The 72,089-nt window shown below is 31.8% G+C and overlaps 7 protein-coding genes and 1 non-coding gene across 12 annotated transcripts in view; 3 read left to right on the top strand and 5 right to left on the bottom strand.

The window, feature by feature from the left end:
• Window positions 1-3,423: 3,423 nt before the first annotated feature.
• Window positions 3,424-6,850, bottom strand: LOC107913915 (uncharacterized). The gene is made up of 3 exons (XM_016842582.2): window positions 6,509-6,850; window positions 4,212-4,724; window positions 3,424-4,124 (listed from the first exon to the last, which is right to left on the bottom strand). Exons 1-3 carry the CDS (start codon window positions 6,579-6,581, stop codon window positions 3,586-3,588), a joined length of 1,125 nt encoding a protein of 374 aa, XP_016698071.2. The 5' UTR covers window positions 6,582-6,850; the 3' UTR covers window positions 3,424-3,585.
• Window positions 6,851-13,736: 6,886 nt separating this feature from the next.
• LOC107914473 (uncharacterized) lies at window positions 13,737-14,778 on the bottom strand. Its single transcript, XM_016843396.2, has one exon. The coding sequence runs from the start codon at window positions 14,341-14,343 to the stop codon at window positions 13,891-13,893; it is 453 nt and encodes a 150-aa protein (XP_016698885.1). The 5' UTR covers window positions 14,344-14,778; the 3' UTR covers window positions 13,737-13,890.
• A 1,515-nt stretch (window positions 14,779-16,293) lies between these two features.
• On the bottom strand, window positions 16,294-17,427 carry LOC107915249 (F-box protein CPR1). Its single transcript, XM_016844410.1, has one exon. It carries the CDS (start codon window positions 17,425-17,427, stop codon window positions 16,294-16,296), a length of 1,134 nt encoding a protein of 377 aa, XP_016699899.1.
• A 118-nt stretch (window positions 17,428-17,545) lies between these two features.
• On the bottom strand, window positions 17,546-22,351 carry LOC107913916 (serine-threonine kinase receptor-associated protein). 3 transcript variants are annotated; one of them, XR_001688660.2, is made up of 8 exons: window positions 21,861-22,351; window positions 21,096-21,231; window positions 20,450-20,531; window positions 19,577-19,752; window positions 18,800-18,937; window positions 18,582-18,721; window positions 17,947-18,257; window positions 17,546-17,768 (listed from the first exon to the last, which is right to left on the bottom strand). XR_001688660.2 is itself a non-coding variant. In XM_016842583.2 (7 exons), exons 1-7 carry the CDS (start codon window positions 21,976-21,978, stop codon window positions 18,028-18,030), a joined length of 1,020 nt encoding a protein of 339 aa, XP_016698072.1. In that variant the 5' UTR covers window positions 21,979-22,351; the 3' UTR covers window positions 17,841-18,027. The 3 variants fall into 3 exon arrangements, 1 of the variants encoding a protein (XP_016698072.1); XR_001688663.2 differs by having other exon boundaries at window positions 17,546-17,761; XM_016842583.2 differs by lacking the exon at window positions 17,546-17,768 and having other exon boundaries at window positions 17,841-18,257.
• A 4,485-nt stretch (window positions 22,352-26,836) lies between these two features.
• On the bottom strand, window positions 26,837-33,045 carry LOC107913917 (uncharacterized). 3 transcript variants are annotated; one of them, XM_041103038.1, is made up of 8 exons: window positions 32,394-33,045; window positions 31,979-32,295; window positions 30,748-31,482; window positions 30,346-30,474; window positions 29,715-29,918; window positions 29,429-29,629; window positions 29,093-29,207; window positions 26,837-27,365 (listed from the first exon to the last, which is right to left on the bottom strand). In XM_041103038.1, the coding sequence occupies exons 1-7, from the start codon at window positions 32,659-32,661 to the stop codon at window positions 29,097-29,099; spliced, it is 1,965 nt and encodes a 654-aa protein (XP_040958972.1). In that variant the 5' UTR covers window positions 32,662-33,045; the 3' UTR covers window positions 26,837-27,365; window positions 29,093-29,096. The 3 variants fall into 3 exon arrangements, with proteins under 3 accessions (XP_040958972.1, XP_016698076.2, XP_040958971.1); XM_016842587.2 differs by lacking the exon at window positions 26,837-27,365 and adding an exon at window positions 27,768-28,223; XM_041103037.1 differs by lacking the exon at window positions 26,837-27,365 and having other exon boundaries at window positions 27,768-29,207.
• A 4,471-nt stretch (window positions 33,046-37,516) lies between these two features.
• Window positions 37,517-37,588, top strand: TRNAC-GCA (transfer RNA cysteine (anticodon GCA)). The gene has a single exon. It is a non-coding gene; the product is annotated as a tRNA-Cys (tRNA).
• Window positions 37,589-66,678: 29,090 nt separating this feature from the next.
• On the top strand, window positions 66,679-71,391 carry LOC107913919 (ADP,ATP carrier protein 1, chloroplastic). Its single transcript, XM_016842588.2, has 5 exons — window positions 66,679-67,948; window positions 69,264-69,518; window positions 70,085-70,228; window positions 70,330-70,677; window positions 70,766-71,391. Exons 1-5 carry the CDS (start codon window positions 67,196-67,198, stop codon window positions 71,093-71,095), a joined length of 1,830 nt encoding a protein of 609 aa, XP_016698077.2. The 5' UTR covers window positions 66,679-67,195; the 3' UTR covers window positions 71,096-71,391.
• Window positions 71,392-71,948: 557 nt separating this feature from the next.
• LOC107913920 (root phototropism protein 3) overlaps window positions 71,949-72,089 on the top strand; it is a 2,255-nt gene continuing 2,114 nt past the window's right edge. The window contains exon 1 of the mRNA XM_041103036.1: window positions 71,949-72,089. This exon is cut by the window's right edge and continues 1,003 nt beyond it. The gene's annotated coding sequence lies outside the window, so the exon portion shown is untranslated.

The raw sequence follows: 72,089 nt of genomic DNA, 5'->3' as shown, positions 1-72,089 counted from the left end.
ACCTTCTTCATTTTGTATTATATTATTTCTCAAGTAAAACACCTTACAGACACACACATAGAGAAAGGAAAATCAGAGGGAGGGAATTTGGATGGAAAATGACGACTGCCAGTGTCGCCTGGTTTGCTGTAGACAAAAGTCAATTTTACTTAGTTAAACTAGATGGCTGCCACTACAAGACCCATCAAATAGTACTCTTTCGGGATTATCATTATCCTCTTTACTTCACTACCGGGGAAGGCTTTTCTCTTATAGAGTTGTAAATTCCATTCTATAGGGTTCTATTGTGAAATTAAAAACTCTATTCACAGATATAAAATCTAAATTAAGCATTGTATTCAATTTGGAATAAATATATTTGAATTTAAAAGTTTTTTAATAAAATTTTAAAATCATTTTAATTTGAGTACATTTTAGATTGTATTTTGAATTTTTTTTTTTAATAAAAAATTTCCATGTAATGGTTTTATATGATTTATTGTGATTGATGATATATAATATATATTTGGTTTTCTATTTGAGAAATATTATTTTTAATTAATAATAATTAATTTCATAATGAATTTGGAAGATGATTAATCATCTTGAATTGACAAAGGCAGCAATATGAAAGCTAAATTAATTAGTTCTTCTCACAGAATCACCGATAAGCCATAAAAGTAACATGTTTTTAATCTCATTCTTGATGCATTTTTGGATGATTTATTATATAAATTAGTGAATTTGATGCTCCTAATCCTTTAAATTTATGTTTCTATACTTAGGTGAGCATAAGGGAGTGAAAGGAGCGAAAAGACAAGCCAAAATCGAGCAAAAAGAGCTATTTTCAGCATCCACACGGCCTGAGCATTTCCATAGCGTGTGGCCAGCCCGTGTCGATTTCGCAACCTGCTTTCCTAACACGCGGAAAAACTCAATTTTTCCTTACATGAAGAGGAAGATGTCTATGTTCATTTCCACCGCAGTATATTATGAGACTACTAGAGGAAGATGTTCATATTTCCTTACATGAAGAGGTCTATGTTCTTGTACACTCCCGGCATGTTTTTTTATTTTCTACCAAAAAAAAAAAGGTTACATTTCTCTTATCCTATAACATCTGGGGGAGCTAAATTCTTGGTTGACTAGAAATTTAATTAATTAATGGAATGATATAGGGTTTAAGGTTTTTATAATGATTAAACGCCATTTAGATGCATGACTCCAGATTTGGTGTTCTTTTGGTGGAGGTTGATTCAAAGCCACATGGATATATTTATCCACAGGCTGTTGCATTGTCGACTAAGGGCTACTTAATTTTATTACTTTCTAATCATTTTTAATATACTTGCTTAATTAAACTTCAACACTAATTATTCTTTCCATATAATAAATTTAAAACAAATAAAAACTAAACAATATAAAAAATTAAATTTTCTTTCACCATTCATTTATTAATTTAAATATCAATATTTAAAGGAAATGTTATTCATAGTAAAAATATATTTACGGGCCTAAAATCGAACCTATGGGGTTCTAAAAATAATTTGTAAACAATGAGGAACTAATTTGAAACAAAACTGAAAGTTCTAGAAAAATTAGAAAATTTTTGAAAACAGGATCACACGGCCGTGTGGTCGGGCAATGTGACAAAGCCCAGATTGTGTGGCACAGGGACATGGCGGTGTGACCAACCGTGTGATAGACCGTATAACTTTTGAAGTAAGTGCTAGATCGTGTTCAATTCGAAGTTGAGTCACATGACCATGTCGCAAGTCGTGTAACTCACTGACTTGAAACACACGGTCGCGCAAAGAGACTGTCTGTAGCACACAGCCATGTGACAGCCCGTGTGCCTCTAATTTTTCCTTCAAATGCAAGCTTACCAAAATGTACTTACTTGAACATCAAGTAACTCATTTACCAACAATTAAACCTATTTAAAACACACTTAAACAAGCCCGAAACATGCCAAAATCATCCAACCTAAGTGTCTAACAAACGTGTCTTCATTGACACCACAATTCAATTAACAAGCTTATCCACAAATCATATCAAATAAGTTACATTTAACTTATGAGTTCATACATAAAAAAAAAACACATTCCAACTTATCATCTTATTCTATCTATTCATATTCAATACTACCACAATTCAAACATTTCCAAATGATTTATATCAACTAACCAAGGTTATAGGCACACTTCATTCCAAACACCAAAAGACACATACATTAATCAAATATGTAACACATCAAAATATGTATTTGACATAAATACAAAACACACCTATTACATGTCATATAACCCAAAGATAAACATATCAAAAACTACCAAAAAGATATTCGGATAGTGTGATTCTTTGAGTTGATCTGATCGCCCAATTCCATGACAAACGTATCTACAAGTAAACAAGAAAATGACACGAACAAGCCTCTATAGAGTTTAGTAAGTTTAACGGTTAAAATGATAAAACTTACCGAATTAAACATAACATTTATAATAACAAGAGTTATAGACAGTGTTTCCTGTCAACCACAACCATTAACAGGTGAGAATATACATACAATCATGTACAAGTTACATTTTAATATAACTATACGAGATCATTCAATATTAAGCCACAATGTTATCAGGAAATTCATGAACAACTTTAAAACAGTTCAATAACAAGTAATTTAACATTAGAGATATTACCCGATGAACAATATACGAATATGAGTACACAGTTATCCATCTAAAACACACCAAAAGCTCAAATAACTCAATCTAACCGAAAACACACATTGGCACCAAGTGCCTAGCTCATATGCTAACATCCCTCTGAAAACACGCCTGGGTACTAAGTGCCAAGTCCGAAGGCTTTACATCGCAATAAATGTTGAACTTCGATATACTCATTGTTTAAACACAAATTAGGAATCACTGCCTCGTCACAAGTCAATCTCGTACAGCGCACACTATAACTTATTTTCAAGAAATTAATTTCTAAAAATTGTTTTCAATGAAAACAAACATATTCACCAGGATTACATTCTAACTAAAACTTTACATATATTTATATGTCTAAACCTTATACCAACTACATCCTAAGCATAATTCTTAACCGATTGTTTTTATCCACATCATCATCATTATCCAAAAATATAATCTTTATTTAAATCTTTATCTAAAAGTTTACCCAAAATCTACTAAATTTTTTTGTTTCCCAAAGCTAACATCACGTATGATTGTCTGAATTGCTAGAGAGGGTACTTCTTGGGGACTAATATGAAAATCATCACCTGTCGGTGAAAGGGATGTTTTGTAAGAATTATTATATATGCTTCCTTACAAATGGTAGCATTTGTCATTGGTACAACAATAAGATTTCAGTTCATTTCATTTATATGGTATTACAGTCGATTCACATGAGGGCAAAACTTCAAGATATTTGATTGGCGAATTAAAGAAAGCAGCAGCCTAACATACCATTTAATTTAAATTAATGAAGTAAGCTATATAAACATAACATCGGCGGAATGAATTAAACCCTCACTGTTTTTGTTACCCCTAATGGGATGAGTTGCATAAGCAATGCAACTAACATTTTCCAGACAGTTTTAATTTACAGGTGATGCAATTTTCGGACACTAAGCAGCTTCACATCATCCAACAATGGTCCACAAAGAGAACCCGAGTTATCACTTTTCATGGCGTAAAATGTGCTATAGAACATGATCCGAGTTCGTGTCGACTCTGCCCTGAATGCAAGTCTAGCTGCTTTGAATCCACCTTTGCCCTTGGAGTTATACGACACCTTCACAGTGTTTTTGCCTGCAAATGCTTCCACCACCATGGGACCTTCGCATCCATTGTTAGCATCACCAACAAGGAATGAAAGCACATAGTTTCTTCCGATTGCTGTCTTAACGATTTGTGCAACCGCGCTTTCTTTTCCGGCTATGAGTTCGATGGCCCGTTTGCCTTTTGGTACTGAGAAATGTTCACTGTCGATGTACTTAATGGCTTTCAGGGATTCAATTATCCAGCCTGGTAAAGGACTGTGATCATCCTCAATGTGGGGTGGAATTATAACTCCTTCGGAAGTCGGCCTTGGGAAGATATAAGGACCTTCTTCGAAGTTTCCATTCTTTAGTAGATTGGCTGCAAATTGTTAAATCAAACAATCAATTAGTGAATCATGAACTTCAGTTTCAAACATCAAACCTCAATGTGATCGGTTTTATGTACCTCGGGTACGTTTCGGATTGTACAAGGTCTTCAATGCGACTGAATCAATAAGGGGGCCGCAAGCTGCGTCTTCCTCCACGCCTGGATTATGTATTGAGATCTCAATTACGTGCGCATCAGCTTGGAATGCCCATGCATATGAATCCCATCCATTGCTGCTATACATTGTTTGAATCGGAAACAATCCGAAGTCGTTTTTCTCGTTGTTTGGCGAGACCGAAACATTCAATCTTTCCTCTTGTGCACATGTGCGAGCTGTGCTGAAGGTTAGAGAGTAAAAGTCGCCCTTAACTACCTCAATTTTCTGCTTAATAAGGGCTTCATTCCCCAACCTAACTGCAAAGGCTCCCTCGGGTACTATTAGCAACATGTCACCTTGCTTGTGACCTGATTTTATGTACTCAACATAGCCTGAAATCTCCCAGTTGGGAATGGCCTTGGCGCTCATCACTTTTGTTCCTTCCAGTTCTGATGCCTTTGGCCCATACTCGAAGTTCCCATTTGGCAATAAACCTGAAAATTGTTTTCAATCACCATATTTAGATCCATCAGCCATTTCATATGGTGCATCTGATTAATATTCAATAATCGATTGTCATCCCCTGTTCTATATAATTAGACTAATAAAATTTTGTTGGACAAGTATGGCTTAAACTACTTAGAGGACATTAACTTTGAACTTATCAATATATGACAAATCTGACATGTCGGATTTGATGGATCCTTTGCTTCAAGGACATGCTGTCTCAAGCTTCATTATGCCCAAAGTGGTCCAGATGATCAGCATTGATGAATCTAATAAAAAAATCTATACATGTGGGACCCTAAACCTTATCTAGGAAACCCTTTTTCCTTATGAAAAACAAATCCCGATTATTTGATTTAATGCATGTGGGATGAGTAAGGTTGAGATTGGATCTCCTTCAGAAGGATGGAACAGAATTTGGCGTATTATATTCATGAATTTCAACAACCATGCACATGCACATCAATTTTCAATGCAGTTTTGAGGTTTCACGGGATAATTAGTGGTATAAAATGACCAAGGATAATAATAAGATATTATAGGAATTGGATTGAAACGGCGTTGTGGTGATTTGCAAGGATGGATTGATTGATGTGTGGTATGGGAAAATGTGCAAACCCGTCTGCCTGGGTTTTCACGTGGCTCAAGGCTGCATATACAGCACATGCATGCTGATTTATTAACTTATTTCTTTCTTCTTCTTTCATTCATTCGCATTTATGTGTCAGCAATTTATTACTCACCAGCAAACTTGGATTATTAAAGCAGCCTCCTATTAATAACTCATGCAGGCAGACGTACAAGTTAGAGTTCTATCAAGGCTGGTACAGCCAACGAGCTTCTAGCTCAACCTAAAGATTAGCTTTATAGCTGCCCTAAGTTTCCAAATCAAATTAAGAGTAAATTGTTTAATATAGTATTATTATGTAGTTAAATATAAACTCTTAATGACAATTTGATATTCATTCTTGGGAGATCGGAAGCTACTTTACCCATTTAACTCAAATACCTAAGGGTTTTTTTCTATCCACTACTCACATACCTATGCAATAGGGATGTACATTAGCTAGCTCTTAGCTAGCAAGTTTCCAGAGAAATCTAAAGTTTTAATTTTTAAATTTGTGATAATCAGATTAAATTTAAAATCAAACCAACCCTTTATCCCCAAAATTTAATTTCAAAAGTAGAAAATATATATATTAAATTTCTTAGCACTCTAACAAATACTATACTAAAACATTGGAACGATAATATCCATGTGGGCTCAGTATTGTATGTCTCCCCAACTTTGATGAGGGTTAGTGAATTCATAGACGGGTGATTCTGAAATTGGGATGTTTTAGAACAGGAGAAACATGATGGAATATTGTGTAGATCTTGACTCATTAAGAAGCTGGCTCCTTCATAACACACCAAACAACCCAACTTTACACCAAATCGTTCAAAAAGTAAGCCTCAAGTTCATTAAAAGCTTCTTCTTTAACCACTCCTATACAATAAGTATAACATCATGCTCCAGTTATGAATCATATAAAGAGGGATACCAAACTTAGTCTAGTTCTTTGCTGTCATGTACCATACGCATGCTTTTAGGCTACAAACCTTCATTCACTACATTATGTAGTAAAAGGAATAAAGCGGACCCAAAGCAGAAAATGACATATAGTCTTACATGGTGACTACAGAAAAGAAATAATAAGAATTGCAGATGGCATGCATGAAGTAAGGCTTTGAAAAGGGAAACAAACTAGAAATCGAGAGACTTCATTACCGTCTTTGACAGATGAAGCTATTTGAGAAGTAGCGCAAAGCAGCAGCAATAAGAACATCGCCACCTTCTTCATTTTGTATTATATGTGTTCTTTCTCACGCACACACTGAGGGAGGGAATTTGGATGCAAAATCGAGACGGCCAGTGTGGCCTTTTTATGTGTTTTGCTATAAACAAAAGCCATTACTATTTAGTCTAAACTACATAACTGCCACTACAACACCGATCAATTATCAATTGCTCCTTCCCCATTATTTACTCAAATACAACTGTTTATACTTCTTTCTCTTTCTTCTTACATTCAATTCTCTTTTCCTTAGAAAGTTTTAAAAGAAAATTCATGAAATTATTTTTCCAATTTAATCAGTATATATAAATTCTCAAATTCGATTATGTTTAATATAATTAATATTTTATAAATGTATTGTACAATAGATTAAAGTTAAAATATTCTTTGCATTTTCCCTTTTTATCTTGAGATGCGATTTACTTTGTACATATAATTCCATGATATCTGGGGAGTTAATTTCTTGGTTGAATAGAAATTTAAAAATAGAAACGGAGATTAGTTTGAAAAATGATTTCAGATTTGATGCTCTTTTGGTGGAGGTTGATTAGGACAATTATTCAAAACCACATGGGTATATTTATCGACAAACTGTTGCATTGTTGATCAAGGCTTAATTAATTTTGTTTAATTATTCTGATTCTCAAATCAATTAATATTGATAAATAAGATCAATTTATTGCTATGAACATAATCATTTTAAACCAAAAATTCAGAACATAAATTTGGTTATTACGACACATATCGAATTATTAAATATGTATTACATTAATATATTAATGGTTTGAAATTAAAAAGAAAAAAATAAGAAGCACATGGCTAAGGGGAAGATATAGCAGGTTGAGTGATTGGAATTTGGCTGTCAAAACTAAATTTGTAATGCACTTTTTTTAGTTAAGTTGCTCGTGGGAGGATTAACAGCAAAACATGAGATCATAACTAAAAATGCGACATTTGGAAGGGAAAATTAATAATATACCGTGGAAGCAAGGCATGTGCACTTGCAAGTGAGAATTTTGATTTGAGTCAGCCCTCATTTAATTACTTTAGTCATTTTCTCTTGCTTGGTCGGCAATAATTGTGAAGTTGGCATGTGCGGTAATAGGGGAATGCACGAGACTCAGTGTTTGGGATTTGGCACCATTATCTTAACATTTTTACCGGGAAAATCTGGGTTTGGAAAGAAAATTTTATTACATATATGTTCTATTTGGAAATTTCAATCTGGATTTCATTGTTAGCTAACAGTTAAAAGCGCGAATTTATTAATGAAGTCATCGTAATGTTGGTAAAGACTAATATAAATTAAATTTTCTGTTGGTAGACGATTTCTGAATTGTACTAATTAAATTATCTAAATTCAATGATTCAACTTATTATTAGTAATACTTGTATTCAATAATTCAATAATTATCTAAATATTTAACTTTTTTACTAATACTTGTATTTATCAAAATTTCAAAGCTAAAATCATATAAGTTTATGAGTTATCGTTTCAATATTTTATTAGTAAAGAAACATGCAACGGATGAAATTTAACCCCTTAAATATTACTTAGGAAAAAATTCTTGAATATTATATTACAGAAATTATTACACTTTAATATTATAAAAAAACTAATTTTCTTTTATTTTGAAATTTTTAATTTTTCATAAAATGATAATTGGTTTTAGAAAGAATATAATATTATTTAAAATATATTTATTTATTTAGAATCGTAGTTCCATACGTGAGTTGTTATGAATAATAAGATATTATTTCATAAAAAGAAAAGAGATGTGAAAACTGAGAAAGAAATATAAAAAGATATAATTATTTCATTTTATTCAGAAAGAAAGGAAAATACATAAAATAAAAGATTGTATGATGTAAATCATACAAGTTTTTCTTTCTCAACTCATTTGTTTCTGTTATCTGCAATTTCATCAGTAAAGATGTTGAGTATATCTTTCTATCCTTTCCTACTTTTAATAACATAATTCATTAAAATTTTGTTTATACATAAATGTGTATTGATTTAAAGTTTCATTTGATGTCCTCAGCTTGGACCCAGCCTTTCCTCATTTCCAATTTTCTACCTACATCAAGATAAACTAAATCATGCAAGCATTTGAAAGGGTAAAATATAGAAATGGTCATTAAACTATATTTTTTTGTTCACCAATCATTTGAAATTTGACGCAAGTGCTTATGCGGGCCTTTTTATTAGTTTAATAACAAATTTAGTCTTCCACTGTTTACACATTCTATCATTTTGATCTTAAATATAAAAAATTCAACAAATTTAACCCTCAATGTTTACAAAATTTATCATTTTAACCCTCTAAAATATATAACTTTTTTTTCAAAAAATGAATAAACTTATGTCGATCATATACTTGTAACCCTCACCTCAAGTCCAAGTAGCATAAGCTAAACAATGGAAGAAGAAAAATTGTGGTGTGTACAAGGAAACAAACCAATGGAAAATAAGCATAATATCCCTAAACCCCCTAAGTCGTAAATGGTATTATTTCGAGAATATAAGAGTTATTAGTGTTAGTAGAGAAGGTAATTGGATACTTGGAGGGAATTAAAAAGACTGGTGTGTTAAGAGAAATTAATCTGGCATATTAACCAAATTGTAAGATTGTGAAAAGTGTTGGGGTTAAAGTGAGAAAATTAAAAATATAAAAGGATTAAATTGTATTGGAAGAAAAAAGTAGAAAGACTAAAAGTGGAATTTAACAAAAGTATATAATGATTCAAGGACGGAATTGTAGAGAATTTTAGGGGTAAAATGGTTAAACCATAATTAGATAATGATGAAGAAAATCTAATTTATGTTGGTAACATTTCCTCCCTTGGATTAAATTAGAAATTGAGATTTAATCTTCACCATTGGATTGAAATTATGATTGATTGAGTTTTATATTATATTTTTATATTTTATTTATTAATTTTAATTGATATTTTAATGGAAATGTGTAAAAAATTCATCCATTTCCTTATCATCGCACGCCACCTTTTCCACTATAGCCATCAAACTTAAGCTTTGAACTATCAATTTTTCATAGAAATTATTAGTGAAATCAAGAGTACAATACCATAGCAAGGTTAGATTCAAGCACAGAAGTTGTATAATCATGTTGGAGGAGAGAAAAAATCAAATTTAAGTGAAACCCTAAGGATACAAGGTGAGATTTTCATGAATTTAATGTGTTTTCAAGTTTATTTCAAGTGAAAGTGCATGAAAGTAATATTTTGTTAGTGTTTTTATTATGAATTTTATGTGTAGATGATATGAACACCAAAAGAGAAATAAGGAAGTGGAACCAAAAAGTATTGGCAAAAGAAAACAAGTAGCAAAAGATTGAAGGTAGATGAATTCTTAGGATGGATTTGGATGGGTAATTAGGTGTGGTGTGGTGCGTTTAGCTTACTTTTTATCTCACGCTACAGTAACTAATCTCACCGCCACCGTTGTTTTTACACAAACAGTAAGTAAACGCATCGTCCATCCAAACCCTCCCTTAAACAACTTAAACAAGTACTTTGAGACTTCTATCTTAATTAAATTCTAGTAAAAATTGAATTAAAATCATCATGTTAATTTTTGTATGTATAAATTCTATATGATTATGTTATAAAATAGATTAAGAAAAATGATGACATGACTTGAAATTCAATTACAAAGAAAAAGTGTTAAAGTGTAATAAAATTGTAGTAGAAAGGACTAAATTGTAATGTTTATAAAAGTTACCATGTGAATTGAAATAATGTGTTAAAATGATTAAGTGAAGTATTTACATGAAAGTGAATCAAGTTCATAGTTTTGGTACATTATAAATTAGGGTAAACTACTAAAATGTCACTTTTGTTTACCTCAGGTTGCATTTTAGTCACTTATGTTTGAAATGTTACATCTTATAGTCACTTATGTTAACGTGTTGTAATATTTTAGTCACTGAGCCGTTAATTGTCGTTAACTGTGTAACGAGAAACTGACGCGGCACGTTAAATCATCATTTCAAACAAAAATTTTAGGTTAAACTATACAATTGGTCCCATATATAAATTAACATAAAGTTCAAATAACATAAATATAGGGACCAATTGTATAATTTAACCTAAAATTTTTGTTTGAAATGACGATTTAATGTGCCACATCAGCTTTACCGTTACACCGCTAACGATAATTAACGCTCAATGACTAAAATGTTACAATACAATAACGTAAGTGACTAAAACGTAACATTTCAAACATAAGTGACTAAAATGTAACCTGAGATAAACAAAAGTAACTATTTTGGTAGTTTACCTTATAAATTAATATTTATGTTAATAAAAAGGGGAATGCATCATTTAGAGGGCTAAAATGATAAATTTTGTAAACATTGAGGGCTAAGTTTATTGATTTTTTATATTTAGGATCAAATTTATAGAATGTGTAAATATTAGAGGGCTAACCTTGTTATTAGACCCAAAAAAAAGCCCATGTTAGCACTTCCGTCAAATTTCAAATGACTGTTAATGCTTGGTGACCAAAAAATTTGATTTTTAATAGTTTAGTGACTAAATCGAAAAAATTTAAAAGTTCAGTGACCAAAATAAAATATAAGCAATAGTTTAGTAATCATTTTTATATTTTACCCTATATTAAAATATAACGCGCCCACTACCTGAGTAAAAATTTTATAAAAAATGATATAAAAATTAAATGTAACTTTGGTTGAAATTGTAAAATTAAAATAAAAAAATATTATAATGGTTTGGGTTTAAATCTCATTATTTTCATTATGAATATAATTTTTTTAAATTTATTAAAATGTAAAAAGACATGAATACCTTTAAATTAATTATCATTCCTTCAGAAAAGGAATGGACTTTTATTAATTTCAATTAATTTGAGACTCGATTGAAAGGTGATTCCAACTCAATTAAAGCTTTAAATAATAGCATAGATAATAGGGATCGATCCTTTTGAGATTTAAGAGATTGAAATTAATACATTATCAGTTATAATTTATTTTTCGTCTAAATTTGAAAAGAATATTCATGAAGTTGTCAATTTAGAGTCGGATAGCTTTTATAAAAAATTTTGAAAGCCTAATATACTAAAAAAAATCCTTAAACTCTTACATTTTATAGAAGCAAGCCATTAATTTATTTTTGCAATTAAATAAGTCCTAACTTTTTGTTTTTGCCCATAAAAGCTCTTGATTTTAATATTAAAGTAAAAATATTTTGATTTTCAAGTTCTTATCTAAATCTTATTGATGTAATAGAACTTATATACACACTTTAACATCAACATCAAATTTTAAAAAGCAATCAAAATTTTAAAAACAATATTTAAGTGTGTGCTTCCAAAAATTTCTGAAATGTGTCAATTGAGACTTACCTTGATTGGCATAGACATTATTGCCAGTACAGAAAGACGTGGGTTTGAGTGCGCTGAAACACATTATCCTCCTATTTAAGGGTTGGGGAGGGACTATGGATAGCTCTAGACATTGTATCAAAAAAAATCTGAAATGTTATTAAAAGCGTTATTTTATTTTTATTTAATAAACTATTCTCATTAAATTCACATTGATATTAAATACAAAGTAGTTTAAAATTTTAAAAATATTTTTATTTTAATATTAATATCAAAGGCTTTTTCATGGATAAAAATAATAGATGAAACGCTTATTTAACTATAAAAATAGTATAAAGATTTATTTAGACCAAATGTAATAGTTTAAGGGCGTTTTTAATATATTAGCCATTTTGAAATTTGTCAATTTGTCATTTCAAGCCAAAATTTTCAAAGATCTTTCACTATTTGGGCATGTGTCAGCAAGACAGAAAATATTGACCTTCCCTTTGACTTCATTTAAGATAATGTCCTGGTTGACCACCTGTCGTGACTAGAGGAGCGACACCCTCTGGTTTTCAAGATCATCCGCTAGATAAGCACTTCTGACAAGCCCTCTTACTCTTAGATGACGAGATAGACACACGCTTTTTAGGTGTAAACACTCCTTAAGTGTAAACACATTCTGAATGCAATGAGAGGCTCACTTGGCCATAACAACTTGTCACGTCACGCTAGTGGATAAAATGCCAATTCCTATAAATTCTCTCACAACGATGAAGAAAGGATAAACCTTTTAAACCCTAAAGTTGCTTTAAGAAAATCCATTCTGACTCTCTACCTCTTTAGGTGATGTAGCCTCCACAGAACCACCACACATTCCTCCTTATCTCTTTCTTACTCTCCTCCCTTATATACTTTGTATCAACAACTATAAATTTATAGATGAAATAATATTATCATGGTGTCTCTTATCAAACTTTTTATATGACCTATATTTAAAATAATGTTATTTCTTAAAATTCAAAAACAAATTATTTAAAATATTAAATTATATTATCTTATTATTTAGTTATTTTAAATTTTTTTGATCTAAAGTTTTTTAATATTTTAAAAAGTGATTATTCTACATTTTAAAAAAATTAAAAAATATTATAAGTTCTGTATAATTTAAAATTTCAAACATTTTTTTTGAATTTCAAACTTATTTTTTAAGTTTAAAAGTAATTTATTTCATTTTATAAATATAACTATAATTTTTTAACAAATAAATATTATGTTTTTATGTTTTAAAAATAATTTTATTTTAAAACATTAATAAATTTTTTAAATTTAAATTTAAAATATAATTAAATATTTATAAATTGAGAGCATTTAACTTTGAATAGAGATTTGATACGACGACTTTTGAAGTTGATGTGAAATCTGTGGAAGTATTATGGCGACATTGAAAATGGTTAATCTGAAGTGATGATATTATCTGATTTTTATTGAAACTCATTTATTTCATTAAATAATTTTTAATTTAATCTATTTTATTTAAAAAAATTATGTAAATTTAAATCTATTCACTATTTATTAAGAAGACTTCAACAAGTTAAATATATCGCGTTTAATGAATATAAATTTGACGTTTGTGAAAAAGATAGAAAATGAAAGAGGTAGCCAGATGCTGACGTGGAAAGATCTAAAGTAGATCCTGATTATTAAAAGAAAACTGCCTTCCACGTCGGCAAAAAAGTATGACACCGTCAGAATTTCAGAACGGCAAAGTCAGAAAAGAGAAGGCATTTGTACCCAAAAAAGAAAGAAGGAAAAGATAATGCATCACCGTTCATGAACGGGCTAAAATCAATATTAAAGTACAATGTCTGTCCTTAGCGCAAACATTGCCCGAAATCCCGACGGACAATAACGACGGTGATGGATACATTTTCATTTCGACAATTTATTTTTTCCCTTACTACCCTTCAATCACTTCTCGGAGATATCCGACGCCAGCCGAGACGCGATCGCCGAGTGGTACATCATATCGTGAAACGACGAGTTCTCCATTGTCTTCTTTCGGAGTTGCCTCGCTTTCTCCTCCGTGAAGCTCCCCAGTGTGTATCTGCATCTCGGCTTCGTCTCCGATGTGTTTCCGGCATTGCTATCGTTGAGGTAATCGGGGTTGGATGACCACCCGAAGAGAGGGGTCCACCATGAGGATGAAGAAACGGGATTCTTACGACTCGGGTCGGGTCTTTTAAGTGATTCGGATGAGGCCCGGATTGGGGCTGAGAAAGAGAATGCAAGAGCGTTCGCCATTGAACTTTTCAGAGTTGTTGGTAAATGAAGGGGAAGAGAAATCGCCACTATTAATTCTTGTGGATAGAGGTGGGGGAGAGATGATCGTCTGCGGTATAAAAGGGTTAGCATCAATGTCATATCTTGCCATCTGATGGTCTTTGGAGGATAACGTTAAAACATTTGACCATTTGCCAGGTAGGAGATTGAAAAGGTTTGAAAGAGGATAAGATAGAAGACGTGGAGGCGCGGAGACTGTATTTGATGGAGAGCACATTTTAAGGTAAGTTGTCGGAGGACTTGCAAGTGGGGATTTGACGGAGTCGTCACGGAAGGTATATCTTTGCCCCCCCATGTAAACTTTGATTCAAGTTTGGAATGGAAACACTTCTGAATTTGGCAACAAAGTGCCAAAATACTTCGAATGTCGAGTTTTTTTAATTATATTGTATTGCTAAGTTTTCATTATCCACTAATTATTATGAAATGATTAAAGGACCTCGACATTTGTTATAAAATAAATTAATGTATCTGTATTTAACGACGATCTCTAAATTTTTTGAATGTGTTATTAACATGTCAAAACCCATCGATATTGAGTTATATGTAATACATTTGCATTTAATTTTTAACACTGAAGAGTTAAACCTAAATAAAAATAAATTGACCTTGACATCTATCAATGTCGAGTTATTTTTTAATTATTATTTTAGCCGCAGACAAATGTGTTCAATGGAGCTCTACACTAAGTAGATGTTCAGATTAGTTTGTTTTAATTTAATTTTGATAAATGCTTTTAATGGAGTTCGGCAATTTAGCTTGTTTTATAAACCTAACCTTCAGTGTCAACTTTTTTACGGTGCCTATAAATACCCTCCCTTTGATTTTTTTTTTTCACCCCAACAAAAATTGCCTCTCATTATCGTCAACTTCTTAAGCCAAAAATCTCTCCAATTTTTTTTTATTTACCTTAAATTTGATTAAGGGAAGAGAATCATATCGTTCTAGTATATGGTAATTTTTTTATTAAATGGTTATTTAAACAATTATGTATTCATGGTTGATATTTAATTTTTGTAGCAATCTTTTATTTATTTTTGTTGTCGTTTAATTAAGTTGAGGAGCGAAATTTTTGAATTTGATAAAATATACATTATCCAAATGAAGAGTAAGATCAACTTAAAGAATATTCAGATATAACGAGATTTTTAAAGATTGGTGAAGTACCTAATATGCCAATTCCGTCGTCATTACTTGTAGTCTTAGTGGAAGGGTGGAGACAAGAGATTTTTAGTTTCGGTTTTCCCTACAATGAAGCAACAATCACGTTAGAAGATGTAGCCCTAATCATACACCAATAGTAGCTCATTTCAACTATTGTCATAATGGGCAAATAACATGTGAACTTCATAACCCCATTTATACCTCCACAAGATTGGTTGTCATATACCTGTAGCATTGGCCGTCTTTATATGATTGCGCCCACTATTGGACCTCAAAAACCTACACTTTATATTGGATATCCACTTAATACTTTCAACTTGGATTTTTGTTATGATTTTCCTTTCCATTTTACTTAAGAATGCATCACTTTTAAATTTCATGTTAAAGGTGATATTCAACTGGAGTTTAACTCCATTAGTCAAAATATTCATTCAAATATATTTGTGTCATAGTCAATTCGTCATCTTGAAGCTATCAAACATTAAATTTCGAATATTACAAATAATTTTAATAAATTTAACAATTCCTAATGACAAAAAATCCAAAAATGTTTAATACAGTTCATAAGTTTACACGTAGAACACATTTAACAAAATGTAATAACAATAATAACATAACAATTTTAACAATTCTTAAAAACAAATAATCCAACAAAAGTAACACTAAATTACTAAAACGAATTTCAATAAAAAAAATTGAATTTATTTGATTTTTTTAATAGTATAGTGGTTAAATTGATCAATTAGCAATTGAGGGATTAATTTGATAAGATACATATAATAAAGGGGCACTTTCATGGAAATAAAAGTAATTGCATAGAGAAACAGAAATAAAATTGACATGATGAAGTTAGATGCATTAATGGGTTCAAGAAACAGAAACAAGGCTTTCAACATAGATGATTGTAGAAACAAGTTGAGGTGCGCCTGGAATACAAAGAAGGTGGCTACGTTCATCCTCTAGATTGAACCAAGCAGGCTGTTGTCCTCCACCGTCATCCAGCAATACTTTATTGCCATCCCTGGCATACCCTACAGCTCTGGTGTGAAATATATTGGTCACCCATTGATTTCTCGACAGATAAAGCAACTCAGTCCAAGACTCCTTCACTCCATACTCCTTCATCACCCATATATTTACGTGGTCTTCGATTGGACAACTCGAGAAATCTCGGGAAACACATAAACAACCTCCCAACACTCCCACATTCATGTAGCTGAAGCCCTCGCAATAATAAGCGCCGCATTTCTTGTCTTCGGAGCTCCTCTTTCCTTCAGGGACTTCGAAGTACTCCTCGGTGTTAAGATGAAGACCAAATATCACGTTTCTTCCTGACAATATTTCATCCCCTACCCAATGAATGGCATTGTTTATGTATGCCCCGTCGTTGTAGTTAATAGGTATGTCGTAAGGGCAATCCTTAATCCTCCTCCAAGTGTTGGATTTCTGGCTGTAAATCGTAACTTTGAAGCAGTTTTGTGTCTTGGATCTCAGCATTTTCACCACCTTATAGTCTTCGGTGATATTGTCATACCCAAATCCGAGTATGGTGCTGTTGTCGTAGTTGTATCCGGGGATGGTGTCATGATCCATACTTATATCTTCATCCAAGGCTGGCAAATAATGACATTTTCTGGTTGATGGAATCCATAGAGCGATGCCTTCTTCACGATGGTACACAGCAAGTAATCCATTGTAAGAACCTATTATTCTAGAACGGTACTTGGTGATTTCAGCTGTAAATGGACGAGGAAATTGCACCAAGTTGTTGAGAGAGTCGAAATCCACCGCATAGGCATTATCGTCGATTTCTGCACCGTTATCGAGGAAAAGCTTGACATTGTTGTTGGTTTTCAAGGACTGATGGAGATGACTTTTGACAAAATGTGAGTCATCTATGAGAGAACCCCATGGTTTGGACACACATTTGAAGCGGAGTAGTGTCTTCACTGGAAGCCGACAAAGTATGTTAGGAATCATATCAGTCGGAAAAGGTGACATTGGTGTGGATTAGACAAGAGAGGAGAAACCTGGTTGATTGTTTTGCAGAGAAATGAAAAGTCGTAATAGATGAGAGTACCAAACAGGAAGTCAAACGGAAAAACACATAGCTGTAACATGTGAAAATAGATCATTATCAGATTATTAAAAAAGTCAAAGCTTTCATGTGCCCTTCCTTCTTTATCAATTATTTTACATTCAATAGATTATTTAATTCGTAGTTTTGCAGAAATCCGATGGCTTCCAACAGTTCAAAATATTGTTTTCCTAAAAAGAACAGGGACTTTAGCCTATGGTTTCCATACAAGTATCAGGTTCAACAGCATCCATTGATCTGCCACCTTCAAGAAAACCAAAAGGTTCACAAGTTTTTAAAGATCAAAAATCAAACTCGAAACAAACATACAAGGCAATTTGAAAAGAGAGTTCATTTTATTTCCATTGAGAATAAACAAAAAAGAAAAAGAAAAAAATTCTATATATGTTTCTGTACCCAAAAACAGAGCAAGAAATACTCACACCCATAATCCTACAACCTGGCAAGCAAAGTTGAAAACGAACACTTGATGTCATCTACAACTTTAATACTATGTCATGCGTCTACGCGGTGCCAATATGAAGGCTAGTCTTGATCTTACGGGTAACCTCATCAGCCACAGCCTTCACTTTTGGATTTAGTGCATTTCCAGGTACTGCATCACTCTCTTCACGACTCACTGGACTTGTCAACCATATTCTAATGGTGCCATCTTCAGATCCAGAAGCATAGGATTCCCCTCCAGGTGCGAAACGTACACAGTGGATAGGACCATGGTGACCCTTGTTGCAACCTACATTGATAAAATGCACATTTTGAACTCTTTAACAATCTGACAAACACCAGTAGAAAAGAACATCACACAACCAGTTTCACAAACTACACTCATCTGCTTCGATGGGATCCATCCTTTACGGTTTTTAGATTTTTTTTATGACTTGCAGCATATTTACCATTCTATTGAGTATATAGCAAGGTATACTGGGAAACATGTTGCAATCCTCCTTTGTGTAGCATTCAAAGATATCCACTTTTGGCATAGCTAATTTTTAAGTCCCAAACATATAGCCTTTATTTTATTTTATTTTTTGGAAACCCAAACATAGGAGGCACCTACCAAGCTCTTTTCCAGTATGAAAATCAAACACGTGCACCCACATATCTTCTCCACCAGCAATGAACTTATCGCCATGCTTTGGCTCCAATGAAGCTGATTCTACATTGCATGGCATGTCGTAGCTTTTCACCAACTCAAAACTAATAAGAGCAAATACAAATGTCAGCAGCCATGGTGCCAAAAGAATAAAGTTTTGCACAAACTGGCTTAAAACTTACTGATTTGAATCCCAAAACTTAACAGTAGATCCGTCAGCGGTGGTTATATAGCGACCATCCTGACTCACTTCAGCACTAGTGACGGGTGATTTTGTTTCAAGTGTTTGAACAATTTTGCCACTTCTAAGATCCCAAAACCTAAGGTACAAGGTTCAGGAAATCATTTAGACAATAATATTATTGCGAGAAAATCAATGCTAAATTGACTTTTTCCTATAAATCTGTAATTTATTTTATGCATCAAAGGTTTGAGAATACACCGTACAATCAAATATGGAAGACATGGTTTTCAATATACATACATATAATGTGTGTGTGTGAAATATTTACCAACAACCTAAACTAAAATCACCTACTTCTTTTTCTTACTTTCAAAAACTTTCCATATGGCCCTATACTAAACAATTTATAATTTCAAATTGTGGCACCAGCACTTTCTTAGGCTGATTAAACTGAACCCAAGGAATGTTCGGAAACAAGGATGCATAACCTGCAAAAATGCCCTTAAATGTTCAAGCTTGACTTTTAAAATTAATAAACAATATACATTCATTAAGCTAGCTCAAGCGTTCAATGCAAGCCAATAATAGTCTAGACTCTACCCATCAAACACCTTATCTCAAAGCCCTAGAGTGATGCTACACTAATTCAAGACATGTATGACACTGATGCAAACGAAATATCTAAACTAAAACAAGCTCCTAACTTGTTAAAGTAATTATAGAAACCACAGAGGAAAAAAAATGCAAAGGTGACATCTATAGAACATGTTCATACCTAACACCACTAGTATCACTACAAGAACTTAAAATGGTCTGGTCACTGTGGAGCCATGCAACAGTTCTAATTGAACCAGGCGAATTATCCACTTCTCTTGGTGCTGCATCAAGACGATTCAAATCAAATATTCGAAGAATTTTCTCAACTCCACCCGTGAGTAGATGGTGTGTATCCTGTAAAAATGACAATTTACTCAGAAGAAGTTTATCCTCAGCTGAAGAGTATATTTATTAATGAAGCAGGAATGTGAGTGCAAGCCTCAAGAAGTTAATTGCAATCTAAACTCAATATCATGTATTATGTACAAACAAATTTTAAAATTTGTAAAGGTCTCATGAATAAGAAAAAGCAACCGCTAAAGCTCACATAAATGACTTTGGCAACTTCAGTCCATCAAACAAAAAGGATACACAATTGGACCTAGCAAATGATTTAAGTGCCAAAGAGACACATGAATAATAACATATAGAAAAAAGAAAGATGAGCTTATGAAAGTATGCAAAATATTTTCAATAGTACAACAAACATAGACAAATTTCAAAATAAGAATTCAAACCATTGGATTAATGCAGTTCTTTCAAAGTCAGTTGCTTTGGAAGCTTGCTTATATTGGGTCAATACACATGCTACCTTGAAAGCATAACCACTGGCATCTCAAGAAATACAACCTTCTTGTAATAATATCTAAATAGAAAGAAATAGTGCTGATATTTAATCACAAAAATAAAATTGCCCATGAGAAACAAATCTGATAGAATACTTGCTACCCAGAACATCATAATCAGAAATAACATTGCAATGGGCTTAAGCATTAAATGAAAATTTATAATTAGGGAAAAAAATTCTTATGGAAAAGCAATTAAGCTCAACCTCCGAAAATGCACATGCTCGAACAATATGCTTGTGCTCAAATGAGTGCAATTCATCTCCAGTCAATGCATCCCATAGTTTCCTGGAAATATTGAAGGAAAATGATGAGCCCCACTTTTCAACCAACTATCCTCACTAAAAATGACACCATGAGAATGGCTGTGCGGGTGAGAGGAGTTACAACAAGAAGAAGAAGAAGAAAATCAATATCAACTTTTAATAGTTCATACACATGTAATTCCGAATTTCCTATATTTAGAAAGACAAGCATGGACCTCAAATGAAAGAAAGACAAGCACTTTGGTAATTTTGCCATTTTGGAAGGGATATCTGAAAAATCTAGTAGTTGATACCTTCCAGTTATTAAATTGATTAGCACAACCCAAGAACTGAACCTACTAAGTACAAAAATTGCCACCAAGTTCTATCAGAGCCTCACTAACCGTACTCCTAACAACTAGTTGATAAGGGACAGAGAGTGTGGTAATCCACAAGGATGAGGTCCCTTTATTTTCTGGTGAGTGCTTAATAGAATATATAAGTGTGAGAAAATAGGTTGGAACGGTGGAATTTGGTATCCCTTTGCACAATAAAAATTTCTTCCGCCAAAAAAAGTTACTTCTACGGCTGAACAAAAATTACATACGCGGAAAAATCAGCCGAGGCAGATGCAACACGTAATGCATTGGTATCCAGACAGGAGCTCCATACTGCACCTTTATGCCCTTCAAATGTGCCAATCCAATCTCCAGTCTCCCCATTTCTTAACATTGGAGTGGAGTCTGAATTCCCAATGCATCATTAGAAAGAGAGTTGATAAACAAGAAGCTAAATGGAATCAATCAACATCACCAGAATGCACACATAATCACTGTCATCTGCTATGACTTCTCAGAAAAAAAATAGAAACTAGAAAATGCCAACATAGCAAGAAATTACCGAATCACTATGCCAAGACAACCTATAAAAATGGATTATGACAGGAGAGATGATTAACAATAACATTAAAACAAATCCCATAAACAACCTGATCAACCACAAACTAGAATTCTTGCTTCAAAATGATCATACCATTTCAAGTGACATAACAATGGTAATTTATACTTGCTTACGAATAAATAATAGCTAAATGTCAGCGCAAAGCAATGATATTTCAATATTGTATCTCCCTAAAATGATTAGGGAACGGACTCATCAAAGAAAAAGGCAGTTCAAAACAGTATAAAGAAATAAATTCAAAGCTGAAAATTAATATGATCAGAACAGACTAAATCAAACGAAAACCTCAAACCTAATTCGACATTCCCGCATCTAAATTCATATACGTAGCTGATTTATACAAAAAAATCACTAAAACAAAATTCAAAAGAAACCCCAAATTTAATCAACAACAAGAAAATAAAAGCCACACCTTTACTGGCACTGATAAGAAAATACCCATCAGGGGTAATGGGGCTGTAGAACAAATCAACTACCGGCCTTGAATGCCCATGGCACACTAACGGTAAAGCCACCTTTTTCTTCTCCATTTCTCCAAATTAACAACAATAGCAATAGAAATTTTTAAAAAAAATAGAAAAAAAATCCTAATTTGATCCTTTTGAATCAAGTTCTTTAAAAGGGAAAGCAATTATTTAATTATGTTATATTACGTAGCTAAACTATAACACAATTGTAATGGTTTATGTACTTAAAAACAAAATTAAAATATTTTGCTTTTTTATTTTCTTAAGAAGGGATGCAAAGTAGGGTTTGAAATTTTAACCATAAGTTTGCTAATGTGGTGTAAATGATTGGATTTGGAAAAGTAAATAAATTTTGATCGCTAAATATGAAGAGAAAATGGAAAATATATCTACATATGAAGGATATATATAGCAGGGTAGTTGGAGAGCAGGAAAAAACATGGAAAACACCTTTGAAGGAGACCTTCATTATATAGTCAAGTAGTGAGAGATTTTGGCATCTTTTCAGTTTTGCAAATAAGGGTTTCTATTTTTTGATTATGTAAAATTATACCACGTCTTTTTCAATCTAATTTTGTTGACCTAAGTTGAGATTTTATATCTTGATTTGCGTGATTGGAGTTAACATATAGGTCATGTATGGGAAGTTTTGCCATGCATTTCCTGAGCTAATCTTTCCTTCACAAGTGTCTCTCATCATTTAAGTTTATACTTGGGATGAAGTCAATTAGATTTTTTGTAGCTGTTCAAGATAATTCAATTCAGTTTAATTATCCATCTTTTTATATTAATTTTAGATTTCCAGATTTTAATTTATAAAATTTTAAAGTCTTTTTTATAAATATTTCTAAAAAAATAAATTTTAAGTAAGGCTATATTTGATAAACTGAAAAATTAAATGTTGAATTTAAGTTATGGTATATTGCTTCAAATTAAATATTGAATATAATTAGATTTTTTTATTTAAATGAAATAGAATTAAATAAAAAATAATTGAATCTATTCTATATTAAGTGTGTATTTGATAAATTATTGAAACAAAAATTTTCAGCATTTAATATTTTAAATGTGTTTGCCTTTTTTTTAGCATAAACCACAGGCGTCCTCATTCGTAAAATCCTATTCGGGCCGAGGATGGTATTCAATTAATGCCCTCCTAACAATGTTGACTCTAAAATTTGAACTTTGTTTAAATGTATTTGATAATCTTTGTAATTTTTTTACTTAATATAAAACTTTGAACAAATAAGTGTCAGAATAAGATAAGTAGGTAGGTAGCTACTTCTCACTTAATGTAGAATGTAACAATCTAATTTCCAGTGGTATCGAAAAATGCATTTTTGGAACCTCATTTACATAAATCGAGTTCGTAAATATAAAATAGGAATATTTATAGAGTTAATGTGAAAATATAATAAAGTTCGATTAAGTAATTTAGCTGAGAAAATAGTTAATTAAAATTTAGGGACTAAATTGTAAAAGTCCAATCACTATTAAATTTTAATTTAGAAAAATCTTGGGGACTTAGATAACAATTATCTAAAAGACTAAAATGGTTATTTAACCATTTAGTGAATGGTGATGGTGGTTACCACTAAGTTTAATTACTAGTTAATTAAAGTATAATAAACCATAATTAAGGTTTAATCATATTATAAATATTAAAGTACAAGTGGAAAAAAAATGAAAACCATCATTATTTTCCTCATTTACACCGTCCACCATTGTTGAAAGAAAGAAAAACCTTAAGTTTTCATTCAACATTCGGCCAAGCAATAAACTAAGGTAATCAAGTTTTTTTTTTTCTTATAATTTTTATAAATTTATGATTATGGGAGCTTGATTTAGTTAGTCCATATATCAATTTATTCAATTATTAAGTTTTTAGAAAGTTTTCATTATTAAGAAATTGATGAATTAGGCTTGAAATTGATAGTTGGTAAGCTTAGATTGTAAAAAAGACTAAATTGGAAATTGGATTAAGCTTGTTAGATGATTTTGTAATATTATGGACTAAATTGAATAATGAAAAATCTGTTATGAAATTATGTTATGAATAGAAGGTATATGATTCCTAATGAAAGAATGTGAAATCAAATTCTGATCCAATGCTAGATATCGAAAAATACACATATCCCGAGTATAAGGATTGTAACACCCTACGCCTGACCCAATCATCGAATCCGGGTATGAAGCACCACAGGTCGGCCTGTTGGAAACGCGCCATTCTTACTTTTGAAACAATTGTCCATTTTGGTGGGTACCCTTTTTTCAACACGATATTCTGTTCATTTAAGACTAAATTTATTTGGAAGCAAAATTTAAAATGATACCCTGCCACACTTAAAGATTTAAAGATACAAGGAATAGCCTTTTGCGGTAGCTCAAACAACATTTATAAATAAAAAAAATACAGATAAGCCAACGAGGCTACCAATCAACATTTAAAGTGTTCAAAATAACGTTTCAAGTACAAATTAATGGTTTTAAAATGGTGATATCTAACAATTGTCCTAGCACCCCCTAGCAAATACATGTTACCCACGAAAACAAGAAGGCTCACAAATGGTCGTAGATTTAGCTGTATCCCTTCAATCACCACACTCAACCTAAGAACCTGAAAGGAAGAAGAAATTGGGTAAGTTCGTGAGAACTTAGTGAGTTCCTAGGGAAATAAATCCCACCAATAGTATTGTCAGACATTAAGGAATAAGGCTCAAACTAACGGACTAGTTCGCCACATTTGGCGGATACATCCCTCTTATCCGTAGATCAACTGGCGGATTCTACCGCAATCAAACTCAGCCTATCGACGGATAACATCGGTTTCTAAACTCATAAATGACAGTTATGGGCACAACTACTCCGCAGATATGCCACTTGTGTGGACTACCCTTTTATGACTGACAGACTTTACTTTTCATGCAACGTGCACTACCATATGCACCTTTTTCTCACGTACTCCCTTCCTTGTGCTAGTTTATGATCTTGGTTCTAAAGAACTCATTTTTCTTGTATTTTCATATCCCTTCAGTAGAGTTATTAAACAAACATCACCTCTGTATCCTCCTAACTTCCCTCCTTATTTGAACAGATATGTGTTCCTCATGTATCTTCTTTATCATTTTACATGACAACCCTCCATTGCCTTCTTACACCAGTTTGGATACGGAGCTTGTGCACTAAGAAAGGAGTACTCATACCATGAAAATATCAGGTTTTCTGGGTCTATTTAACCGTATATAATCTTGCATGCACTGACTCTTTGAATATGTTTCATTAGACATGAACATCAGAGACGAAGGACAAAGCTACTTACCTGGTTGTACAGTGATAAAGATTAAACGAATTAACGCAGATACCAGACTCAAAGTATAGAGGAACTCACCAGGACACTTTACTCAAAGCTTTATCTACTCTACTGGTTCACTCCCTTTAGTATTGGAACCTTCTCTTATTTTTTTAGCTAAAAAAACTTCTTTAAACATAAAAAAGACCAAAACTTTATGATATAACAAGAATATGTAGACATGCAAATAGTTTTTGGATAGAAGTTTTTTATACATAATATTTAAAGAAATCCTACCAAGCCTCTATTATGTTAGTTTCTATCTATTTGATAAAGCTTAAAGGAAGGGTTAAGAATTTACCAAGAGACAATTGGTATAGAAACTCTCCTAAGCTTTAACAGTTAACACCTTCGTTAACAAATAACTCTCCTGATTTCTTTGATGATAACAAAGTCTAGCAGAGAAGATGAATCAAAAATCTTATCTTAGCTATCACGTTATCCTATCTATAAATAACTCACGTCCAAATTCCAATCGGGATTATCTCTAATCATTACTCATTCTCCCATGCTTGTACTAATTAATCACATTCTATGAGGCTCTACAAGTGTCCTAATTACTGACACACTGCCTCCACTTGGATGTAGGTCACTTAAACGTGTCCCACAGGCTATCATGCTTACTTTAGTAGTGACACCAAAAAAACAGATGGCGATCTTATTAGCTGGAAAGTCTGTCTCATAAGGTTCGCGCCACAATCAAGAACTCATCATATCGCAAAGTGGAACTCTATTGTATTGGTGAAGTTCTACGAAGCACTTCACCACAAGTTACCATCATCAATCGGTCTAAGCTTTGCAACTTAGGCAATCTTTGCCAACGTAGTCTCACAAATCAGACCAACTCGCCAATTGGGGTGTGACAGGGACTAAATTAAATAAAATACAAAATGTGTTTGACTTTGTATTTAAATGTTAATTAGATGTAAACTAATGTTGCTTCTATTATTGAACTATTGAATGTTAAAAACGACGTCGGACCGTCGAGAGGAAAAGGAAAGGTGAGAGTTGTTTCAAAAATTAACTTGCTGAAAATATTAATTTTCAACACTTAATTAAATAGGATCTAAATAAGAAATAATAATCAATAACTCTTATATATTATTACTTTTAATTATAGAGAGAATTTTTAATTTACTTCATTATTTTAAATAAAAAAATAGTTGTTTTTAGATCATAAAAATTCAAAATTAATTGTAAATTAAATTAAATAAAAAGTAAAGGTTGCTACTGTTTAGCAACTATTTTTTTTAATTTATACTTAAAACACCATCTAAACACTATTATTTTTTTTCTATTTGTTTTTTTTTCTCAAAATTAATCATAGTTGTCATTACAAAAATAATGTGTAGAAAAGAGTATAAGTTAAAATCGACTTGATCAAATAAGATTTCAATTGAAATTGTTTCGGTGATTAAATTGATTATAAGGGTAATATTAAATAATTGACCGATGTTTAGCTGGTTTGGTTAGGTAATTTATACTAGTATTCTTCATTTTCGTTTTACAGTCAACATTTAAAATTTATTGTTATCCCTTCTAACAATGTTGTTTTCAAGGTTTAAACATGAATTTTCCCCCAAGTGTATCACATTATTATTATTATAACTAACCACATCATATTTCCAATTTTAGGATGAGATGTTTGATTGTGATGTGTTGTTTGTTTCTGATGGTCTACGGAATAGTCTCATGTTGAGAAGCGAAAGTCCTCATCGCAAGTTCAAAATTATAACCAGTGCTTCATATTGTTTTACGTATACACGCTATAGTTCCCTGTGGGTCGGTGCACCGATTGCTGAAGACAAAGGTTAAAGTAAATGGAAGAGTGAGAGCCAGAGCTGCTGTGTAACTGCTGGAGTACCTGACTGCACAAGTGCTAGAACTGGCAGGTAATGCAGAAGGTTAAGCATATTACACCTAGGCATCTGCAACTTGCTATCCAGGGTGATGACCTTGATCAAGGGAACCATAGCAGGCGGTGGTGTTATCCCACACATTCACGAATCACTTGTCAACAAGTCCTCAAAGGAGTAATTTATTGACTTGATTCTTTGCCAGCGTTGCCCCCCGAAAAATGGTTTAGAGACCTGTCTTTTGCCTGCACAAAATGTGGATACTAGCTTTTTAGTAAAGCAATTATGTTGATTCAGGTGGCTTCAATTTACAATTCTTCTTCGGGTTCCCTTAGAAGGGGACTAAGTTGCCTTCCAAGTCTTGTTGAGGTGGTTCATAAATGAAAATTAATTTGTTGCTGATTTTAAGTATCCAAATAAATACAACAATCATTTCCTTTGCTCAACTTTTCTCTCTTGTCCTTCTGTATGTGTTTTTTCCATTTATTACTTAAAGCCCATGGTTTTTGACAACTTCAATCACCTTTGTAAAAACTCAAAATCAAGCATAAATAAGAGTAATCCAAACCCCAGCATATACCTAAATTGGTTCGTACAATTAGATAGGACATTCAAAAATAAATAATACAATCCAAACTATCTCTGAATTTTGACACAATGCTCAAATGCCATTCATAATCAATTTTCATAAATGTACAATTATATGCCATTTTGCCACTCAGATACCTAGGACCAGGGATTTAAATAACGGTCCGTTACCGAAATAGCGGCCGTTATATAGCGGTAGTGGCGTCGTCCGAAACTGCAATTGCTGAAAATAGCGGTGAGAAGCGGAGTCACACCGATAGCGGTGGATCACGGCCGCAATTTAACGGGTAACGGCCAATTGCGGCAATAACGGGCCGCTATTCCCGTTATTTCCCGTTAACAGCAAATTAAAAAAAAATCATCTCCTCTAAACAAAAATCAACAGAAACACTGAAACACAGTTCAATCAAAAAAATAAAAAAGAACAAAGAACAAAGAAGATAACGGGAAAAAGAACAAAAAACAAAAAAGAGGAGGTATGCCTGGAAATGGAGCTCCCTGAGGGCCTGAGTACGCTGAAGAACAAAGAAGATACGATTAGCTATGTGAACCAGAGTAGAAAGAACCAGGAGAGGAAGAACGGAAGGAAGAAAGCTTCAAAACAATAAGAAAATGGAACGGTTCAGAAGGAAAAGTTTTGAAAAAGGAAATGGTCAAATTGAAAATGAAATGACGGGATTATGGGAAGAAGAGAGGGCAGATTTCAGCTGATTGGGCAAGGAATCGGTGCCTTTTTTTAAGATTATATCTAGATTTTTTTACTTTAAAAATATTTAGATTTTTTTACTTTGGGCCATCTGCTTTGGCCCTTTTTTAGAATTTTTTTAATTTTGTTCTATTAATAAAAGCCCAATATAATGTTATTAAAAAAAGAAAAATGAAGTCCAAATAAACAGCAAAAAGCAATCAAAGTCCAAATATTTAAAACTCTAAAAATCATAAAAAATAATTTTTTATAATTATAATTATAATTCTTATGTTTTATAATAAGTTGTGCAAATTTTAAAAAAATTCACGACCGCGATATCCGCAGTAACCGCAATAGCGTCCGTTATGTCCGCGACCGCGACAAACGCGACGCGACCGAAAACGCGACCGCGACCGTAATTTAAATCCCTGCCTAGGACTGTTAAAACAAACATCAGTATAAAAAAAAAAATTAAAAATACAGGCTCTACAAGCACCCCAGAGAATTAGGGTTAGGGTGAGGCTCAGAACACATCAAAATTACCCAAAAGAAGAGGGTCTGATTTATCTCATCCTTCGGGGAAAGATTGCTTGAAAATAAAAGGGAAAAACGAAAATACAGAAAAAATATAGAAAGCCCAAAGAAAGAGATAAGAACCATGGTAATGCAAGTTAAAGAAAGAGGTGTCCTACTGACTTTGCTATTCTGGTTTATGTAGCAATCTGTGTATGAAAGGTGAGATGGCTGCAAGCAATGCCTTGGGACACTCCTCGTGTGGTAGATGGCCACATCCAGATATTGCAACCAATCTCTGCATAGCAACATCATGAAACACGACATTAGTTTGTTGTTCATAAACAAGAAATTCAAAGAGTACCAGCAATTCTGGCTCGTAATATGGCAACTAAACGCAGAAATGGTGTAAACATGTTACGTGTAAGAACACTGAACAAATGAGTTTAGAGTAAAGTTTCTGTATGCCAGATCTTTCAATTTGAGAGCAGAGGATATAAATTGTTGCAGACTACTTACAGAATTTACAAGTTTTGAAGCCAAGGCCTGGCAAGATTTAAGAGAAATATGGGCATCTTCAGCACCAGCAATGACTAATACTGGCATCTCTTCAATAGCTTTTAGCAGTGATGTTGCATTTTGTGGTGAAAGGATTGTTTCAGATGACAACCTGCTTATCTCATGAAGTGCTTCATCCCAACCTTCTGCACAAAGTGGGGCCTGATTGAAGGAGGATGAACAATTCAACAAATCAAATTAGTAAACAAACAGAAACATCGAACTAGAAAGGTTATATGAAATTTACCTTGTAGAGGCTCAAAACTTCCGTTGTTAACTTGGTTGCATCATACCATGCACGTCTATTTACCACTTGTGTGATTTCTGTTCGCAGAAGCGGACGAACCAAGTGCTTCTTCCCAAGTGAAGTGCGCAAGAGTATCCTTGCAAAGGCGGGAACAACTTCTCTTGACAAGCTAACGTTTAGCAAAACCACTGCTTTGATTGTAATCTGAGTAAACCACAAAATAAACCAAACGGTGTAAGTAAGAACCAAGCTTAAAGGCATTAAGCTAAAGTTGACAACAGGCCAAATTTGCAAAATGACCCTTGCAGTAAAGTTTAAGGAGAAAAAGGTAAGATTCCTGGAAAATGCTAAAAGTAAAACCATTGAACCAAAATACTTGTTACTTTTCTACGCTCAACATAAATAGATCATTTTTGTTTATTCTGACAGTCTACTGTGGGAAACAACACATTAGTCTACTATAGCCAACCCTGAGACGTTCTTGTGTGACTATTTCAAGTAGCTATACAACCACAAAAGTGCCAATAATGTAGATGTGTCAGTAAAAAACTAGCCACAGTAGCGAATAAGTAGGATACACTTTTGTTGTCTAAAACATCCAAATTGAGACAGGAACATCATGAGAGCTTACATTGAACGAATTCATTGAAGTTTGGACTTTTTGTGCAGCCTTCAAAGCAAGCAGGCCTCCATCATCATGGCCAACAAGCACTACTGAAGAAAACCCGATCTCAGAGCAAAAGGAAAGAAGCAAGTCAACCTGAAAATACCAGGTAATAATACTTAAGTACTTCTGACTGATTAAATAAAAAAACTGACAAGAAATATATTAAAAGATACAGCGAACTGCAGATCAATAAATTAGGAGAGGCCTACAGCAATAGGAAGTGCTTATAAACCAAAAAAAAAAAAAAAACTTCCCAATTATATGTATAACACTTTAAGCATTTAATCTGGTAATGCATCCTTCCTGCCACAAGAGCATATCACTCCTAAATTACCACATAGCATCCAAAAGAGTGTTAAACCTAACCTGAGTTTCAAGCTTGTAAGGATTGGGCAACTCTTTTCCCTCCCAGTCCTTCCGGCTAGGCCTAGAAGTCAATCCCCAACCAGGCCGATCAAAAGCGGCAACTGAACAAGCAACCTGGCGAGCAAGCACTCCCATTACATGCCTCCAAGAAAAGACTCCCCCTCCAAAACCATGCACTAAAATGATACCAAGCTCACCACTTGCCTCTATATCTTGTTGTAGAGTGCCAGAGTTCAAACGACTTGTCTCAACCTGTGCAACTGAGTCGTCAAGCCTGAAAACAGGAATATCTTCAGAACGAACAGGAGAATTTGGGGAACCATCCAACAGTGGAGCAGAAAGAGAAGAGCTATGAAATTGATTGCTATAGCTCCTCTGAAGATGGTGAGATTGCGTTTTTATTGACAAGCTTAGTGCTTGCCTATCAAGCTTTAGCTTTCCGGTAGCCACCTGTGGTGTGCAAGTAACTTTAGGTTCAAGAAAGGTAGTAGATGACAAAGACCTAGGGGGTGAACCAGGAAAGGAAAGCTTGTAATGAATGGTAAGCCCTTGCAGTGCAATGAATAAGCTATCAATGTCAGCAAGTAATCTAGCAGGGAGTTCCCGTTCATCATGAGGTTGCCCAAAAGGCTTTCGCCTTGTTTCACTATCACTTTTTGGAGTTTTCCCTGCAGAGGGAGTGGGAGACCGTGGAACCTTCTGGAAGCCAGAGAAAACATTCTTGCAAGAAAGAACCTGCAATAACATGAATGTTACATCCAAAAGAAAATATCAATATTCCTACTAAGGAACCAAAAGCCATGAAAGGTGGAAATTAACTCCTAAAACGACTGAATTTTGTTTCTGTATTCATTTAGTTACTTCACTTTGTGGTTAAATTTTTGCGCCTAAATAATTGCTAGAAAAACAATAAGACAACTATAATGCAGAACCAATTCTAACATAATCATTTCATACTAGCGTAAAAACGCATTTTTATTCTTCAAAAGCTGCTTTTTTTTTATTCAGAAAGCAAAATTAATAGAAACGAACGAGATTTTTTTTTAATCCCAGCATAATTATGTTATATCAAGTAAAATCAAGCTTTTTGTTTTTAGAAGAAAAAAAAAGAGGAAATTGCTCTGTGAAACAAGAACACTAATTGAAAAACCCAATGACTACCTTATACAATGAAAAACCCAAAATAGAAATTGAAAAAAAAAAGAAAATAAAAGGAAGCTCGAAAACTTACAGCTTCAGGGTCAACTCGATGAAACAAAAGCTTTCTCCTTGCTCTGCAACTTGTTCTATAAGCAATTACAGTGTGACCAAGTGCGAAAACTACTGATGAAAGAAATAAAACAGGCATTCCCCACGATTTCTTCCAATGAAGCCTTTGGCTTGTCAACGAATAAGCCGACGAGGATGCCTCTGCCTCTATTCCAGAATTCACCGTAAAAACACAGGCCTTAATTGAAAGTAGAATAATCGAAACAAATGCGCATAAAGTAACCGTTCCTACATAAGGTCCATGGGATAATGCTGGGCCATCACACATCGAATATACACCTGCAAATTATAAACATAAACATAAACAAAATGAGAAAATGTATAATGATTCCTTTCATATATATATTTTTATCAACAATGAAAGAGAGAGATCGTACAAGTGATGATGATAGATCTGAGGACGGAAACGAGAGGGATATCGATTAAGGAGTTTTTGAAAGCGTAAAGCCGAAAGTGTTGGTTGAAACTGTAGCAGGTGACGCACATGAAGCTTGAGAGTAAAAGGAAAGGGACCATGATGTCGCCTAACGCCACCAGCAACGGCAGAGACGATCCTATAAGCGACGCTAACATAGCCACCATGAAAATCGCCGTCCGTACGATCCTCCGCCCTTTTTCCACCACCATCCATGCTTTCATCACCATTGTCGAGAATAGAATCGGACGGCCACAATATATTCTTCCAGATTTGAACACAAAAAGAAAAGAAAGAAAGTTTTTCCCCTTTATTTTTTGTTAAACAGAACTATGTCGGAGATGAAATCCCGGAGAAAACCAATTGAAACGCCGCATGCGACGGCATTTCGGCGGTCCGTCGGACAATGGAAAAGAGGTGGAAAGGGAAGTTCAGTGATGGCAGATTCCGAAAAGGAGTATGGTTGTGGTAGTTGATGGCAACTCCTGCATTGTGCTTGAAGGTAATGAGTTGTCTCTCTCTCTCTCTCTGTTTTTCGCTGTGTTTTCGTTTCTCTTTCTCCTTCGTTTATCTCTCTTTCCCTTTTTTCTTTTTTCTCCTTTTCATATATATATAGACTGGCTTATTACACTGAAACGGTATATTTATGGTTTTAGGGACTACAGCATAGTAGGTTCAAGTTTATAAATTTATTTTAGGGTTAAACTTGATTTTAATATTTTCTATATAAAAACATTCTTGTAAATTATCTCTTTTTTTTACTAAAATATTATAAAAATAATTATTATTTTATCAAAATTACATTTATCCCAAATTATTTCCTAAAATATTATCTTTTAAACAATAATTTAGATTTTATTTTTATTTTTTATATCTAACTTGGAATGTTGAGGTGACAAAAAATTCTTACATTGGGATCTCAAATCTTCATCCTATATTGTTTTGGTAAATAATTTTAAACATATAATATTTTTTATAATATTTAGGTCAAAAGCTTCTAATAATATTTATTAATTAAATAATTATTTAATATAGTAATAAAATTATATTACTCATATTAATATATAAAATTTTATGCTAAACATTGTTAAACAATTTTTGTTTATCAATAATTTAATTAAAAAAATTAATTTTATATTAATTTTGTTTTATATGATTTAGGTGGATAAATATGAAATATGAAAATTAAAGTATTAAAATATAAATTTTACAAACTTATTGGAGTACATAAAATTAATTCTATTTGATATTAATATAAATGGATTATTCATTTTTAATTTAATTGTATTTCAATTTTCATCTAGTTTTATAATTATAAAATTATGAATAACTTGGAGAAGAAGTGAAGAAATAAGATTATGAAAAATAAAAAGAAAAAGAAGACACAAAAGGTTAATAATAATAAATTAATTTTGTCGTTATATTAAAATGAATTACTGTAATCTTAAACTGCGATTAATGATTAATAAGAATGAATCTGACAGCACTTGATTCTGCCACCCCTTTTTATTTTTTATATTTTCTTTGTTTTTTACACTGCCTTTTACTTTTCTTTGGACCCATTTGCCCTCTCCCCAATTTCTCTCTTCTCTTTTATTTCAATTTCGGTTCATTTGTTTATTTCTACTTCCTTAGTTTCTAATTTTTTTTTTATTCAAATATGTATTCCATCAATTAAATTGTGTTGACATGGGATTATTAGCTAATTCACTAGTGCCACATGTTAACCTCTCATTGTGCCATATGGCAAATATAAATTTAAAAAATATAAAAAAAAATTACCACATGACATTATGAGAGGCTATCATGTGAGACCATCAGATTGGCTAGAAACATCAGAGCAATTTAATCTCTATCAATTTTGAAAGTAAGCAACTATGGACAGATTCTCACGACGTTAATATTTTTCGTCAATTGTACATAATTTTGATTGATATAATAGCAAATTTAGCTCTCAAAGTTTACACATTCTATTAATTTGGTATTGATTTAACAAATCTAACCTGCAACATTTGTGTAAATGTGCAAAAATTAAGGTTGAACTAGGCTAATTTTTGACAAAATATGTAAACATTGAGGGTTAAAAGTGTTATTGTACCAATCAAAATTATGTACATTTAATGTAAGACATTAGTGCCATGGTAGTTGTCTTTAGTTGCTCACTTTCGAAATTAACATGAAATAAATTGCTCTGATTTTTCTAGAGGGACAAATTTGCTCTCAAATTCTTTAAAGAGACTAGAAAGGTCCTTTTATCAAAATAAATTTAATTTTTGAATTTTTTTATTTTTGCTGACATGGACCACCACGTCAACAACATAATGGCTAACTTAGAAATCATTAATGGCCACATAAGCAAATTAACGGTCAACGAAAAAAATCATTGGTCAAAAGACTTAATTGATTATTTTTTAATGTTTGAGAGCTTAATCGAGTATGTTTTTTTCGAAGAGACTTAATTGATTTTTTCCAAAGTTCAAGGGTTTATCTATTGCTTAAGTTTTTTTTATTCAATGCTAATTTCTACCCATAACTCCCTTCCAACCATTAAATCAGAAAAGTAGATTATTTTCATTTATATTGTATCATTTATATTCATGCCTTTTTTAATTTACATTACATTATTTTTGTATTTGTTTAATAATTATTTTCATTATATTCAAATTTTTACACTAATTTAAATATCCTAATCAAGATGTAATATAATTTTTTAATTTATATAAAATATGTTACTATTATTATTCTTTTATTTATAATTTTACTTTTATTCTTTTTAAATTGTTTTATTTTGGGATGCTTTTTTGGTTTTAATTTTTAAATTTATTGTGTATCAATAATATATTTATGCCATTTAGAATTTTAATACAAGACCCAAATTTACCATTTTTAAAATGTCGTATATTTCAAGCCTAAATCTCTCCATATATGCAATTAAAGTTCTTTCTTAATATTTATTTCCATATATAAGTTATTAAAAATTACACATCCAATCCTCATTTACATCATTTTACTTTTAATATTCTTAAAAATTTATGTTTACACTCTAATCACGCTTTTTTAGTGTCGCAATCTCAGTACAGTATTGTTCGTTTCCATATCTTTTCTTATTTATAATAAATTTGTCAAAATATATTCAAACCATTCACTAACATAACATTAGCTTTATTTATTTACATTAAAAAAATCTTTCAACTCTAAGTTGTATCTAGATCTCATCATGGACCGGGCTACTCGCCTAGGCTCAAAGGCTTGATTGAAAGTGAGAGGGTTTGGGTAATAATATAAGCCCGAAAAATAGATTTCGATAAAAAATAAAGTTCATTTCTCTAAATTGGTCGTGCCTTAGGTAGGATTTTTGGCTTGGGCTTGGCTCGAATCGACCTAATCTTTTTTTTTCTGTTACTGCTTTGTTGTTGTTTTGTTGTCATTTTGCTATTATAGCTACTATTTTGTTGTTATTGTTCGGATATTATATAACTCTTGTTTTTTTTGTTAATTTTGTTGCTATTTTAGAAGCATTTGCTATCTAAGTTGCAACTATCTTAATATTATTTAAGTATAAAGATTTTTTTAATGTATTTTCAATTTGTTAAGAAATATTTATTTTTAATAGTTTTGTATTTAATGTATTATATTTTTGAAATTTATTTTTATATAAAAATAATATAAAAATGTAATGCAGGCGAGTTGGGTTGGACTCAAGTTTAGTATTTTTAATCTAAGCTAAACTTAAGCAAAATTTTATGCTCATTTTTCGGGTCAGGCTAGACCCGAGCATATAAAATATACCTAAAATTTTGTATCTACCCAACCCATGATCAAGTCTAATTCTATCTAGGTTTATATTTTTTTACTAATATTCAATTGTTACAATAATCATTTCTTTGATACCACAACTTTTTACTATAATCAATTATTACAATAATAATTCCCAACTTTTCTTAAACTTAATTATTACAACACAAGGGAAATTTGAAAAAAAAGAGTATACAATTTAATATTTTTAGAGAACTTTTTGGTTATACAATAATAATACATTTAATTATTTTTTTTAATATTAGAAGGATGCAAAGGACTTCTCCATGTCCATGAAATTAAAAAAACATGAACCAATGAGGCAGTATTAAAGAGCAAAAGAAGGAACGCTAGTAAGTTTAGATCGATAATATTGATTTAGGTCTAATTTAAGAATGTTTCTCAAAAGTACTTTTGGGACAAAAGAATATTCTTAAATAAAAGAGAAAATTTTTTCTCTCAACTACTTTTTGCAGAAGTTGAAAATTATAGTTTCTCCTTTTCTAAAAAATTTAAGAAACTTTTTTTGCAGATTAATGTGTTAGGACATAAAAATTCCTTTGGTCCTTAATTCTGATGTGATTTCTATGAAAAAGTCAGGAATCCCCATTTGTGAAAGCTCTATGTTGGGTTATTTACCATTATATGTTTTTGGTTTTAAAAAACTTAAATCGCAAGGACATAAAGAAGGGATAAAGGATTTTTGTTCGATTTTCAATATGGTGCCATTTTCCGTTAAAATAAAAAAAATTAAAAAAATGTTTTTATCTATGCCATATATAAATTTTTTATTGAGTTGGCGTCATAAGTCAATCGGATGTCAACTCAATTAGAAAATGACTAAAATACTTTTATATTTAAGTAGTAACAAATCTACATTATATTTTAAGTTTCTAATTGAGCTTGAATACAAATTAAATTGAAAAATAACTAGAAAGCTCTTATATTCAAAAAAGTAACAAATATTGTTACGAGAGTTTTTTTTTTTTTTTTACATGAACTCTATAAAAAATATTTTAAACCCGCTATAATAACATTTACAAAACCTCAAATTTACCACTTTAGTTTTATATTTTTACAACAAAATTAACCTGTTAATATTTCATAATCTAATATATATATGTAAGATATTGATTTTTGATCGATTACCAATTGAATTGTGTCTCAACTCAGTGATAGCAAACGTAGTAATGCAGTAGAAAAGTTATTCCTTCTTTTCTTTTCCCATTTAACATAGAGTAAGTTAAAATATACATTATATAAAACTAGTTACCAAAATTTGTCAGAAAAGGGTTCATAGCTCAGTGGTAGAGCATTTGACTGCAGATCAAGAGGTCACCGGTTCGAACCCGGTTGAGCCCTATTTTACATTAATAATTTTTAGTGCAAAATTCATTGGTATACTGCATAGCCGATTATTTCATATTTAAATATATTAAAATAAAATTTTACCGTATGTAATTGTTTATATAGATTATTTTTCTGTAATTAATAATATTTATAAGTTTTTTATTTTTATTTTTAATTACATTAATATTATATGTTATCTCAAAAGCATGAAATAAGATACATGTTATAAATAATATTATTAAAAATTAAGGTGAAATTAAATATATTTGTAATAGATTGAAAATGATAACAGAGATGATAGATCGAAGAAAATCAAAATAGAAGATGATGAGAATAATAGACTAAAGCGAATGATTAAAATAATAAAATAAAAAATTTAAGAGTGACTAAAATAAAAACGACGCTATTTTAAAGTGATATCTGATGAGTCTATCTATTGACACTAAGTTTTGTTTGTCTTTTGACACGGGGTTTTCTCTTATTTCTTCCTTTTTCTTCTTCGAAGTTTTGTTTCTTAGTTTTGGTGTGACAATTTTTCTTTGTTTTTGAGTGATGGAGGAGGAACTGGCTAATTTGAATCTAATTGATGAGGAGGAGGATGCGTTTCATGAGGAGGCTACGGTGGTGGATCAGAATTATCAATTCAGTTTGGTAGGACGATGCTTGACTGATAGTGTTGTTCATTTTCCATCTTTATGCAATACCATGGTTGATCTTTGGCATCCAAATTGGGGGATTTGTATTTCGGATTTAGGAGAAAAAATGTTTCTTTTTTAATTTTTCCATGATGTTGATGTTTAAAGAGTGCTTTCGGGAACTCCACGATTTTTCAATAATCATTTACTATTCCTTCAACAAATTCAAATGGGGGAAGATTCGTTAATAGTTTCATTATATTTATCAGAGTTTTGGGTCTAAATACCTGATTTGCCTCCAGGTTTGATGACGGAAACTACGGCCAAACAAGTTGGGGATATTTTGGGTCAGTTTCTTGAATATGATACATCTATTCTGACTATGGAAATCAAAAAATTTATGCGCATTCGAATTCGTTTGGATGTGATAATTCTATTGAAAAGAAAGAAGAAGATTCAGATTGGCAAGGACCAGACTGTCTATGCTTGTTTTCAGTATGAGAAACTTAGTTTATTTTTCTTTATTTGTGGTAAACTTAGTCATGGGGTATTTCATTACGTGTAGTGGTGCGACAGCGAAACGCAACTGTGAGCAAATGGCTCCATAAAGCAAACGGTTTAGAATGCAAACTGTTACATATGGAAAGAGACACTAAACGCCGAATTTCAGGAGAAGAGAGGGATACTGGGAGTAAAAATAGGGGTGATATAGAGAAATCGTATCTAAATCCTAATTTTATTCCTTTAGGATCTGGACAAAAGATACTAAGGGGATTGACAACTGGCGAAACATAGACAGTAGGGAGTTAAATGGGGCTGGTAGTGATAATGGGCCTATGGATCTGGTGTTGGCTGAGGAAAATGATCCACTACTTTCTATGGAAGGCAAGAAAAGACAACGGGTAGTAGGTGATACGATAATTTCTTCGGGGAATAACATTGAAGGAGGTCTTCATGATATAATTGCTAGTTCTGCAGGGTGGAGCAACCAAATGCAATGAAACTTCTAAGCTAGAATATCCGTGGACTGGGAGACCACGAACTGTTAATAGGCTTAAAAATAAGTTGAGGGCCATTATTCCCCGAATTTTGTTTCTTATGGAAACAAAATTAAATTTAAAAAAGATGGAAATGGTTAGGTTGAAATGTGGTTTTGAAAACGGTATTAATATAGGGGCGATTCGATTAAAAAATGGTTTATCTTCGGTTTGGAAAGGTAACTCTTTGATTATATTTAAAAGTTATTATCATTACCATATTGATATTGATATTCATGGTAATGAATGTGGAGAATCTTGGAGGTTATCGAGTTTTTATGGGAATATTGATGAACGAAGTAGGCAGAGGTCATGGGAGCTGCTTAGACAATTGAGACATAATCAAATAGTCCATTGGCTTGTGATTGAGAATTTTAACGAAACCATAAGTTCCTTTGAAAAGAAGGGTGGACGTCTTAGATTAGAATAACAGATGGTTGAATTTCGAAGCGTTTTGGATAACTGCGGGCTTAATGATTTGGGTTTCATTGGTAGGTGGTATACATAGGAGAGAGGAAGATTCTTATTAACTAATATAAGGGAAAGACTTGATGGGGGAGTTGTGACCTTGGAATGAATGAATCTTATTTTAGGCTATCAAGTGGAGCATTTGAGTCATACTTTTTCGGACCACTGTCTGGTTTTTTTGGACACACTAGGAAAGCGAAGGATGATAAGAGATATGAGACTTGATATGGTGTTTAGAACAATCTTTCGAGGAGAAAGTAAAAAGGAATTGGGCTGATTCATCCGTTAGTATTTCGGTTAAGCTAGCGAAAGTGGGACAACAGTTCCAACAATGGAGTCGCTTAAAGAGCCGAAAGCAAAGGAAAAACCAAATGGATTTAAAGGAACGGTTGCTTGAACTTTATGGTTGGGATCCATCTGATTAGGTTTTGGCCGAAATTACAGATGTTCAGTTAATCCTTAATTTGGAGGCTGATAAAGAGGAGATCTTTTGGGAACAACAGGCTCAAGTTAACTGGTTGAAAAATGGGGATCGAATACAAGTGTCTTTCACAAAGTAGCTATTATTCACCAAAATCGTAGTCGGATGACTGGATTGGAAAGGAAGGATGGACGTTGGGTTTCAAAGGATGAGGAGATGTTACAGATTGCTTTAAAGTATTTTGAAAACTTATTCTCGGCCTCAAAGACAGGTGATGATGAAAGGTTGCTTGGGTTAGTGGAGAAACGAATCACAAAGAGCATGAATGACGAGCTGCTCAAACCTTTCACTAAGGAGGAAATTGGGCATGCAATTAAGATGATGGCACCCATAAAGGCCCCGAGAATCGATGGTTTTCCAGTAATATTTTATCAAAAGTTTTGGCATAGTGTTGGACTTGAGATTTCTAGTTATTACTTATCTGTTTTGAAATGTGAGATTGAAATGGGTGAGATTAATAAAACCCATATCGTTTTAATTCCTAAAATTGAGAAACTGAAAAATCATTCACATTTTAGAGCTATAAGTTTTTGTAATGTGGTTTACAAAATTATTGCGAAAGTCTTGGTAGAGCGTATGAGTGTAATGTTGGGATGTTGTATTAATGAAGCCTAATGGGCTTTTATCCCAGGAAGATATAGTTCGGGTAATGTTTTAATTGCTTATAAGGTCTTACATTCTGTTAAAATGAAAAAGAAAAGTAAAAAAAAAGGAATTTTGTGCTTAAGCTCGATATGAGTAAAGCGTATAATCGTGTTGAGTGGGATTTTTTTGTTGGAATGATGCTTAGGTTAGGTTTTCATACTAATTGGGTTGTTCTCATCATAATGTGCACCTATTTTGTTTCCTATACTGTGGGTATCAATGGGGATACTAGCGATTGGTTTTCACCTTCGAGAGGGTTGAGACAAGGAGATCCACTCAGTCCTTATCTATTCTTAATGTGTGTAGAGGGTTTTTCTACACTACTACATGAGGAAAAACAGAAAGATTTGATGCGGGGTGCTCCAATTGGAAGGGAAAGGCTCTCGATTAATCATTTGTTTTTTGCGGATGACTGTATTTTTTTTGGTGATGCCTCGTGTGAGGGAGCAAATACAGTTTAAAATATTATTTTTGAGTACGAGTAGGTTTCGAGGCAACATGTTAACTTTGATAAATCGCTTATTTATTTTGGTGCAAGTGTGAAGTCTAATGTAAATGAGTCAATTACCAACATTTTGGGTGTCTGTATATCTACAAACCTCGATAAGTATTTGGGTCTTCCAATGATGGTTGGAAGAAAGAATAGGTGGGCTTTTTGCAAATTTTGTTGATCGATTCAGAAGAAGAATTGATGGGTATAGTTTGCACTATCTCTCGATGAAAGGTAAGAAAGTATTTATTAAGTCAGTTTTACAAGCAATTCCTGTATATGTTATTGAGTGTTTTGCTTTGTTGAAGATTTTATGTCGTAAGTTTTGAAGATGTGGTTGAAAATGTGATGGACGAGGATTGGATTGCTTGGCTTCAACACCGTTGAGAATTCTTTGTTAAGCTTTGAAGATGGAGAAGGTTCAGAGGAATTTCCATGGTTGGTTTTCAAGGCATTATCCTTCTACCGGTTTGGCTATACGGAGTAGTTGTTGCGGAAGATGAGGACAATGGCTGGTATTCTCTGATGAGTTTTTTTAGTGTTTAGTTTGAGGTGTTTTTCTAGAGTTAATGGTTTTCTGCTTTCTGTGTGCTTTATTTTGCTTTGATGGTTGGTCTTTTGATTTTATGTCTTTTCATTTCCTTGTATGGTGTTAATATGTCAAACTTTCTTAAGCCAAACACCTATTAAATGAATATCAAATTTCTATGCAAAATAAAAAATAAAATAAAATATATTTGTAATATTATTAGTATTTATTTTAAATTTATATGCTATTTTAATTTTTAAATATACTTTTATTTTAATTAGGAAGTTGAAGTTTTTTAAATTGTTTTTAATTTATTTCATAACTGTATAATACAAATTAAATGAATTAATAATCCCAAGAGTTGTTTCACTTATGAAAATGAACTATTATAAAATTGATATAATTTGATATTTGTTGTAAATCATTTGACAAAATGGATGTCCATAACCCCCAATTCCATCCTATTGTAACCTCTAAAGAATGTATGTCCATAGCCCCATAAATTTATTATGTTGTAACCCCTAAATCATTTATAGGGTACCTTAAATATTGGTCCTTAATGCCTTGTAACTTATGGTTCTTAAAGCCCTATAAATAGAGGGCATGTACAAGCTTATATACATCCTAAGTGAAAGTTTAATCATCTTTTATTCATTTGTTTGTCTTTCTTTCTTAACATTTGTATTCTTTTTTAGTTTTATAAAACGTTATCAACACAGTCTTGATTAAAGTGATAATTCCTTCTATCGACAATGAAAATTATTTTACATCATACGAGACACATGCATGATCCCACATCATCATCACCAATTCAGAATAAGCTGTCGAAGCAATTAATCTTCAAACCCAAGTTTAGTTTACAAAAATATATAGACATTTGCTAGTTATTATGCCAGTCAATTTGACAAATATGCACATAATTATCCTAGAGTTATCCGGATAAGAATGAGAATCGTATATATCTTAAACATAAATATAATTTATAATCATGAACCTAGTGTCGCATTTCTAAAAGCGTCTTTATTAAATTTAGATTTTTGGTACTTGTTTTTATTTTTAAAAATAAGATTTATTTTAAAATAAAAATAACAACTTTGATACAACTTTCAAGTTATTTTGAATTTTCCTGTGCATATTTTTAGAAGTTTAATTATATTACCAATTTTTTTTTTAAAATATTAAAATAAGCTATTCAATTTTAAAACCTTTCATGTTTTTAATGAAATTTTGTTCTTGGTGAACATTAGTTCCAAAAGCTAAATTAACATTTAAGTTTTAATTTTGATGATCTAATAAGAACAAGTCTTAATTTACTTAAATTTATAGTATTTTAAGTGGTGATATGTTGGTTAGATTTTGTTTTAAAAAATAAAATTGGTTCTCGTTTTTTTTATCTTCACATATTCCAACTTAAATATGCCATGGCTTATATAGAGCAATTAGGCAGTAACTATTTTTAAATGTATTCAATGGTATGTCCATTTGAATCAACCAAAAATTTCACAAATTCCCTTTGCACAATGCTTACTAGTATTGGGTTGCATTTAGGTGAAATCATGTATATATCTTAATACAATGATTAATTTACGAGCATCCTATGCTAATTTTTCATTTTATCATGATTATTTTCCCCTAAATGTTTTTCTCCGAGCTCCGAGCTGCATACTTTGAGAATATCGTATGTAATATTGTTTTAGTACATGTATGTAACTTGTATTAATATGTAGTTCTGGCTCTTACATGACACTTTGTTATTCATTGCGTTTAAGGTTGTAATTCATTTACAGATAAACGCACTGCCCATTCAAACTAAACCTAAGTCTTAGAATTTCGACATCTACAAATAAATATATTTAATCTATTATATATTAAAAAGATGTAAAATTTCAGTGGATAATTAATGGATAGGTTTTAATTTATTAAATATAAAATAAATTATTATATAATATTTAATGGTAATTAATCAGACTTTTATTTTAAGTTAAAAGATATTCGTTTAATACGGATTCAAACCGTATCACCCATCTCTAATATAAGATAAAAAATTAAAGTTATTTAAAAAAATTAGTATTTCAATTTCAACATTGGGATGAGAAATAGCTTTAAAATAAGGGTGGAAATGATGAAAAGGTGTAAGAAATTTGGAATTTTGCAACGTAGAACACTCCATGAAGGAAAAAAGGTAAGAAATTTGAAATTTGGATTCCTAAGTTCAAATTCATCTTTTCAAGGCGCTCAATTGCAATGCCAGCATGGAATTTTCACTGCCCTATTATTTGTGGATTTCTTTTTTCTAGAAAAAAAAAACCCTTTATGTTAAATCTTTTGCAAGAAAACGAATATTTTTCCCAAATGAAAATGGAAAGCAGGGTTGAGTTTAGTTTGGTTGGATTAGAATTTTTAAAACTTTTCGAATATTTCTTCGGTTTTCTATGTTAATTTTAAATTTGTTTTTATGAAAATAAATTCCATTTTATGATTCTTGGATATTATTTAAATATTAAATTTTTAAGTAAATAAATGTTATAATATTTTTTATTGGATTTTCCATATAAATATTTTTTTAGAAATTAAAAAAAATTATCTCTTTAATATATAACCATTGTATAAAATTATTTTAAATATTAGTATTACAATTTTTAACATATTTCTTCTATGTAGGGAAATAATATATTATGATTTTTTCTCTCTCTTAAATCTGGTTAAAGCTATACAGCTAGGAAACCTACAAGTGTGAGGTGTCATAAATTTGGTCATTAAGCCAAAACTGCTGTCCAATAAGTAGTTGAGACCAGATAGGCCTACTTTATGCATGTGGAAGAAAAAGTGTAATACAACAACATTATCCCCTCTAATCATTACCCAACCAAATGTTTAACTCTTTCATTTCTTTTTTTTTTTTAATAAATAAAGTAAATCGAATTTTAAAAAAAAATTGGTAGATATCATTTTTGAAAATAATTGCATAAACTAAAACATTTTGGGAGGTTTTTATTTTTATTTTCTTTTCTTATAATAATCCACATTTCTAATTTGATCATTATTAAAATGTTGGCAACTTGACTCTTTCATTGGAATTATGGACTGTCCCTCCACCAACCTTGATAATATGGACAAGCATCGCACAGAGAACATATCTACTGCACTCTTTGGAAACTAAATAATTATGAATTAAGTACCAAAACAATGTCTGACTTTCTACAGCATGGACTGTCATACTTGCAATGAATGAATCATATTCCTAATTGCCATGGTCGTATGACCCACAAACACAGGCTTTTGTATTCCAATTTGGCTTCAGAATCTCTTATTTTGATGATTGATACAAACTCTCCCATTCATATATACCCAACCTTATTAAAAACTATTTTATTAAATGTCATTAAATTCTTTTATATTTACATAAGATAGCCGTTACATTTAAAATTTTAGATGGACTAAAAACAGTCATAGAAATTATATAAATAATGATACCCACCATCAATCAATATTTTATTTAGTTAAGTTATAGGTCCCTTTTATTTTGAAAAATGACAAAACGGTGCACTTGAAAAACGAAAAAGTACTAAAAAGTATGAAAAACCCAATAAAAAATCATAGCATAAAAAAGAGGGGGGTTGAAAAATGAAAATCTTTGAAAAAAAATATGAAAATAAGAAGAAATTATCAATATGTGGGTTAGAATTGTGTGATTCGAATTCTTGTTAAAGAAATAATACAATGGTAAAGCTAGGGGATCTGTAGTGGGCTTAAGATCGAGGGCCGAAATAAATAGATGTAGAACTACACTATATGTTGCATAAGTAGAATTTGTATAGAACTACGCATCCTCTATTTGACTTTGATTAGAATAAGGTTTTTCGGAACTCTTCTTATATCATTCGATTTTTCAACACTAGTGAATTTTTTTTCTCCTCTGCCCGTATTTTTTTCCCGAAAGAGTTTCCACGTAATTTCTCTGTGTTTTATTCTTCTTTCTTGTTACTTTATGATCTTTTTATATTGTCATTATCAACATTTATTTGTACCAATCTTGAAATCTATTTTCCAATTTCAATGGGACATATGTGCTTCTTAACAAAGGCATTAAAGCTTGACTATGAACAGTGGTTAAGATTTTGTTTTATTATATTGTCCTTTATGAAGATCTTCTTTTGTTGTGGGGCTTTCACTCATTTTTATAGTCCCATTAGAAAGAAAATTCCAACACATTTTTATAATCCCTTGCACTCTAGGGTTTCTATTCCCCCTCCTAATGGGGTTGATTTGAAGTGATGCAAAGTTTGTGAAAAAGCATAAATGATGGAAACGTTTTGTCCTTGGGAATGGGTTGTTGAGAGGTATGTGTTGCTTGGTGGGGTGGATTTAGAATGTAAATGTAATGTTAGTATTTAAATGAGTAAATTTGAGAAGAAACCTTGGAAAATAATGTATCATCATTCATAGAAGGTTAATAACTGTATAGTGTTAAAGTTTTAATACATGTATTTTCCTACCTTCATCTTTCACGTATTATATTTAGGATATTTTATATTTATATAAATCTTGATATATTCGTGTCATGTTATGTCGTATTTGTGCTATATTTGATTTTCTTCTCTTTTGTATTGTATTTGTATATTATGTGACCGTTTCGTATCTGTCATCACCAAATCTACTATGCATTCACAAAAATGTGGTTGTAGGCGTCTTGCGAAGTGAGGCTTTTTGTTGTATACTTAGGGAAAGAGTAGTCTAATGCGCTGGGTTTGGTACAAAGTAGTCGAATGTAGTAATTTGATGCTTCTTGTTGAGGTTGAAGTTATTATAACTGAACATTGTTTAAACCACTCATAATTTCAAATATTTAAAGTGATGATATTATATTCGAATTCACATCTTTTAAATTATTTTAACAATAATCACATCGATTAAATTAAGACTCAATCAGCATAAATAAGTATAATAATAGAAATTGGGCTAAATTTCTCATCAAGGGTTGTGTATATATATTCAAGAAATTAGAATGATGTGACCAAAAAGTTTCTAAATTCTCAATGTTCAAAAAATCGATGTGGCTAATATATGGATACTTTTCCCCTGCTTTGACTTTCAACTATGAACCCAACCTAAGATATTCAGTCTGCTTGCTAAAAAGAACAGGAGGAACCACTCCACTACCATGCTAAAATAAAAGGACAAGAGATACCAACTTATTATTTGAAGCCACAAAGTTTGATGAAGAGGAAAAAGAAAAGTAAGTTTATAATGATGTTTTTTTTTTGTTCGTTTCTGTTCTTTGAGGGTGGGAGGGTTGACAGATTTTATTTTCCTCAAATTTGGTTTGGGCCTGGCTTTAAGCCCAAATTATTATCTATAAACCGTTATTTTATTTTAAAAATTATACTTTTATTAATACATTTTTATAATTAATTTAAATAAAAGCTACTTTTTTATTGTCAAATAGTAACCATAATAAACCTCAAAGATTCGTTCAAAATGTGAGAGGATTTAAATAAAAATATAGGCTCGAAAAACAAATTTGGACAAAAAAAGACCCGTTTTCTAAACAGACCGAACCTCAGGTAAGATTTTTTGGCCTGGGCCCCGCTTGGCTCGAATTTGCCTAATTTTTTTCACTGTTGTTTGCTATCATTTTGATGTTGTTTTGTTATCATTTGCTATCATATTATTACTATTTTGTTATTATCGTTTGGATATTGTATAACTCTTGTTTTATTATTGATTTTGTTACTAATTTAAATACATTTGTTTGTTAAGTTGCAACTATCTTAGTGTTATTTAAGTATAAAACTTTTCTAACTGTATTTTCAGTTTGTTGGTAAACATTTATTTTAATATTTTGAGTGTATTTGATGTATTATATTTTTTAAATTTGTTTATAAAAAAATTTAATACAAGCAGGCCAAGCTCGGGTTTAGCATTTTTTATCTGGGTCGAGTTTGAGTAAAATTTTAAACCTAATTTTCGAGTTAAAATAACCGATCTTTTAACTCCTAATAATTTTTGCTACCTTAAAAAATTAATATGCGTTTCGGTTTTTTAATATTTTATTATACTCATATAAGGTACTTATCAATCTTTTGATATTGTTTGTGAAGTTTAAAAATTTCATGTATTGAATATTTTCCCTAATTTTTAATGTTTTGAGTCATTATTCTATCTTCTTTTATCCTTCCCTTTAAAATATTTGTGGATATTAAGTGAAGTATATTTTTAATAATGGTAGAGGATAAAAATTGTAAATTTAAAATTGATATGAATAGAAAAGTAAAATATTAAGATATTTACTACACCATCTTTGATTTTGTCAACCTAAATGAAATGGATTAGGACCGAAGGAAATATATGGCTATTTTATTAAATTAGTCTAAAAAGATATTATATTTACAAAAATAACTCAGGTTTAAAAATAATCACCAAAATAACCTAAAAGGAACAGTGAATTTGGGTTGTGGCCTGTCAATGGCCGGAACCCACTCGTATTTTGCACCCATGATTGCCTAATAATTGTGTCAGACTTAAAAAAATTAATTTTTTGGGTTTTGGCCTGTCAATGGCATGAACCCATGTATTTTTTTAAAATTGTATAATATTGATTTACGAAAAAGGAAAAAAATAAAAACGAAAAAAAACTTTGGGGTGTTGGCCTGTCAATGGCCGGCACCCAGTACAATTTTTAAAAAAAATTCTTTTGTTTGTGTCAGTGTCAGATATCAATATACAAAAAAATAAATAAAAAATTTGAGTGTTGGCCTGTCAATGGCCAGCACCCAGTACAATTTAAAAAAAAATTTTTTTTCGTTTCAGAATCAGATATCAGTAAATGAAAAAAATAAAAAAAAATTTTGGGTGCTGGCCATTGACAAGCCGGCACCCAGTACAATTTTAAAAAAATTTTCTTTATTTTATTCGTGTCAGAATCAGATATCAGTATACGAAAAAATAAAAAAAAAATTTGGTGATGGCCTGTTAATGGCCAGCACCAAGTACAAATTAAAAAAAATTCTTTTTTTTTGTGTCAGAATCAGATATTAGTATACGAAAAAAATAATTTTTTTTAAATTGTATTGAGTGCCGGCCATTAACAGGCCAACACCAAATTTTTTTTTTCGTATACTAATATTTGACTCTGACACAAAAAAATTTAAAATTGTACTGGGTGCCGGCCACCCAAAAAAAAAGTTTTTTTCGTTTTTCTTTTTTTCCCTTTTTTGTATATCAGTATTATATAATTTTAAAAAAATACATGGGTTCCGGTTATTGACAGGCCAAAACCCAAAAAATTAATTTTTTAAGTCTTAAACAATTATTAGACAATTATGGGTGCAAAATACGAGTGGGTTCCGGCCATTGACAGACCACAACCCAATTTTACTGTTTCTTTTAGGTTATTTTGGTAATTATTTTTAAACTTAGGTTATTTTTGTAAATATAATATTTTTTAAGACTAATTTAGTAAAATAGCCAAATATATATATGCATTAAAGAGAAATGTTTCCTTGTGCTACATGTTATATTGGAGACCATACCTAAAAGAACCCTTGGTGAAAATATCAATTAAAAGACTTGTGTCTGAAACAAGCCATCTTCCAAGGTGCAGAGAAAATGAGAAAAAATATCCCACAAGAAAGAAAAAGAGGGGGGTGGGGTCCATGAAAGTGAGATGACAAAATCTTGAAGGTGTAGAGAGCCAAAAAGTACAGGCGCAGAGGGGTAGGCCAAAATGCCTTTTTAATGATGAGAAAGGGGAAGATTGATTGGTTGGATGTTGGATGGAGAGTGCAACAAAAATAGTAAGACAGCCTGAGTGACGTTTGCGGTGTTTCAGAGGTGAGTGGATTGGGCATCGTGGTTTAAAATATCAAGGCCCCCATGATATTTGCCAAATGCCGTAGCCGTCGCTGTCATTGCCAATCTGCCACTTTTTAGCAACGTGGATGGAGCAGCATCGCTGGTTTGCACTGGGGATTTTGGGAATATGGAGACTGTCAGCCTCGGCCGGTGGTTTCAGAATGACTTTCTGGTTAGGAGGGAGGGACCCTTCATGTCAACTTGTAGCCTCCATTTCCATCCCTTTGATTTTATTAGCATGGAAGTTGGGTATGGTTTGGCTGGTACTTAGGGGCCCTTACAGTTGCTTTTTTGAATCCAAACGTTTTAGCTTCAATTTCTGCCGTTAAATGTTACAAGTGCAAGTCCCAATGGGATAAATCTAACCGTTGGCTTTAATATACAGGAAATGTATTGAGTTTGAGTCTCATATACAAAAGTAAGAAGTAGAATTAACATGTTTAAAAATAAAATAAATCTAATTATTTTCATTTTAACAAATACAAAATAATGCCGCATAAAAACGATATTAAGTAACGTTTGGTAATTTTTCATGGTATAATTACAATAGAATGCGATCCTTTAAAATATAATTGTCGAAAAAATTATTTTACAATGTTTGATATACATGAGAATGTATTGAAAAAAATCTCGAAAAAGTTACATTATTATGTTTGATTCGCTAAGTACTTTCCTAATGATATAATGATAATTTACGAATTTACTTTTATTAAATAAAAGATAATGTTCCTTTATTTAATTTTTATAATAAACTTTATTCTTAACAAATATTTGGATTAAATATTTTAATAATAAAATTTAATTGATAATTTCTAATTTATTTTTTAATTGATAATTTTAATCAAAATAAAATTCATTTTAATTTTTTCTAAATATATTAATGCATATATAAAATTATGAATGTATAAAACTTATTTTAAAAATTAAAAACAAAAACTTGAAATTACGTTTTGTTTTAGCTAATAAATAAATAATTGATTCTAGACATTGCTTTTAGCAAAACTACAAATAATTAAATCATAGAAATGTAAAACTATAGGCGGTCTAACCCACAATTCCTATACAACTTAAATGAAACAATTCTACCCATATTCTACAAAAAAAAAAGTATTTCATACAAATATAAGTGCTAAATCAAATTTGTAGCTCGAAAAAAATTAGGAAAAAAAAACTATTTGCAAAAAATCCGTTAAGAAATAGAGAAAATCAAGTAGTAGGAAGGAGGAAGGAGGTAATAGTTTTTTTTTCTTTTTTATGTTTATTAATAAATTAATAACCTAAACCAATATAAAATATGATTAATTTTGTCTTGATGTTTTTTTAACTTTCCAATCTACATGTGAAAGCAATTTTCTCACCATTTCTCATGGGAAAGTGACTAGGAGCTGGATAACATTTTACACCTTTTACTAAAAAAAGGCAAAATATTCCGTTAGATAAAAAAACAATCTGGTTATTTTTGTTAAAAATGTATCTATTTCTATTATTAAAAAATAGTCTTTATATGTTTACATGAGATACATGTCTCACATGTTACTTTATGGTTATTCCGTCAACCATACCAATTTTTAACAATATAAATGGATGAAAATTTTAATAGAAATGATTAATTTGCTTTTTGATTTAATATACAGAGACTAATTTACCTATTTTTTAAGTGGAGAAAGCAAAATACAATCTAACTTCAAATATAATGACCTTTACTTTTACCTAATATTAATAGTTTATGAAAATTGAACTAAGAGTAAAATTTTGTGTCAAATTACATCAAATCTAAAATTTCATGTTACATCTTATTTACATAAAATATTTAAAGCCAATGCTTGAAATATAATCTATTTGAATGATCTTGATTACAATACATGTACAATCTTAAACAAAGATATGCTATATACTTGTATCGGCTAAAGTATAAGCATTATAGGGATTACATGAAATTAGTCACTCTATTATTAAATAAATTAATTTAGCCCATATATTATTAAAATTAATTAAAAGAGTCCAAATTATAATAGAGTTAACAGTTATTGTATAAAAAACTGTCTTAAAAATTATTTTTTTCAATCATAGATTAACTCCAAACAAAAGATTTTATTTACAGAACTATAAAAATTTTAAAAATATTAACTCAATTAAATAATAAATGATATTTTTTAAACAACAAATGTTAACTCTATTGGTCTTATTTGTTTCTTTTTAATAGTACAGGGATTAAATTGATTCATTTGATAATATAGGTACTAATTTAATTAGGTCCCTATAATAGCGGAACCTCTGAGGTACATTCACCTATCTATATCTATATAACTGCTTTCAGTATTATTTGATTTTTGTCTTTTCTTTATTTTTTTGGATTGCTGAACTATTTTTCTAGTCAAAGGGATTTCGAAGTTTGATTCTAAAAGTTTGTGTTTTTTAATTACAAATACTCATGTATGTTGAATATTGCTTATAATACTTATGATGAATAACGTGATTGAGTATAAACTATGTATGCAATTAATGTGATATAATCTAAATGAATCTCGCTTTTGTGTATTTGTTAGTTAGAATTAGACCTCTCTCATTCTTAATGCTATCAGCAAGCTAAATCTTAGGCATAATCTAAATTTTAAGCACGAAGTTATAGCATTGTTTATTAATAAGAGGAATAATTTCAATGAGCTTCATGTTGGTTATTGACAAAGTAAGGAGAGATAGGTTGGTGGGCACGACGTTGACAACTGGGGGTGAATCTAGAAATTTTTTTAAAGGGGGTCGGAATTGAATGATAAATTTGTAAGAGATTAAAACATAATGTATTAATTTATTTTTTAAGGGATGAAACATAATTTTGGAGGTCAAAGTGTGGGGTGAAGACCCTTACTTACCTCCCTTCAGATTCGTCCGTGTTGGCAACCAATTTATTTTTGTATTGATAATCAAACTTGAGAATAAAATGATGATTTTGTCTTTTATCTAGAACTCTATCCCAATAAAATTTTCTGTCAATTTTAATTGTAGTTATATGTGGATATAATCTTATTCACTGTCATATACTAAATTTATTCTTGTAGGAGTAAATGATAAATAATGAAATTAGAAATTAAAAAGTTAAAAGGAAGACTGAGAAAACTTCGATGAATGGCATGGAAAACGAGGAATGGAAAGAAGTTGAGAAAATGAAGATTGGGAATACGTGTTTTGGTTTTTAAATTTAGTTGAACCCATGTTTTATTTTAGATGAAATTTATATGTTCCACGTATATTTGATGTTTAACTTCCATTTTTTTATTGCCATGCTGAAATTATTAATATCGTTATTTTTTATTTTCAAATTAATGAAAATTAAATTATTATATTTTTATAAAAATTAATTTACTCAATATTCAAATTAAAAAATAATATAAAATGCATATTAAAATTAAGATTAAAAATTAAAATCTACAAAATAGAAAAAATTAAATTATTGAAAATAATAACGAGGGGGGGTGGGCGTGGGGCGTCACAGTCAGCGGTGACCATTAACTTTAAGCAACGAGCTAAATAGGCATAGCTACAAAAGGGCGGCGTTGCGTCCGTGACCACAACAACTTTGGAGTGCGACAGGGAGCCTTATTCGGCGTTGCCATTGCCCATCCCACTTCATTGTGCCATCACCGTCCACCCTATTTTGAAGTGGAAAAGTTGCTTTGAAATTTGCACTTTTATTTCTTATTTGAAGCTTCTGCTTCTTCAGTCACGTGTTGCGTATACATTTATTTAAACGCGGGGAAGATGAGTCTTCGTCCCCAAAAAATTGAAAAAATTGCAATTTAATCCTTTAAAAAACTTGTTCAACCCCTTTGAAAATAATAAAAGTTCCAATGGGGCCGGCCTAGCGAAGGAGATCATGTCCCAAAGGCACCAGACAAATTATGGAGTGCTGTAACTTGCTTGCCTTGGAACATTGAGTGGGACAACACCCGTGCCTTCTCTAAACTCTTTTATTTCTCTCTTTCGGGACACTTGTAGTTCATCACATCAACTGTCTAAAACAAGCAAAATGCTCGCATTTCGTTTGGATTATAAGAGTGATTGTTATGGAGAGGCTGCATATTTCACAAATTTTAACCCTATACACTCATTTCAATAATGTTATAACCAATTGAACTATTAATCTATCCATAATTTTTCTACCCCGAAAGTCCTTATATTATCAATAATGAAGCAAATAAATCCCTCTACTTAAAAAACGAGCAAATAAATAGTTTCTAAATCTCTTAACTTTTATTAATATTCCCAGATCTTTTATCATTTGAAAAATATATATTAAATAGTAAAAGGGGATGTAGGGAGGGTAGTTGACCAAATCACCTACAACCGATGAAATGAATTTATATGACATCTTTTGTCCCATATAATAATTTAGCAGGTGAGTTTTTCTTTTTGGAAATCAGGTCTTTTGCTGGGTTTTTATTAATATTTTTGAGTTCCTAGGTTTAGGTCACTCTACCTTGGTTCTTCTCCTTATATTTTATTATTTTTATATATTTTTTAATTTTATTCAAATTTATATAACAGAAAATAATATCATGTAAAATTTCTAGATGAATTGAGATCATAAAAATCTTTTTTGAAATTATATTTAGAGTGGAGATGGCTAAGACATAGAATTTGGAATGTGAAACTGCGTGCAAGCCACTTATTTTGACCAACAATGGTGGTGTTCATTTTGAAATGTGAAGCTCAAGCTGAAAAGAAACCCATAATGCACAAGTTTGATTTTTTTTACTTTTTCAAAAAGATGAGATGAAGGATTGATTTGAAAAAGAGAATATTAATTAAATTAAAGATTTTAGGCTGGTGGCTGGTGGACTGCTAGTTAGGTAGGCTCATGGATGTTAAGGTGACATCTCACATCATCAAAAGCCAGACTAATTATTGATTCACATAAGTGGGACCCCTTCTGTCTTCACCCGTCTCGCATTTCACGGCTATTATTTCATGTACCATTCGTACGTTTAAATTTAGTAACTCATGTATTTATATTATTTTGAATTTAATGTATTTTATATCTATTTAAACTTTGATTAAACTATAGCAAAAATGGCAAAATACTTGCTTTAGATTTTGGGTGAACAATTATTCCGGATTCCAATTTTTACATATTTGTATATTCATATTTTACTTTAAATATGTCTGAGAATTAAAAATTATAAAATTATTTCTACAAAAAAAAAAGTTGTAAAACTATTTGAACTTAAAAAAAGAAAAAAATACGACAAACCTAACTAACTAAGAGAATCCACACATTCTTACATAAGGTAAAGACTAGAATTTGGGACCTCAATGATCCCAAGGTCTCAACCTTGTTATTGGCATTATTATTGAGTCAAAGTCTCATTTTCTTATACAATAAAGCTCATTAAGTATGCAATTAAGATTTAATTTGCACTATTAGCAGGTAAAGTGCCAATGTTTGCTACCCAAAATGGTCGCAAGCCATCGTTTGGCTAATCAAGTACCACAATCCAAATTTCAGAGCCCCTCCCAGCCTTCGACAGGTAGTCCGCACAACCATTTAACATTCACCTTGCGTGTAGGAACCAAATCTGCCAATTCCACTTACAACGACCTAAATCTGTTGAACCTCTAATATCAAGTTGGCCACCTCATGTCTAATAAGCACCAATTCAATCAGCATTGCATCCTTATATTCCACCTACATTACCTTATACCTTCTCGACCATACCAAAAACACCCATTTCAACATCAGCCTCATTTCTGCTTGAAAAACACCGGCATCACCTATATTCTACATATATCCAATAATCCAATGTCCAGCTTCATCTTGTACCAACCTTTCAATGGAAGCAACACCATCAAGAATCCCAACAGAAGCATCCAAATTCAACTTCACCCACCCGGCTAGAGGTAACCGCTATAGATTGGGTAATCCGTATTGGATCGACACATTATCTTTCAACGCATATCTTTAGATATCATGTGCCCAAGTTATACTACCCATTAGAATCTCTAGAACAAATCCATGACCATTATTGAATACCCAACCATTCCTATATCTCTAAAGATGCCAACATAATATAACAAATAAATAAGACCAAGTCGTGCCTTCAACCTCAATATGGCCTTCATTCTTTAGATTCCAAATCACCCAAAGAACTAGAGATAAAAGAAAACAATACACCTTGCAGTTGTGAAGGTAACAACGAGTGTCACATACCTTGAGAGGACACGCAATCTCAAAGTACATGAGGCCCCGACTCATTTACTAGATTGCACTGCGAACACACAACTTGTTGTCATATCCTACGGTACCTCTATGCATTAATCAAGAAACACTCATTAGAAAAAAAAAGATAAGATGAGTTGATATCAATTTGTAAATTATTGTTACAACTTTATATGAAACTAATTAAGAATGTCAACAATAGGTAAAAAGAGAACAAAGTCTTATGATTGCTACAACACATAATATAGAAGTAACTTATACTGGCAGTTCACATCATAAGGGTGTGAAAAGTCACTATATTAAGAAGATTTCAATGAGTTTTTATAGAATAAGATTTCAACCTAGGGCACTATTGGAGCTAATTTGGATGAGACGAGATGAAGTGTTTACCAAACGTGATTGATTGACAAATGTTATAGCACCCCACACTTGACCCAATTGTCGAGTCCGAATGCGTGACACCACATTCGTTGTTGAAGTAACTTGAACTAGCTTCTATTACAAGTTCAATACTACTGTTTATTTTTTACAATTGACTTACTTGTACTAATACATATGACCCCTTGTACCGGTAGCAGTTTTCCAGGACCCAAAATTGACCACAAAACAAACATAATTTGGCTGGAAACAACACCATTTCAATTCTAAGCATTATGAAACACCAAATACATGTTTTTAACCTCATATTTGCATATTTAAACACATATAAGCATAATATTATTATCATGGTCACAACATTCCCAATTTCAAACATCAATTTCACCTACAAGCTATGATTGCAACAATGAAACATAGTATAATCATTAACTTGAAATCACGCATCGTAACATAATCATATAATCATATAATAGAATGCTTATATGCCTATAAAATAAGCTTACATTACAAGTTTCAAGCATAGAAAATACAAGGCATCATAATTGACTCAAAATACAAGTTTTGACACTAGGTGCGTGACATTTTTTTCCACAACATCAAAAACTACTAAATCATCATTGTTGAGCTGAGAATTGAAACTTGAATGTTTTTGACTTTCCTGAATCCTTAAGACCTAAACGTCACTTGCGTACGAAAACAAACAAATCTATATGCTGAGCAAAAGAGCTCAGTGGTGCTAGCATAATTTGAAAGCAATGTAATAAACAAATCAAGTTAATAATTTAGCCATTAAAAACATTTGTAACATGCTTATATCATTAGTTGTTTGTCTCATTACCGTTTTATTCAAGTTATCATATTATTCACCATTCAATTTAAGTTCTAAATTCCAACTTATCTTTTTGCATTCAAGACTTTATATCTTGATATTCACTAGCTATACTTGAATTTAAATCATATTAACAATATCAACTCAATATTTTTTTATAACCATACGACATTCCCGTATCATTATTGATATCTCAATTTCATGATACATAAGGCATTCATATATGCATTTTTGTTTTATTTCCCAATCGAATCTATTGATTTGTTACGTAACATCATCGACCCTCCGAGCTCGTGAAATCTAAATTGCATGATCTTTCACATGCTATCTTTCAATATTTTAGTATATTTATAGATTACTCAATCAATATGCTATGTTCCACATCCAATGTCAAATATCATAATAAATCATATGTTACACAATTTTATAACCATTATTAACCAGACACGAACTCAAGACGAATACACAAATTGACTAAACATCACATCAATATAATATGCATCTAGTGCATTACCGGTACGTCCGAAGTAATATGCAATTCGCGCCTCATCGATATAAACTAAAGTAATATATGTGTGTAACAATTCATCGGTATGTTTGAAGTAATATGTGCTCTGTGCCTCTTCGGTATAAATCGAAGTAAACCCTATACATTAATCCTATGGCATGTCAATTATACCAGATTCTATTCGAGACTATTTAATAAAATATTCAATGATTCTATTCATACATGTCCACATATCATTCATATTACTTTTAACCACATTAACATTAGCATATCAGTACCTTACTTTCACATTCCATTTATACATTGTATCACATTTCACTTATTATTCATTTTATGCTTATATTTTCACATTTAAACACATGTGCATACAATCACATAGCATTTTCATATCATTTACATTTCTTCATCATGCTTTTCACTTCACTTGTAACAGCCTGTCCAGCATAGACCATATCGATATACTGTTTCGCGTATAGTCGATTAAGCCAAAGGTAGAAAAAGGGATAAACTAGTGATTTATTCGTTAAATGTTTGGGTGGCGTATTGTATGGATTCAATAGTACGCCCAAATGAGGAACGCATCACTAGAATTCACCATTTGGCGGACTCTAGGGTTTGGAAAATTTTTTTGTGAGATAATCCGTCAACTCTAAATATTTTGGGAAAACTTGTTAGGTTATGAATCGATAGACTTGTTTTCTATATTTTAACGTGCAAACGATAGCTCAGTGAGTATCGTCAGAGTTTAGTTGAGACCTAGTTGGAATTGATTTAGAGTACTGTAGATGACAACTTGATGTGTTTAGGTAACTGAATGACTTGTTTAATTGGCTTGTTTTAGTGTACAAGTAATGGTTCACAACTTACTAGGGTGATTAGTGGTAATAGTTGTGTTTGGTAGAAAAGATTGTCTATAAAAGTCATGTATTGCTTTGATAATGGGAAGGAAAAATCATTTTTTTCATTCCTTGCAAGCACGTTTGTGAGCAAGCTCTTAAGTTCTTTATTCTTTATTAGAGAAGGAGAGGAAGGTTTCTAGTAGCTAGTCAAGACTCCATTATTAAGTACCAACTTGCTGGTAATTTATGGAAAACCTTTAGGTTGTTATTGAGGGGGATTTACGTTTTTGCATTAGTGCATGTATAGATTTTTAGAACTGGTTCGAAAGGAAGGAGACTTTCTAATTATGGGTTGCATGCAACCGATTCATGCATGCATGATTAAATTTTAGTAAATAAATATCTGATGGTTATAATTGTTTCTTATTTAGCTCAAGAAGCTAGTGAAGGTCCGAGTAATCGAGGCAAAGGACCAGTAGAGTCAATTCTATTCTGGAGTTTACTGGTGAGTTCCTTCTTACTCCCTTTAAGTTATGAAGCTTCCATAGTATGTGAGTTGTGTACGGTAAGTTGTCTTTACTGTAAATGGGTCGATATATTGTGTATGAACTTGTGACTAATAAACCAGTGTTGTATGCGTGAGTATGACCATTTTTGATGATAAACACCCTTCTTGTACGAGCCCAATACCAAACAATTTGTAATATGTGAAAGTGTGGAAAAGAGATCTGTTTGTGGTGCCTTCGATAGGGAAGCTATATTGCAAACTAGACTAACAAATCATGGTTCGACTTTACGGGAGAACACGTTTTCAACTTAACAATGATGTTATAAGGATTTATGAATATAAAACGAATATGGTTAATATATGATTCTGATTTCGAAAACATGGGTCTGAGGATGGCATAAGGATGGGTCATTGGTAACATGCATGATTGTGAGAGATATGTATAAGTTGGCGGAATGTGTTTGCATGGGTATTATATGCGTTATGTTAAATTGGCAAAGTGTTGCCACTAGAGAACTATGGATATAAAGAGGCGTTTTGTGTCTGCATGACAGAATCTCGTGAAAAAGTTTTTTTCTTTTCTTATGGGTATTGATGCTTGTCGATTATTGGTATTCTTGTAAATTATTTGTTTCTATTTTTGAAACTCATTAAGTTCAATTGCACTTACTCCGTTACTTTTCCTTCTCAGGCATTTTGATAGTAGAAGAAGAATCAGTTGAAGAGGACATGCCAGAGCTGCGTTTGTGAGTGGGCCACTTGTTTATTTTGTATCATGCATGACTATTTTGGCAGGTGGCGTATAAATTTGTTTTGTATTCAACGTGTGTAAATAACTTCGTCATTTATACTATTCCATTTCTGTTTTAAAAAGAATTACCCTTTTACTCTGAAAGTGTACACCTAACCTTGGTGATTTGTTGATTATGAATTTTATCATCTATATTTATACGTCATAGTTGAGCAACAGATGAAAAATATATTTTTCTTTATAATTCCTAATAAATTTCTTTAAAAATGAGTTACAAAATGAAAGAAAATAACAACTTTTAACAAAAAGAGAAATATTCAAAACTATTTTTCTAAAAATTTAAGTTAAGTCGAAAGGTTTGAATCCACCGATAACGACTCAACTTGTTAGGCAATTTGTCCGGATGAATGTTATGGGCAATGTTTTCTTGTAAGGAGTATTACATCACTAATTTCCTTCTCAAGTGCATTTTGTTAGCATGCTTACTTATAAAATATAATCATTCACTCATATTATCTAATAACCTTTGTTTGATTCAATTACTTATCAAAATCTTTTGTTATATCTTAGTATAAATTGAATCAAATACATATTAACAATAACTCAACAATTCATCAAATCACAATTTCAATTAAATACCAAGTCATAAGTAAAACTTACCTTTCATGAGACAAAACACTAAATATTACCTTATTCAATTTAATTTTCAATCAAGTTATGAATTAAAAATAAGTCATTAAAGCAAAAACTGAATTATGACTACTCGAGACTACCTTCACTTTTTTTTTACTCCTCGATGTCTCGACTTTTTCATTAGCTACGTATAGTAAATCCAATCATAAAAAACAATATTAGTTTTGCTTGAAACATGCCACTAATTCATAAATTTCAATATATTCAATTTAGTTCCTTTAAGCCTTAATGTCTTAAGCGCTTGTAACTTTCGATGTTCAATATCGAATGAAAATCTGATTTTATATTATTTCATTGGGGACCCTAAACTTTCAATTATTGACATAATTTCCTAGCAACTTTCACTTTATTCAATTTAGCCCCTAATGATATAAAATCAACTATAGAACTTAATTTAATTCCTAGTTAAAACCAACACTTTTTACTACTTTCTAGTATAGTCTTAACATAATCTGAACTCATCCTTCATAAATCCATTACCACCAAGCTTAAATCTCAACAACATCTATCAATGGTTACTTGAATTAAATCACACAATAGACAAAATTAATCAATGGGTTAGTTTAACCAAGGTTTCTACATGAAAAATCCTAAAAAATTTCCAAAGAGAAAACTTACAGTTACCATGAATTGTGGCTGGCCATGGAAGAAACTTCAAGCTTTTTTCTTTTCTTGTAAAATGAGTTTTGGATGAGATGAAACTGATGGAAAAAAATGTATCTTCTCTCTCCCACTAACATATATATAAGCATGTGATATATATAATTAACTAAGTAAAAATTTAATGAAAGACCATGATCTTATTTGGCTAAAATAAATGGAAATGGACGGCTGAGATGATGAATGACCATTAATTACTTTTTAATAGTGGTCAAATTACAATTAAAACCCTTAATTGGTTTGCTAAAAAAGTCTTTTTGCATTTTTCTAAATTAAAAACTCTATAACGATTATATTTTTATAATTTAGTCTCTGTACTATAATTAACAGCTTTTTCAACTTAATTACTCGACCATCTAATAATATATTTTCGTACTAAATAAGTAATTCCATCTATTAATAATTTCTCTAGCTAAATTTATAGAATTCAATTTCAAAATAGCGTTTTTTAACACTAGTCAAAATCAGGTCGTTACAAATATTATAAAAACTCTTCCTAATATATATTTTAGGAATTGTGTGTGTCCCATAAGGATGACATAACTAAGAAGTTATAGTGATTCTATGCCTTGTTAGGTCCTTGTGTTGGTCAACAGGTTTAGCGAGAGGGTTTAAGGTAGAGATATAACAATTGTCCCCATTAGATGAAAGGTAAGTTATAAAGTGGTTTTGATTAAGTCGTCTTTTCAAGTGAAGGTAATGGTCACCTCTCGAGAAGACTTCCATTTTTAGGCATCAACATCATTCCTTTGATAATCTCATCTTTCACTTTGATTTTTTTTGAACACATGGTTTTCATTTTTAGGCATCAACATCATTCCTTTGATAATCTCATCTTTCACTTTGATTGTTTTTAAACACATGGTTTTCATTAATTGATGTTGGGAGGATGTGTTGTTTCAATTACCTATAATTTTACTTGAAGCATATACTCACTTTCCCACTTCAATGGCTAAAAATAGGGTGTGTTGTATCTATTCATTTTCCTCTTCGTTTGTTGTCATTTTCCGCTGCATAATTTATAACACCTCTAACTTGTCTTCGTCGCCGGATTAGGGTTACGGAGCATTATTATACAATAAAAAACATTTAAACATCATAACATTCAATAATCTAAATATATCATACACCATTCATTCTTATACATTTCGTCCCTAAATTGAGCCCATGAGGCCCTAAAATAGCTTAAAAGCGATTCGGGACTAATATGAAATAATTTAAAAAATTTAAGGAAAAGATACAAAAATTGTGAAACAGGGGTCACACGGCCATGTAACATAGCCCTAGGCTGTGTAACTTTCGAACTAGGGACACACGGTCGTGTCTCAACCTGTGTCTTCACTTGTGTAACTCTCTAAGTAGGGTTACATGGTTGTGTCATACACCCGTGTGCCAGGCTGTGTAACTCACTGACTTGTACCCTTTGAAATCCTCAGATGACAAAAGGCCGTGTCGCCAGGCCGTGTGCCTCACATGACATAAAGATTAAATCCAATTATGCATAAAGATTAAACCCAAAATTTACCTAAAATCAAACCATTTCAAAACCATTTCATGCATAAAGATTAAATCCAATTATGCACCCTTTTAAGGGACCAAAACACCATCCAAGCACACCTAGAAATGCCATTTTCAAAACCTTAATTCAACTAACCAATATGCCATTCAAAGGCACCACAATTATAATAAAACAACATTTACCAAAACATGTTAACATTACCTAATTCTATGCATAAAGACCTCATTCTATTATGTGCATAAAATACATCATAATTGACCATTTCCAAACCAACATTTTATGCCAAAATACCACGTACATCAATGATCAAAAAGTGACCAAAAGGACTTACCTAAGCAAGTATTATAAGTCCATCAACCATGCATAAACATCAAGACACAAACAATCCAAATTATCGTTTACATATTTATCAAAACACCATTATAAATCACACGGTACATGCCATTATAAACCTCGGCCAAAATGCTCAAAAACTACAGAATTGACTGTTAAATAGTGTGATAGGTCTCTGACGAGCTTCCAACCAAATCGAGCTTCCAATGATCTAAAAAAAAAACAAGAAAAATAATTACGTAACCAATGAATGCTTAGTAAGCTTATATAAACTTAAAACATAACTTACCATTTTAATAATGTTATTTATAGAATAAGTATAAACTGTTACCAATGACATAAGCTTAGTAAAAGCCTAAACAACATCACCAACTCACAAGTTAGTACACTTGTCTATGATATCAATGAAATCAACCATAAAACATATAAATTTCCTTATGAACAAACATCATTAAGTTCATAAAACCTTTTATAAAGTCATGATTTAATCTATTTGCATACTTACCATTCGTTCCCTTTTACTACTCGTTAAACTATCTAGAATTACATTGGATACTCGGGAAAGCTCACACGAAGTGTGCCTTTACATATAATCGTAACCTTTCCTTTACATCAATGCTCAAACAATGTGTGTCTTTACATATAATCGTAACCTTTCCTTTACATCAATGCTCACACGAGCTGTGGGTTAGAATGTAAGCTACACGATGCTGCTCACACGACCTGTGGAGTATCTACAATAGATGCAGGACCTCAACCATCGGTAGGACACTCAAGACCAACACTCGAAACATGGAATCCCTAAGGACATGTCATTCGTATCCTAAGAATTCTTAAGGTTCAATCGAGACTTAATTTTCGTCAATTCATCATAGCATTAATACATTTGTATATTGATTGATTTACATTAAAACAACACAATAAGAATTCAATTTAAACAACATTAAACCGAATACAGTTCATACGAACTTACCTCGATGACTAGGGGTGTAGAAGTTAAATCGAACTAGTCGAAGCTTTAGCTTTTCATCTATCTAAGTCTGAACGTGACTTTTCTTGATCTAAATAAGTAATTTCAATCAATTAAGTTCTTATAATATTCAATTTAACCCATATTTCATATTTATACAAAATTACCAATTTGCCCCTAACATTTTAACTTTTCACAATTTAGTCATTAAGCTCATAACTTAAAATCTAACCGTTTTAAACTAAATCCATGTTAACCATATATGCAATGGGCCTTGATATAACCCATATTTACCATCATTTTACAATAAAACCTATAGATTTATACTTTTAATAATTTAATCCCTAATTTCAAAAATCGTAAAAAACCACTTAACAAAACTTGTTTATTTTTCAACAAAGATTCACAATTTATCAATTAACATAAAAAACCATTCAAAAGCATTCATGGTAAATCCCTAAACCTTTAATAGTTTTGCAAATTAACCCCCGGGCTAGCTAGGTTCAGTTAAAACGATCTCAAAAATATAAAATCATTAAAAACAGGGTTTGGATTCACTTACATGCACACTACTAGGCTAGCCAAGCCTTCAAGCCCTAACAATGGCTATTATTTTCCTAAATTTCAGTTGAAACAAGGAAGAAGTGAGGAAGATGACACCTTTTCTTAGTTTATTTGAACTTTAATTATTAATTTACTAATTTACCCTTAATAAATATAACTTAAAACTAACATAATTGTGTACAAATTTGTCCATGAACATTAAGGATGATATAATTACCATTTAAGTCCATTTACTTTAAAGTTTCATAGCCATTTCACCCTTTTAACTAATAGAACTCAAATTTTACAATTTTTATGATTTGGTCCTTTTTACCTAATTAACTATTTAAACATCAAAATTTCTTAATGAAATTTTACTACGACCTTAATATAATCCTGTAGAAACTAAATAAATATTAAAATAATAATTTACTCATCGAAATGGTGGTATTGAAACCACTATTTTTGATATCACTGAAAATGAGTTGTTACATGATTGGTTTTTTGCTTTTTTGTCGCTTTTGTATTTGATGCTTCTTTCTTTAAAATGGTCAATAATTTTTTGATAGATATATCGTAGTGGAAGGTGAAAACTTATTGTGGACCATGAGAATGGAGGAGATGGTGGCTATGTTGCGTTTATGATGTCTACAACCAGTGCATTATAAGTATGGATTTTCAATGGTGCTGGGTTGTCACTAGATGAGTGACGACACAACATGTTGAATGAGCTTATTCTTGCCATTATATTTATTCGAGGCAAACTTTTAACTAGAGGTGTGCATGGGTTGGGCCAAGCCAAGCTCAACTAAAAATTTAGGCCCGTTTGCTAGGCCCTGGCTTGGCTTGGCCAGAAAAATGGGCCTAAAATTTTGCCCAAGCTCGACCCGGGTAAAAATGTTAAAACCCGAGCCTGACCTAGCCCGCCCATATTATTTTTTTATATAATTTTAAAATATATATAATACATTAAAAATACTAAAAACATTAAAATAAATATTTCCCAATAAATTAAAAATAAAATTTAAAAAATATGTATACTTAAATAACACTAAGATAGATGCAACTTAACAAGCAAATGCCTCTAAAATAATAACAAAATTAACAAATGTTTTTAAAATAATAACAAAATTAACAATAAAATAAGTTTTATACAATATCTAAACAATAACAACAAAATAGTAGCAACATAATAGTAAAATGGTAGCAAAATAATGAGAAAACAATAAGAAAATAATATTAAAAAACAAAAAAAAACATATTTTTTTGTCCTTTAGTGAATTCTAGCTGAGCCGGACCCGGGCCAAAAATGCCTTACTCGAGGCCCGACTTGTTTTTTAGACGGGCTTTATTTTTTTGTGCAATCCCATTTTTCGGGTCTATATTTTTGTCCAAACCCCCACATTTCAAGCGAACTTTCGGGTTGGGTGGCCTGACCCATGAACATGTCTACTTTTAACTACCACTTCACCCTTGATTTGTAAAGATTTTTTGAATTTACCACACTACTTTTGGGCAATTGTAATAGAGATTTTGGCTTTTACTGGTGCTGTATTTCTTGGTTTGTACGAAGCATCAAGAAAATTTTTCTACAAGCATATTATCACATATGTAATACCATCTTAACTTTTTATTTTTACATAATATTCAAAAAAAAATCCCATCATTTTAGTTGATGTATTTAATGGATATCATTTGAGTTAGGATTTAAATTTTAAAAGTAAAAAAATATAAGGACTAAAAAAAATTAAGTTGGAGAGTAGAGACTAAATTTACAAATTACACATACTATATAAACTATTAGCAAAATTTGACCTAATGTTTTTAATCGTTATGATTTGGATCAGTATTACAATTTAAAATTTTGAAAAATATATAGACTAAAAATGATGAAATTGAAGAATAAAGACTAAATTTATAACTTAGGCATAGTACATCAACTTATAAATTTATAACTTCGACCCAACAATTTAATGATTATTGTTTAGATAATGTCTGGAATTTTAAAAATTCAAAAAATATAAAAACTAAAATTGACTATGATGTTGTTTGATAAATTGCAATCTTAGGTACTGAAAAATTAAATATTAAATTTAAGTTATAAAATTTATTTAATATATTATAAAAATAAAAATATTATCTGTTAAGTGATAATTAACTCTTTCTCTACTTATTTACTACAATATGAATTATCAAACTCATTTAAAAAATTAAATTCAACATATTTGTGATATTTAAAACCGCAAGTTTCATCTGCAGTAAACGATGGAGTTTACCTCCGTAAGGAACTCTGATAACGTGGTCTAGAAATGCAATGGAGGGAAAGTGGAAATATCTCAAATTTCTAAAAAACCCAAATTGAAATTTTTAATAAAAAATGGCAAGTTGGTCAAATCTTGGCTTGCACACAGCTTGGGTAGTCGTGTAGGGGAAATTGTAATTGTATAAGATTCTTTTTCACAGTTCCTCATATATCAGTCCATCACTCTCCATCTCTTTCTTCTAATCTGCAAATTGTGTCATTATTTAAACTCGTCTCTTTACCCTTTCATTTATAATCATCTGATTTTAAAAGGGTACTCCTTTGGTACCCATTCTCTAGCTACCCACCTTATCCCTCTTATCTTCCTTCCTCTCTTTTTCTTTTAATTTTTACTTCTCATGTTCTGAAAAATTTCAAATCTTTTTTTTGGGGATTGATTTCTCAATTCTTTTGAAGGAACCTTAAGAGGGACATGGAAGCTGTTTTACAAACCAGAGGGCTACTTTCATTGCCACCTCATCCGACCAGAGTTAGAAGCCTTTTGAACCCATCACAAGGCTTAAAGCACAGGCTTTTTGCCTCAAAACCCTTAGGCCTTAATGGGTTATCTCTGTCTTATAAAAGAGTTCCAAGCGTCGTAGCAAAACCAAATGGTTTATCCCCTAAAGAAAAGAGCTTTATTTGCAAGGCTGAGGCTGCTGCTGCAGCTGATGGGCAGCCTTTGTTCGGTGAAATCCCGACGCCAAAGTTCTTGGGGATTGAGCTTGTGACTCTTAAGAAGATTATCCCACTTGGGTTAATGTTCTTTTGCATCCTTTTCAATTACACAATCCTTAGGGATACAAAGGATGTGTTGGTCGTGACAGCTAAAGGAAGCAGTGCAGAGATTATACCATTTTTAAAGACATGGGTTAATTTGCCTATGGCTGTTGGGTTCATGTTGTTATACACAAAGTTGGCTAATGAGTTGTCAAAGAAGGCTCTTTTCTACACTGTTATTCTTCCTTTTATAGCCTTTTTTGGTGCATTTGGGTTTCTATTGTATCCTCTCAGCAATCACATCCACCCTGAAGCACTTGCTGATAAGCTTCTTGCGGTGCTTGGACCCAGATTTCTTGGTCCTCTTGCTATTATGAGGATATGGAGTTTCTGTTTGTTCTATGTCATGGCTGAACTTTGGGGCAGCGTGGTCATTTCTGTTTTATTTTGGGGGTTTGCCAATCAGGTGATTTATATTATATTATGGAATTGAATGTTTGAATTTTTTTATCTGCATGATTGTATAAGTGTTGATTTTATCTATATGTTGATCTTGTGTCAGAAATTAGTAATTTTTAATAGGCTAGGATTTTATTTTCATCCCTTAACATGCAGATCTCATGATAGAGACTCCTTAAATCATTCCTAATCCATAAGTTGGGATAATTTGAACTTGTTATAATCTCAGTCATCTGTTTCTTATATTGGTTTAAGCTTTTGTCACTATCACTACACATCTAGTCATCTAGTTTGCTCTCTTTCTGTTTTTCAAAACTAGTTAGCATCTTCATTGATATGTTTGCATAAATGATTTTGCTTCTTTCTTTCACTTCTAGTTGAGTTCTGTAATTCAAAAACCAGTTAGCATGTTCAATGACAAATTTGCATCAAAGATTTTGTTTCAATTCTTTAGTTTTGGTTGTATTTCGTTTCTACATCGGCTGCTCATGTTCCGAAAATTGTTTTCTAAATCTCCTTACTCTGTTAAAGTTCAACATTTCATGAATGCCATTATGCCATATAACTTTTGCTTGTTGATGCAGATGAGAAAATATCATTTAAATGTTTTGCTGTCTATATAATTAAGCATTGGCTTATTGAAAATGATTATGGACGATAGTTATGCTGATTTTATTTGGATAAAGTTGTGGACATCGAAGATCCTGTTCCTTTTTCCCTCGTCAAATTCATGCTCTTTCTCCATATTCTAACATGTAACCTAAGAAGCTTTCTTTCCATTTAATCTTTTAGTGAATTAAGTACACATTAGAAACTTTGGATTTTTTTAAGTATAATCTTATCTTGGTTAATTCTTTAGTGGTTCCATATGTAAAATTATTCTACCTTCTATTTGAAACTTCTACTTGCTGGACCGCTCTTTGTTTGCTAGTGCTAGAAATGAGGAATTGGAAAAGAAAGTTCCATGAGACAGTTGAGAAAAATAAGAAAGCTAGCCGAAATTTCATGTAGCCTGTATTTCAAGTTGTAGTGAGATTATTGCTCTTTCGGCATCTCTTGTGGAAAGAGCAAGGGAAAACAAGAAGATAATTGAATATTACTTCTAAATTCCAAACTTCAAATGTCTTATTTGAATTTGCACCTTGTATTTGGCCACTAAATTCAGAACTCAAGCAGTCATGATTGTGGCAACCTATTACTTGTATTTCTATGCTTTCTTTTGGCGCATTTTATCTGTTTTAGTTGCATCTCTCTGAAATGATCTTCGCCTGATTTTGAGACTTAAAGCGATATTTACCCACTGTTGCATTTTTCTTGTGCAGATAACTACTGTAGAGGAAGCAAAAAGATTCTATCCTCTGTTCGGTCTTGGAGCCAATATAGCCCTCATTTTCTCTGGTAGAACTGTTAAGTACTTCTCCAATTTGAGGCAAAATTTGGGTCCTGGAGTTGATGGTTGGGCCATCTCCTTGAAGGGAATGATGAGCATTGTGGTGCTAATGGGGCTTGCCATCTGTTTCCTCTACTGGTGGGTGAATAAGTTTGTTCCTCTTCCCACGCGTAGCAAGAAGAAGAAGGTAATCCATTGTTTAACTATTTCTCTTGTTTGGCTTATTTGTTTCCGTAGATTCTTAGGCTCCAGGATTTGCTTATTTAATCTCGAAAGTTCATCCCAAACCTTTTGAGTTGTTGACATATTATGAGTTTAAAAGAAAAAAACTTTTCACCAAGTGTCTTGTGATTTACCTATCAAATTGTTGGTTAAAGAGATAATTTTCATAATTCAGTCAGTTTGGGTTATTAAGCTGGTTAATTTGTTCGGTTCCATGCCATTGTATTTGTGATGGACCAATTATCCATTTGTCTTAGCAAGACATATAAGTTCTTAACATGGGCCAGGCAAGCAAGATTTGCTTTTGATTGCATGACATCTATTATGCAGAAAAGCTTTTGTAGTTTTATATACAAATTATACCTGCTACTATATCTATTTTACTTTTGGATAATTGGTACATGGAACTGTATCATTTCACATACAGAAGGGGAGTTCTCCATGCTTATGTTGTGTACACATTTGAGTGAAGTTGTTTAGGTCAAAACATATATGAAGCCATGTTTCTTTTTATTGTCAATTGGTTTGCAGGAAAAGCCTAAAATGGGAACAAGGGAGAGCTTGAAATTCTTGGTGTCTTCAAAGTACATTAGGGATCTTGCCACTTTGGTGGTTGCATATGGTATCAGCATCAACCTTGTTGAAGTTACCTGGAAATCAAAGCTTAAAGCTCAGGTAACATTTTTTTATTAATTTTCTGCTTCTCTGTTGCGTGCTCTTCTATCTTTTATACCTTAACTGGCTTAGTAACTAATGGTTCTTGCTCCATATTGCAGTTTCCAAGCCCGAATGAATACTCCTCTTTCATGGGTGATTTCTCAACTGCCACTGGAATTGCGACATTTACTATGATGCTACTAAGTCAATTTATATTTGACAAATATGGATGGGGAGTTGCTGCTGGAATTACACCCACTGTCCTACTTCTGTCTGGAGTTGGTTTCTTTTCCTTGATATTATTTGGTGGTCCTCTTGGACCAACTCTTGCAAAGTTTGGCATGACTCCTCTTCTTGCAGCTGTATATGTGGGTGCCCTGCAGAACATTTTCAGCAAGAGTGCAAAGTACAGTTTATTCGATCCTTGCAAAGAAATGGCTTATATTCCTTTGGATGAGGACACCAAGGTTTGGAATCTTTGCTCACAATTCGAAGTTTTGATTTCTTATGCAACTTCTGGTCATTAACTTGCAGCCTATTTGATACTCTCTTTAGGTTAAAGGGAAGGCAGCCATTGATGTTGTATGCAATCCACTGGGAAAATCAGGGGGTGCTTTGATTCAACAGTTTATGATCTTGACCTTCGGATCACTCGCGAATTCAACCCCATACCTTGGAGGGATACTTCTGGTGATTGTTCTTGCATGGCTGTCGGCAGCCAAGTCTTTGGATTCGCAATTCACAGAATTGCGTAGGGAAGAAGAACTCGAGAAGGAGATGGAAAGAGCAGCTGTTAAGATCCCTGTCATGTCTGAAAGCGGAAATGGCTCTCTTGCAAGTGGTTCAGCAGAAACATCAGAAACATCAACTCCAAGCAATATCTAAGAAAAAAAAAAACATTCTTCCATTTGTTGCCAACAGGAAGAATAAGAAGCTGATAAGAAACCAGTGCTAGGCGACTGTTGGCTCTAGAATTTTGCTTTTGTTCATACAAAGGATATTAGTTAAAAACGTAAATGCTCGACTTTATTATAAGTCCTCCATTTCTTTAGATGTTGAGCTTAGTGTTTGTTTAGTTATTGTGCTCTTTAGAATTGCATTAGGATCCATACCAATTGAAACCCTTTTTTGATCAAAATTCTTTTTATATATACATTAGAAGACGCGGGAATTAAGCCCAAGATTGATTAGTTGGCCCTTGAGGGAAGGCTGAGAAAAGTTATGCTTCCTTTGCATATTGGTTTACATGCCCAAAGCAGAGTTGCAGTTTTCTATTTCTCGAGAACCAAGGAAGCATAAAAACTAAGGTTCACGTGTTCACTTTACCATATGCAGAAAGTAGACAAAACTTTGTTCCTTGGCTCATGTATATGTCTCATTCTCATCATATCACATATGGACTATTTCCCAGCAAAAGGTTCTTTGTTTTTGGTCCTCCACCTTCGTCTATATTAGCTTGCTTTAATCATTTTCATTAAGAAATATAGACCCAAGGGATTCTGATGTTCCCAAGTAAAAAATTGCGTCACAACTTTTTACCTTTTCCCACAATTCATTTTCATCATCTCCATATATCCAACACTTTCTATAGAAAACAAAACCTATTAATTAATTCAAGACCCCAAAACTTAATTTAATTGGTTCATGCAGCAGCATGTTTGAGGTTCGAAGAATATTTACAATCCTTTCTCCTATACAAGAAATTATTTAGACATATTGGTAATGGTATGGTTTACAGTTGGATGATGGTAGATATTGGGAAGGTTCGGAGATTGATGTCATATAGGGCGTGAGTGTTACGTACATAATCCAGCTGCATCCCAAAACATCCATGATAAGGGATATCAGTTTAAGGTCACTTTCACTCTTAAGGTATTGG

Source organism: Gossypium hirsutum, chromosome D10 (assembly GCF_007990345.1).
Source record: "Gossypium hirsutum isolate 1008001.06 chromosome D10, Gossypium_hirsutum_v2.1, whole genome shotgun sequence".
Lineage (NCBI taxonomy): Eukaryota > Viridiplantae > Streptophyta > Magnoliopsida > Malvales > Malvaceae > Gossypium > Gossypium hirsutum.
The sequence above is the reverse complement of the archived record's forward strand: the minus strand, read 5'-3'. Positions and strand labels throughout refer to the sequence as shown.

Excerpts from the sequence above, each read along its gene's own strand:
- LOC107913917 (XM_041103038.1), bottom strand. The coding sequence starts at position 32,661 with ATGGTGATGAAAGCATGGATGGTGGTGGAAAAAGGGCGGAGGATCGTA. Across the intron at positions 29,919-30,345 it reads CTTCAATGAATTCGTTCAAT|ATTACAATCAAAGCAGTGGT; the intron begins GTAAGCTCTCAT and ends TGGTTTACTCAG. Across the intron at positions 29,630-29,714 it reads AAGTTTTGAGCCTCTACAAG|GCCCCACTTTGTGCAGAAGG; the intron begins GTAAATTTCATA and ends TCCTTCAATCAG.
- LOC107914473 (XM_016843396.2), bottom strand. The coding sequence starts at position 14,343 with ATGACATTGATGCTAACCCTTTTATACCGCAGACGATCATCTCTCCCC.
- LOC107913915 (XM_016842582.2), bottom strand. The coding sequence starts at position 6,581 with ATGAAGAAGGTGGCGATGTTCTTATTGCTGCTGCTTTGCGCTACTTCT. Across the intron at positions 4,725-6,508 it reads AGCTTCATCTGTCAAAGACG|GTTTATTGCCAAATGGGAAC; the intron begins GTAATGAAGTCT and ends AACAATTTTCAG. Across the intron at positions 4,125-4,211 it reads CAATCCGAAACGTACCCGAG|CCAATCTACTAAAGAATGGA; the intron begins GTACATAAAACC and ends AACAATTTGCAG.
- LOC107913916 (XM_016842583.2), bottom strand. The coding sequence starts at position 21,978 with ATGGAGAAGAAAAAGGTGGCTTTACCGTTAGTGTGCCATGGGCATTCA. Across the intron at positions 20,532-21,095 it reads GCCTCGGCTGATTTTTCCGC|GAAACTATGGGATGCATTGA; the intron begins GTATGTAATTTT and ends CAATATTTCCAG. Across the intron at positions 18,722-18,799 it reads AAGTTTTGGGATTCAAATCA|TTTTGAGTTGGTGAAAAGCT; the intron begins GTAAGTTTTAAG and ends TGCTCTTATTAG.
- LOC107913919 (XM_016842588.2), top strand. The coding sequence starts at position 67,196 with ATGGAAGCTGTTTTACAAACCAGAGGGCTACTTTCATTGCCACCTCAT. Across the intron at positions 67,949-69,263 it reads TTTGGGGGTTTGCCAATCAG|ATAACTACTGTAGAGGAAGC; the intron begins GTGATTTATATT and ends TTTCTTGTGCAG. Across the intron at positions 70,229-70,329 it reads AATCAAAGCTTAAAGCTCAG|TTTCCAAGCCCGAATGAATA; the intron begins GTAACATTTTTT and ends TCCATATTGCAG.
- LOC107915249 (XM_016844410.1), bottom strand. The coding sequence starts at position 17,427 with ATGTCACCTTTTCCGACTGATATGATTCCTAACATACTTTGTCGGCTT.